This window comes from Phoenix dactylifera, chromosome 2 (assembly GCF_051530095.1).
Source record: "Phoenix dactylifera cultivar Ajwa chromosome 2, Ajwa_hap1_PhDact_Kaust_v1.1, whole genome shotgun sequence".
NCBI classification, from domain to species: domain Eukaryota; kingdom Viridiplantae; phylum Streptophyta; class Magnoliopsida; order Arecales; family Arecaceae; genus Phoenix; species Phoenix dactylifera.
In genome coordinates this window covers 34,391,241-34,463,141 of record NC_143191.1, presented here as the reverse complement: position 1 = coordinate 34,463,141, position 71,901 = coordinate 34,391,241, and the positions used below count along the sequence as shown (strand labels likewise).

Here is a 71,901-nt window from a genome sequence, read left to right as displayed (position 1 = left end):
AAATAAATTTGAATATGTTGACTTATTAGTATCCAATTCTTTTTTTTTTTCAACCTTACTTTCAAAATAAACATGCAATCTTTTTCTGCACAAAAGGCTTGATGGGCGACTGCGCAAATTGTAGTCCTGCTACATTGTGAGCTCAACACGAGAGGGCTCAACAAATATGCTGTTGGGGGCTATAGCCTCCTTATTTGGTTTGTAAATGAATATATATGAAAAAAAAAGGCTCAGCTAATTTTGTTCACGCAAATAAGGAGGCTCAAACTGTATGTGGTGAGCGCTCAAACTCCCCAAACGCCATGTAGTTTGCCATGATCGCTGTTTTTTATGGCATTTGCAGCTCCAGTCAGTTTCACAAGAGTTGAAGCATCCATCTTGGAGGGCAGCAGCCCACCAGTGCCGTCTTTTTCTAATTAGAGCCGTTGTCTGTTTTCGAGATAGATGATATGGTATCCAAATGCAAGATTAGAGAAGACATCTTAACTGAGTTTCGGAATCATTTAAGAAGGGAACAATGAAAACGAGGTAAGACGTCTAGATAAGCAAAAGCATCGAGATGAAGATACCCTGGTATACGTTTTCCCTGCGAGCTTTGTGGTCATTAGCTCCATCAACAAAATATTCCGGTTGGAACTAGTGCTTTAGGGCTGTAGGGCATTTTACCTAGGATGGTAAAGGGCTTTGAGAATATTTGAGATTGAAAAGTAGGAAAAAGAATATATATATCAATTCTTATAGAATTGAATTATATTACTTTTACAAAATTTTCGACTAAAAAACAAACAACTCAATATTTATAAATTACTAAAAAATATTTTACCAAATTAAGCATCTATATTTAATTTTAAATTGATATGTTTTAATCTTTAAAAATTAATGAAGAATATATATATATATATATATATATATATATATATATATATATATATATATATATATATATATATATATATATATCATAGATTTAATAATGATAATTATATCAAAATCAAATAAAGAATAGCATTACCAAAATAATCCTCTAATATCTTAAAAAAAATTGATAATATGACCCAATATTTTTAACTTATCGATCTAACTGAATCATAAAAAGCTTAACAAAGTTTCAACCGAGTTTTGATTTTTATAATAATTTTTTATTTGCATACTTTTTTAAATATGAGAAATTACGTGAAGATCTTTGTAAAGTTGCTATTTGCGTATATACCCTTATAACTTTTTTTTTTTGTGGCAAATCTACCGATAAAGATATTTTAGTTATTTTAGTTTTAAGCCGTTTATTGTTTAATGGCATTAGATGGCATGGATACATATGCAAATAAAAAAAAAGAATATACATACAAATAATAATTTTACGAGGATATTCATATAATTTCATATATTTAGGAGGGTATACATGCAAAAAAAAAATTCTAACAAATAAAACCCTCTAGATGATGAAGCCACCAAAGATCTTCATTTGACACACTAAAAGTTAGCATTGTTTTATTTCTCGAAGTTCACATAGCATTGCCTGCCCCTGCTTGCCTTTTATGGCTTTTTGACGCTTTTATGCTTAGTAAGGCATCACTTAATATCCATGGGAAGCTCAAGAATCTATTTTCTGAGTAATAGCTTGGATGGTAGGTCACATGATACCATGCCGACGCCATCCTCAATGACTCGCTCTCTACGCAGCTACTTTTGAACCAACCTTGAACCTCTTTGTGCAAACTCTTAACCCCAATTAAGATCCGGTCCTTCATTTCCCCATATTTCTTCTTATCCCTCTGAAGATACATTGATCGGCTACGCAGGTTACCTGTTAATATCTCATCTTCATGCTCTGCTCCATAATATTTCATTAATGAGCTCAACCTCTCAGAATACTGATTATAGTAATCTTCAGCGACTTCGAGAAAAGCCTCGAATCCTTTGATTTCCAGGTCATGGTCATATGCAGATTGAGGGAGCATTTCAGCATCCATAGGGTCAGTGTTTGGCCTCTCTATATGTCTGGAGGCTGCACGGTAGAGTTTTCCAAGTACCCCAGTGGAGACATACATCGTCCTATCCCATCTTTCCATAAAATCTGGGAACATTTTTGGTTTGAGTATCCTTGGCATTTCGGCTGAACTTCCTGTCTTTGCAAAATCGACGGCCATGGAATGAAGGTTTGCTAGCTCAAGGCATTTGGGGCTCTGGGCTTTGCCTGGTTCACTGTCAGCATAAACCAAGTGGGCAGTTGAAATGATCCCTAGGGTGTCGTTGATCATGTAATCAACAAAGAACTTCTGAATTTCCTGCAATTGGTACATGTTGAGGCCAAGAAAAATGATATAGCTATAAGTAACAATCAAATAAACCAACAAGCTCCATTTTAGAGCTTCTAAGAGAATGATATGCTTTTGAATATAGAAGGAATCTGACCGTTAGCTCTACTAAAATTCATCAACACACTTACCAAATTTTCATAGATTTAACATTTTAAATAAAAAGAAAATATTTTGAAAGCAGACACCATATCCTGAAAATCTCATGAACTAGTTGAGGGCATAAGTCAAATGCTATAGAATATAAAAACTCAAATTGCAAATTGACTATAATTCAAAAACTAGCAACTTAAAACCTCCTAACATATTTAATATTCTATTTTCTCATCTTCTGGAAATGTTAGTACATTTACACCACTATAGGACCAAAATATATACCGTACCATGCTTATCCAATAACATAACATGGTATATTAGCAAAGCAAAACTACAATTTGATATATACCAGATGATTTTGGCATGAATAGCTTTTCTTTTCCTGGTGCAAACTTCCATTTGTAGCGGCATCACAAAATTCATCTTGTATCAGTCATATTGCTAAGACATAGTTATATCTAGATTGTGCAAGCAGCCACTCTTAATTTAAATGTTCATGGTCACTATATATCTTTATTTTCCAACTGCAAGAATGCATCAAAATAAAAGCAATGAAACAGAACCAAATAAGTTTGAATTCAAGTTAGAGCATGCCTCGAGGGTTACATCATGATCTGTATGGCGTTGCCTTCGTGCATTATAGTCCATAGGTGTATCCATCTTCGGTGGGATAAGTTTTTCATCCCAACAAACAAAATATAGATCGCCATCCAGATCTCCACCAGAGCATTCATTTGGATGAGGCCTGCACATATCGACAGCCCATTATCATAAAGAATGCGAGGAAGATTAAGCATATTAACAACTTATTTTCCTAAAAAGATGAAAAGTTATGCTCCACAACAATTTCAAGATACGGAGGATTTTTAATTTTCAACATCGAAACAATTGAAAATAACTTGCTAAAACCAGATAGCATATACATCATCAGCCTGATAACTAATGGACCCTTTACATAGAAGATGTTTCAGCTTATGTGACTTATACATGTCTACCTGGAGAATCACAATAGTAGATGCAGTTGGCAAGCAGACTAAGCTCTGTTTGCTAACGTATGTTGTAATATACATGGCGAAGTCAACTATTAAATTAAGATTTTAAACTAATACATGGTAAAGCAAAAAAACTTAAATATCCAAAATACAATTGAGAGGCCAAATACCCCTTTTTGCTTATTAAAATGTGCTATGACAATGTACATCACTCAGCATCCGAATATTATCAAATTGAAACAAAAAAGATTAGCCGACATTGTTTCCGTAAATGGACAAACATGACATTATCTGCATGCCATTTAATGAAAGAAGAAAATTACATCGCAAATGCCAAAGGAAATTTCCAGAGGCCATGGATCATCTTCTTTCAAAGTTATGCTTAAAAGAGTGGACAACCACCTGATATAATTTCTTCCTGATCGACAATTTATAGATGCTTCAAAAGTATCCTTGTTGTTTCAGTCGTTTCCTGGTTCTCATGTGTATATTTTTACTCCAACCCTTGAATATGGATTGTGAGCTGCTCCTTTGGTGGCAGCATGCAGTCAAGATCAACCGCAAAGCAAAAAACTCATCCAACATCAATTGATGTCAACCATTTTTAAGCTGAGCTAAGAGCAATCTAAACAGATAAGAAAAGCATAGGAAAGCATGAAAGGTTCCCTCAGAATTCTTTTTCCCCTATTCCCCTTTCCCTCTTGTTTTCTTCTACAAAGAACTGTAGTTCTTATCACGTTAAAGCCCAAAAGATCCTAGTTCTTCATTCAGCATTTTTACCTTAACAGATTTCTTTAAACAAATTTACAGCCCTAGAAGGTAATAGATGAAAACTTCAATGAGGAAAAGAAGAGTGGACTTAAATTTTCAGAAGAGGTGGCTTGATTAGAGTGGCACCATGATGTCATGCCATATGAAAACATAATTCTGTTTCTCTTTTTCTTCTTAACTTGTACCTTGGATAGTTGGCTTGCAACACATAAAATGGTTCCATACAAAAAAGGCACATAAAATGAATTTTGAACTCTTTTTGTGACTGCAATAAGAAAGTAATAATAGTAACGCTTCCTATTCTTTATTTTTTTAAAAGAAACATTCAGCATAAATGATTGATTTGAACTTTACTCAAAATGGCTGACATAAGCACACTAAAACTTAAAGCTGGGGCCTTGGTCTCTAATATGTAATATTTCCCAAGCAATACAGATCTATGAAAAAACAATAATACAATATAATATGTTGAGAAAAAGGAATCAATTAAGACCAATAATCTTTCTCTATGCTACCTGAATTAGTAAAAGCTTGTTAATCATGTTACTTATGCAATTATTTAACTCAATAAAAAAGGTTGGCTTGGACAAATAAAACAATCCATTTTTCTTAATTTAAAGAAAAAAATTATAGAATCATATACCTTCTACCTTTCTGAGGGAAGACAATGCAGTCAACCAAACCCATGTTATCCAATTGAGGGTTATAGACAGCCTGAAGTATTCTAACATCACCAGGGTGGAGGCAGGGATTTCTTGTGACCACGACCTTTTGGACTACTACTGCTGCTGTTTGGTCAACCTTGTCAAAGCAAGTTTCATATGTATGTTGTAGCTCTTCCTTTGTCATAGTTACTTTGACATATATTTGTCCATAGTCTAAGGACCCTGTTTCATCTAAGCATCCAAGGAGGACGCGGCCCTTTGGAACAAAGATCCGGCATTTACTTCTTATATCAGATAACTGATATTCCCGGTAGGCTTTAAGCATCATTAACAGATAAGGCTCTGAATTTGGTTCATAACCTTGCATCAACATCTTTATAGTTGTTCTGGTATCAGGAAAAGCCATTTTGTCCAACATTCTCAAAGCAATTTCTCTGTTGGTTAGCATTTCATCCAAAAGACTCATTTGATCATGTTGCATTGATTCAAATACTTCATCTTCTATCCCCAATGTGGAGAGGAGACATATAATTTCACGATTCAGATAGCATGGCAGATATTCACTCCATTTAGTGACACAGAGCATGGTGTTCTCTGACTCGAACTTCAGCATGCTAGGACGTAATGAAAGCTTCTGAAAGGAAGTGCGGTCTACAGCTATAACTCCTTTGTAACCACCATATCTAATTTGGAAAGCTGAAGGAGTATGACTCAATCCACATTTCTGAGCAACTTGCCTGGCAAATGATAAAGATATTTTTCCAATACCATCCGAAAAGCAATACGGTATGCCATCAGTTGTGACTGTAATATCTGAAATTGTCCTTACATCCCGAAATGGAACATCTATTGTTTGCAAAGAGGAACTGAATAACTGACCCATTCTTGCCGCACATTTAGATATACTATGAATTTTGTTAAAATGACCCATCCATTCTCTAATGCCCTCTGCAGTCACCTTGTCATTAGAAGCAAACATCCAAACAGAATTTGAACGAAGCTGACTAGCAGAAAATGCCAGAAACTCAAACTTCTTTGAACCAATCACAATCCCATCTCTGAGAATTGATAATATACGATTATATATCCCAGTTCTGTAGGGTTTAGAAAACAACCCTTGCTCAATACTTGGTGAAATTGCATCAGAGGAAAGCTTGCCCCAGTCTTCCTCAACAAAGGAAACCCTAATGAAGTCAGAAGCATATTCAGAATAATGTTTTACGACATAATTGGAGGTTTCAAGTTCAGGACCAAAAAAGTAAACTTTTGATGGAGTAACACGAACCCTATGACAGCCCATTATGTTTTCTGCATGGGCGCTTTGGATGGGTGACGAAGCATTTCGATTTTTTCTCATGTTAGCCAACTCATTTTTGATGAATTGCATGGGCTCATAGCAAGTTGAGTTCAACTTATGCATCCTTGTGAGGATTTTCATAGTTGTATCTAAAGATAGTCCTCTGAGAATGTCAAACAGATCATTGTTGACTTGTCCACAAGAGATTTTTTGCACGTGAACTAGAGAATTAAGCTGAAAAAGGATCTCATATGCCACCGAATGTTCAGGTGGGCAACTTATTATGGGAACTAGTTTTGATGGAGCATAAAATAGCTCCCCCATAGAGAGGGCTAATTCACCAAGTTCTCCTGCAAATGGCAATTTTTTTTGAATTTCAGAACCTGGCAATCCTTCCACGAGTTCCAAACATAGATAACAAGACCTCCCAATGGAGCTGTTTGATGAAAAATCTGTCGCACGAACCCACAGGAACCGGAAGTCTTCTTTACAGGCATGGTAACGATCATTGCTAAATTTTGAACTAATCGTACGCCCAGAAATTCTTTTATAGATTTTTGGTGCATAGTGGAGCTGAGATATTAAAGTTTCAAGTGAGATTGCAATCAACAGAGGTTTTTCTACAAAACAAAAGATAATACAAGATATCAAAAGTACAGAAAGATGAATATGAGTAACATGCTTCTATTTTAGAACATCCTTACAAAGCTAAGTCTGCACAAACTGAAACACTTCTATAAGTATATAATCTACCGGTTAATCAAATATACAAGATGTAAAATATTTTTAATACCCAAATTTTAAATAAATTTGCCTTTTCTTCAAGAATTACTTAATTTACGTTCATAAGAATTTACAAGAAGCATTAGGAAATGCCTGGTGCACAAAAACAGTATTCATACAGGAACCCTTTTTTTGAAGGTATAAATTATGAGGGATTAGTTATGGTAAGGATTGGAGTCCATCCATCACAAATACATAACCAAGACTTCTTTAGGAGAAAAGGGTCAACCACTGAGATCTACTCTGTCACGATTACTGAGTTTATGAGCATTTCAAATATCTGCTGCAACATCTCTACACCTTACATCCAGGAAAGTCAGTGAGACTTGGACCACCCTCCAAGAACCATATGCCAGTTACAGTTAAACACAAATTTTGCAATAATGGAAAATCCTGCTAGGAGGATTATTAACTTCATCTCACTGACTTTCCCACCAAAATTGGTGGAGGTAAATGAACACACATAGGCTTTTATGCACATAAAAATGTACATTCATATTACATGCACGTGTGCATGAATACACCCTCCACTCCCACCAAAATCCCCCAAAAAGGAATGCATACGTTAATATAATACAAGATGTATGTATCCATTCATAGTAATGGATATATTAGAGCCAGAATCACTAAATTGTTGTGCCTAACTGTTCCAATGTCATGCTCTCATTCCACCACCATGTCTTTGCTACTTTGAGCAACATAAAATGCATTTTTTCTTTGGCCATATTCTTGCTTCTGCAACCAATCTTGATTTTAATGTTATCATACAAGCAGTCTAGATCGAAAATATGGCCCTTTCATATATCAAATGACCATCCACACCTCATCCTACTCAGAATTTCTAAACAAGTTTATAAAGCAATTTTGCAGCACAACTGCAGATGAGCTTCAGGAGACTTTTTGTTTACTTGACAAAGTTTTCAAATAACCTTTCAATATCTCAAAAAGGCTCAGTAATCAACTATTTTAGATGGTCAAGGCATTAAAGAAACAATAGCTTATTATGCAAGATGTGCTATCCATTCAACATGAATGCAGACTATTTATATTTTATATTTTTCTAATAGATTTAAAAAAGAATAAACTGTAAATTTGATGCCCCGCCATCAAAATTTCTTCAACCTCTGATTGTAGTGGCAGCTATCAACTAGGCACGGACCATAAACTGAAGTCTTAGATCAAATTTCATGTCCCGTAATCATAACAACTTTGATCATGCAGACCATTCAATCATGTTTTCTTCCTCCACCAAATATGCTTTTTTTCTGTCCTGTCATTCTTCTGAATATGTTGAGGAGCTAATAACATGCAAGATTAAGTCACCAGGCTAACACAAATCATCTATTTTGGACCTGTTTTTGGCCAAATTTCTAGAAGGGATGCATGGGCTTTTTTCGTATTATATTAAATAGGCAATGCACATGCTCATGAACTCCAATTTAACAGTAAATGCTTTCACTGGCTCCTGTAGTGGCAGCTATTTTTTGCATCAGGGCTACAACTGATGCATAACCTGGTAAATTGACAAGCCAGGTGCAGCCTGAATGAAGCTCGGCTCTTTAATGGCCTTCTCCTTTTTCTAAAAAGCATTGTGCAGTCCATAGCCAAACTTCAAACACTAAAGGACATATACATCTTTCTAATTAAAAGAAAAACCAAGGCATAAAATAATATGCCTTCACCTCGTAATATAATTCAATGTGATCTTTCATTCTTTCAAATGCATTAGGCACAACATTGCTGAGAAAGAAAGGGTTACATATAAGAGATTCCTAAATTGAACAATAATATGTGCAAGATAAGTTGCTCCTAATTCTCATGGGGAGCACTTGCTGCTCTATAGATGAAGCTGAAGTTATATAAACAGAGCGAGTACTGCCAGGCATACCCCGATGCAAACATGGGATGACTGCAAACCTGGTTTGGTGCCCCACTACATGGGAGGTAGGTGCTTGGGCCTTAATACTCATTTTACCCATAGCATTTCACGGAAAATCCAGTCAGTGTACATGCTGGGGTACGCTAAGCACCATTCAAACAGAGCGTATTCATTACCAAATAGACCAATTGACAATTCTAAGGGAAATTACAACTGAGTACAGCTTGGCATATCTAGATTACTAATAATTTTTGGAAGAATGTTGGATACCTAGTGGTGATATGCAAGGGATATCATATACCTAAATAGGAGAAAGGACCAAGACATTATTTTGGAGAAAGAACCAATAAATTTGTAAAAAAGTTTCCAACCTACATTTGTTTACCTATATAGCAATAGGGATTATGCAGAAAATTTCTACCATGGTCTGCCATGCCGATATCAGGCCCCAGACCGGTTGCTCGGCAGCACAGTTTGGTACGGGCTGCGCCGTGCCGGGCCGGGCCTATACCGATGCAGTAGAGGAGGCGGGGGAGAGGGTGAACGGGAGAGAGAAAAAGAGAGGGGGAGAGGAAGGGAGAGAGGAGGGTGGTGGAGGCCGGTGGAGGGCCGCCGACCCAGGTAGGAAGCAGAGGAAAGCTCCACGGCCGAGTCCCCTGTTTCCGGTCCTTTTTTTATTTCACGATTTTGAACGAAATAAGGGTCCAGCATCTTTTTTTTTATTTTACAATTTTTAAGTAAAGTCGGCAAGTGATTTGAAGTGCTAGAGAGAGAATCCCAAACCTCTTTCTCCACAACTCTGAATTAACATGGATAACAACAAGAAAGATTACAAACATGAGGAAAGATTACAAAACATAATATCAATCCATTGTCGGTTTTGACGTGCTAGAGAGAGAATTCCAAGACTCTTTTTCCATGTATAGTTCTGCTAATAGCTGCTTCACATCCTTTGTGGTTCAGTTTCCATAACATCTTCAATCTATGACTTGATAGACCGCACCAGACTTCTTTTTGGTGGCACATGTGCCATCTTTTCATTGAGTCATAGTTGTTTTTGCTCACTATTACATGTGTTATTGAATTATTAGTAGTAAAAAAGTCGGGAGCATAGTGGTATAATGATCCAACAAAGTCCAAGATGGACGATTTCTGCATCAAAAAGTTGGCCTAATTTTCCAAATACAAAACAAAGTGGATTTTCTTGCAAAATCCCCTATCGCCATCATTTTATTTTTGTGGCATCCAGAAAATCATGATGTTTTAGAGTCCACAGCCTCTCCAGTCCGTCCTACTTCTTTAGCTCTACTCAGCTAGAGGGAAGGCTCCATATTATCTTTCAAAAGAAAATATGTAGGGTTCAAATAGATAGAGAAGCAACGTGAACCTGTTGGGTAAGATTTATACATTTAGCTTCAACTAACCCAAAGTTTTATACATTTGAAGGCACAAAATGCTTTCCTGGTAGATCTGTCTCTTCATGTCAAATGAAAATTACACTATTCTTGCACAAATGGAACATTCTGTTTCTTTTAGCAAGAAAATGCAACATTGACATTCCAAAAAGTTGGCAAAGGAAGCACCACACATGACCGCAGAAGAGGAAGAAAATACCAATCAGAACGGAAGCTACTGTGTTATCTCTATATGAGAACATTCAGATTCAAGCAACAAATAGTACTAGATCACTAGCTGATGAAGAAACTGATCAAAATAAAGAAATCTGAAAAGTTTTACACAGATTACGTGCATCATTATACAAGCATGCATAGTCCCATAGCACCATGCAAGCCCATGGAAGAGGGAGAAGATACTCATTACATAATTATATGCTTCATCAGCGGGGAAAGACTCGTCCAGACAATATACAGCACCATGCAACTTGAAGCAACGAATAGTACTAGACCCCTAGCTAATGAAGCGCATCCAAAGATAGAAATCCCAAAATTTTATGCAGCTAGCATACAATAAGAGCAGGTACAGTTCAAAAAAATGCCTCAAATCTAATATTATATAACCTAACTTCCTCATTGTGTATTTTATTATCTTAAGAAGCTTTGTAACGCTTTTAGAAGGTATCATACATTAAGTCAGCAACTACAAGTACAATGCAACCAATAAGAAGGGGGAAAACCTAAGTGTTATGTTGATGCATTAATAAACACATGAACAACATACTATAAAATGCCAATTCCATATCATCTGTCCTACCACCAAAAAATCCAAAGGCACAACCACTGCCAAAAATAGCAATTATCACAAAAAAATTTCAAATTTCACTCTTTTGAGGCACAACCAATGTACATGCTCGCAAAATAGTAATGACCATTGCGTGGCATTTTACCCCATTGGGGTTCAGCTGACAATCAAAACTAGAACCTTTATATTATTGCTACATTTACATGACAAAACACTAGCAAATGCCGAAAATTTATGATGTAAAACAGTTCCATAAATATGCAAAAGTATTGAAGAAAGAATATATATATCTCTTAGCTTGGAACTTCAAACTAAAATAAAAGCATATACAAATACACCTAAATTAGGCATCAAAAAGAAGTGTTCACCTGCAATAGAATGGCATCTGTCCCCCGTCCAGCCAACCGGCACCCGAAGGTGGCAAGAATGTCGCCGAACGTGATCTCCAGCTTGTACCTCACCCCGCCATCTTCCATGAAAATGTCCAATTTCTCCCTCTCAGGCATGATCTCGGCCCTCACGCGATCCCACGAACCGAACATCTCCATGCACCGCTCGGACACCAGGACCCCCGCGTGGAGCGCGGCGCCCTCGACGCGGTTCCGGGCCTCGGCGGCCCTGACGATGATGTCCTCGTTGGAACGGCGGACGGCGAGGCGGGCGCGCTGGAAGTCGGGGAGGTGGCCGCGATCGGCGAGGAGGCAGGCCCTGTCGGCGGCGGTGAGGGAGTCGAACTGGACGCGGCCGAAGCCCCGGGACTTCCAGTTGCGGTGGGCGGTGGCGATCTCGCAGGCAAAGACGGAGCCCACGGCGGAGTCAAAGAACTCGAAGAGCTCCTGCGCGACGGCTGTCAGCGGAATGTTCGACACCTGCACGGTGGCGCGAACGCCACCCATCGGAAAGAGAGAAGAAGAGAGTGGAGTTCGACGGTGGAACGGGAGGGGGTTTAGGGTTTTATTGATAGATGGACCTCTCGGCCGAGGCTGGCGGGAGAAGAAAGAAAGACACAAGTACGCATGGGGTTTACCCGTAGGCCGTGGCCTTTCACGAGTCCTGGCGAGCTCCGGCTTTTTCTTTCCCCCGAAAGAAACTAGACCGTCCCAGGGGGTGGGCAGCGTGCTGGTGCCTAAGCCCTGCAAGCCGGCCCAGCTCAGACTGTGCCGCTTCGAGCCGTGACACTCGTGTGAGACTCTTCCGTCACCTAAAGTGGGCCTTGCAGGGAGAACAGAGCTCGGCTGAGAGGGATTATGCGGAGCTGGTGAGCAAAGAAAACTCTGGACTTGGGGAGGGGGTCCATACTATTCCCAAGGATAATTGATGAAGGTTTTACTATAGAATTATCGGACGGCAGGAAAGTCCTTCTTTGCTCCGGCTTTTCGTAGGTTAGTGCAGCTCCATAATCCTGATGTATCTCTTCGAGATCCGCCTGTCAGTAGGGGTGGCAATCGGGTTGGGTTGGGTCATTTCTCATAAATGGGTCGGATCACATGTAGATCGGATCAGAAAACCATAAACCTAAATCCGACTTGTTTATTAAACAAGTCGGATATTACAACCTGAACCTGTCATGTTTAATAAACATGTAACCCGATCCGACCCGTTTAATCTATTTAATAAACAGATAACCTGTTTGCCCAACCCGACCCAACCTATTTAACTTGTTTACCCAATCCGTCCCGTTTAACCTGTTTAGACCGGTTTAACCTGCCCAACCCGACCTATTTAGACTTGTTTAGACCCGTTTAACATGTTTAGACTTGTTTAACCTGTTTAACCCATTTAACCTGTTTATACCTGTTTAACCTGCCCAACAGTTAAACAGGTTAAACAATTTAAACGGGTCAGATATCTAAAATCCGTATCTGATCCAATTAATAAACAGGTTAAACGGGTCGACCTGTTTATGACCCGAACCTATTTAGGCCAAACCCAAACCTGTTTATGGCGGGTCGAACACGGATCGGGTTAGCGAGTCGGGTTATATTTTGCCACCCCTACCTGTCAGGGAAAAATTTACAATAGGCTAGATGGACCTTCCCTAAATCATAGGGTTTCTATACTATGGAGTCCCGTCGTTTGTCGGGTGGGATAATTGCTGTCTGGAGGCTGGGGCTTGGTGATTTGGATATCTTCAATGTCTGTGAGCAACAGGTGGTGATGGTGATCTCTAAAGGTAACAAGAGACTGTAGGTCCTAGCTGTTGTATATGCTAATAGGGAGTTCATTAAAAAAAAATCTTGTGGGAAGAGGTAGCTAAACTGTCTCAGTAGGGACCCCCACTACTGGTAGTTGGAGACTTTAATTGTATTGATGACCCATAAGAGAAACTGGGAGGAAGGCCTTCTCTAACAAAAGTGAAGTTAGAGAGTTCCAGAAGTTCATCACTAGCAATGGCCTGATTGATCTTGGCTTTGATGATTCGAGGTTGACATGGTGCAACAATCGTCGGGGCAGGCTGGTCTGGGAACGGATTAACAAAGTCTTTGCCATGGCTGGATGGGTACAGAGCTATCCGAACTATCGGGTGAACCACCTACCTCGGATCGCCTCGTACCACTGTCCGATCCTGGTGAATACCTCCTCCACTATTCCTTATCATTGTCCATTCAGATTTGAGAAGTTGTGGTTGTCATATCCCCGCTCCTGGGAGATGGTCTAGAAGGTTTAGCGGGTGCCAATCTGGGGTAATGTCATATACAAAGTTTCTCGAAGGTTGGAAATAACTAAAAGACGGCTGCGGAAGCGGAATAGGGATGAGGTGGGCAACATCTTCAGGAGGGTAGAGGAGGACGAGGAGGCAATTTCCAAACTGCAGTCCCAGGAGGTATAGGGGGGCCTATCAGAGGTGGATCTGGAGGAGTTTGGATTCGACTTATCCACTCATGAGTCACTTCTTCGCTAGTAGGAGACATTTTTGAGACAGAAATTCAGAATTTAGTGGATCAGGAAGGAGGACCGAAACATCATATTCTTCTATCAGTCTACCATCATCAGAAGGCAGAGGAATAGGATCCAGGGTATTAGGGGTACAAATGGCCAGTTGATAGAGGATTTGGATGCTATCAGAAGGGTCTTGGAGCAGTTTTTCATATCCAAGTGGACAGACCAGACTAGCAAGAAGAATTCGCCTTTTATGCCACCGCCCTCTGCCTGTGTCATGGAGGAGGAGAGTGTAGCTATGATCAGACTTATGTCGGCCGAGGAGATTCAAGAGGCTGTGTGGTCATTGAGAGAGAACAAGGCCCCGAAGCCGGACGGTTTTCCTTCGATTTTCTTTAGGAGGTCTTGGCCGATCGTCAGACGGCATGTGGTGGAGGCGATACAGTTCTTTTTTAGCTCGGCAGTCCTACGAGTTGACTGGAAGAGGATATTTGTCATCATGATCCCAAAAAGACGGGATGCTATGGGGCCGTGTCACTACCGGCTGATCAGTTTGTGCACTACACTGTACAAGGCTATAGCGAAGGTTCTTATTGCCAGGTTGCGAGGCATCCTACTTAGACTGATCGGTCTGAAGTAAGGGGCCTTTGTGGGAGGGCGGAGTATCAGAGATAATGTCCTTATTGCCCAGGAGTTCATGTTCGACTTACAAAGAGCCTCAAAATTGAGGAGTTTGATGAGCATCAAACTAGACATGGAGAGAGCTTATGATAGGATAAGCTAGGAGTTCCTACGGAGTTCTCTAGTGTGTTTTGGCTTCCATGAACAGTGGATTGATTGGGTCTTGGGTTGTGTGTGTACTCCATCTTTTGCCATTCTAGTGAATGGCTCTCCCACATAGTTCTTCAAGTCCGCAACTGGCCTCCGTCAGTGCTGCCCGCTATCGCCCTTGCTCTTCATCCTATGCTCGGATGCCTTATACATGGGCTTTGCGGCACGCGGAGGAGACTCAGGCCTTGGAGGTTTACAAACCGAGGGTGGAGTCGGTTCAGATCTCGCACTTCCTCTTTGCCGATGATTGCTTGTTGTTAATTCAAGTGACTAGGTGAGTTGTGAGAGTGATTCGAGACATCTTGGTGGGTTACTGTTCTGCCTCTAGTCAGCAGGTGAATAGGGCTAAGTCTGCCATATGCTTTAGCAGGTGAATAGGGCGAGGGTGGCTGGGCTCAGAGTCAACGATCTGCTCATCCACGGAGAGGGCTGGTGGGACGAGGTGCTGATCAGGGAAACGTTCAGGATGCAGCTTGCCTAAAGGATCCTAGCTATCCCACTACCTAAGGGTGCTTCAGAGGACAGACATATTTGGGCAGCCACAAGGAGGTCAAGAGTGCGCTCTACAGACTTATGTGCGGTGATGGGTGGTGAGGCCTCCAAGCGATTTGATGGTGGATGGATTTGAAGGATATGGGTACACTCCCGAGTGACTTTATTCACCTGGAAGGTGGCCTGGAATTGTCTGCCGACCAAAAGTCTGTTGGTGAGGAGAGGGGTCAGGGTCTCTCCGATGTGCGTGGACTACTCGGAGTCGGGAAGACCATCAGCCATGCTCTGATTGAGTGCCCACGAGCCACACGGATCTAGAGAAGGGTCTCGTTCCCCTTATCGGGGTCTGTCGTGTCAGTTGGAGATCTTATTCGGCTCATGAGGTCTGCCACACGGTCCCTAAGCACCACTAGGTGGGGTATTGCTGTCGTCTACTTAGCTTATCACATCTGGTTAGAAAGAAACGAGAGAGTCTTCGAGGATAGGAGGGCACCCCTGAGGTCCGTCGTGGAGAGAGCTCTCCGTTAGGCTGCAGAGGTTACTGAGGCTACTGTGGTGGTTTCTTCTGGGATGGCTAGAGACATATGGGACCCCTTTTCTGCTATAATAGCGCCTAGGTATGTCATTGTTTCTTGGGTGCCCCCATCCCTTAGCCATCTCAAGGTGAATTTCGACGGTAGCGTGCCTATGGGTAGAGACAAAGCTGGGATTTGTGGTCAGTGACCAGAATTCTAGGTTGGTCACTGCCGGTGGGCATCGTTCCTTTGAGGTGTCAGCCTTTGGGGCAGAGCTAAGGATAACATGGGAGGGACTCTCTTATATGAGACAAGTGCTTAAGGCGGGGCGTATCTTCCTCGAGGAGGACTCAGTCGAGGTGATTGAGCGCATCCTGAAGGCGGGGCGAGGGGCTGAGCACCCGTTTCTGTGTGACATCCAATGGTTGTAGAGGGAGTGTTGTGCCTTCCAGACCGTGCACGTGTTTCGCGAGGCAAACAGAGCTGCTGATTAGGTCGTCTTTTTTGTTACCCACCATTCTGGAGAGATCCTCTAGACTGGGCATGCTGATATTCCTTTGCCACTGTGTAGTCTACTTTCTAGTGATTTAGATAGCTGTACTCATGTGAGATTAATGTTAGTAGCCGATGTACCCAAAAAGAAAAAGAAACTAGCTCTTCTCGTATTAAATTAAGGGGGTCTCAAAATATGCAAGAAATTCATTAAAATTCGAGTTTGGTAGTGCATAATTAACTAGAACGTAATTAGCAAGTTGATAGTAATTTAATTTCTATTCTTCTTAGGAATTGCAAGAATCAAGAATAGGCGGTATTGGATCAATACCCATAGTTTCACCACTTGAAAGGCAAAAAAACATATTTAATCACATGAGTGCTGCTGAGTTTAAAGCCAATTTTTTATGCAATTCGTGAGTGGGTTGAGTGGTTAGGTTACTCATTGGAGATACAAATGCCAATTTTATCTTAGGTGTTTCCAAAAAACTAAGGTTTACTGCTTTTTCTGGTCCTTGCAGCAGAGACCTATCCTCGCCACATTCATTCAACCCATATTTTTTCGGATGGACACGAGGATCCTGATGCTATGGTTCTAAGAATGTCATTCAATAAAATAGAATAAAGTAAAGTAAAATAAAATAAAATAAAATAAAAATAAGATAAAATAAATTACAAAGTTCGATTCACCAAGGACGCTAACTACAAAAAATCTTAAACCTCCTGATAAAGTTTGTCTTATAACTTATCACCCATGCGAGCATGTATTTGGTCCTAGATTGGCTATGCATTGGATAGATCTTGAATACTTATACAGGGCCAAAGAATCCAAACAATATTTTTCGGCTAGTCTTCTGAGCAAGATCCTGTGTTGTGTGACATGCTTTACTTCATTTGACTGTTGTCCCCAGCACAATAACAAATCCAAACCCTAGAATGCAATTTGGTTTCGGTGCATCTCTCTCTCCTTCCTGGCTCAAGTCTAATTGGGTGGGTCTACTCCAGTCAAATTGGGTGGACCAATGAGTTTAAGCTAGGTTTGGTTGGGTCCCATGAAACCTGGTTCAGATAGGCAGGGGCCCTAAAATGACATCCATTAACTGAAGTGCGTGTCCGGCTTGTGGGGCGGTGGGTGGGTGGCCAGGGACTTACACTTCCAGCACAACAATGCTTTGATGGTCAAGAAACTTTTGACTTTTGGAATGGGAAAAGATTTCCAGCAAAAGAATGATTGGAAGTGATAGCTCCCAGTCGATATGGAGTTTGACCCCTCCCGGTACAGTATACAAGCACAAGAAAACACATCCATGATCTCATTGTATTAGTCCAGAGGAACAATGCTCTTATTTTAGTCATTTGATTCATCAAAGAGGGCACAGTGTGGCTTCCTTGAGGGCCTGTAAATCTCTAGTGCATTGCGTTGTTCCCTGGTCAGTGCCAACCCCGTGGCAAAAGAGCTCACCAACATGACACTAGTTCCACAGCTAGTTCAATATAAAAAAAATTACTAAAACTAGCTAAATAACTGTCTGTGCTTTTATGATAACCAACCTAAGGCCAAAGAGCTTACAAACTCCCTTGTACCATTCATAACTGACCTTTTTAAGTAGCGGCAATATATTCTTGATGAATATGTGAATTGCAGTTTTGAGAGAAAGAACAAATCAACTTGTTGTAGGACAATGCACCAAGTATTAACGAGTGGTCTAAGTTAGGATTTACAAGAAGATTTCAGAAGGGCTCTGCTAATGATCTGCTCTGGCTCGACTCTACTCTTTATAGAACAAAGGACTCGTTTGGTTCGTAAAAAAAGGAGAAGGAAAAGTAGAGTCAATGGAGAAATGAAGAGATGCCTTATGTTTCGATGGAGTTTTCAAAAGAAAAAAATAGGACAATAGTTTTTCTATAGAAATAAGATTTCTTCATTCCATTGAAAAGAAAAATACATATGCCACATGGAAAAGTTTAGTTCTACTAGTTGGAAATTAGGTATTTTTTTTCAAAAAATATCCTTAAGCTTTTAAATAGAATGAAGTAAAGTCTTTTCTTTACAAAAAATGGCATAATGGATATTTTATACAATTTTAACTTTTCATAAATGTAGATGCTCAACAAAACATAAGCCATTATGGAATATGCCACTTTTCAATGATCAACCAAATATACAAAAATCAATTTCATAGGCATTATATACCCAGACACCAGTTTTTTTGGAAAAATAGTCCAGCAAGAGAAATTCTTTTCGTGAACTAAACAAGTCCAAAAAGTTGGTTGGCCATGGAAAATTTATCAATGAGTCTCTCTTTGTCCACCTTTTTTTTTATTATAATTTTGATCATGCTAAAGGAAACTGAAGATTCTGCAAACAAAAAAAAAGGGAGATGGTATAAAAGAGCAAAGAACACGAGATATAAAAGATGACTCCTCAAAGTATAAGACTTTCGGCAAAAAGGAAGAAGATTTAAGGATTAAAGAGATAAAGAGGATTCAATAGAATTTGAATTAAAACAATCCGAGTTACTTGGTTTCGGGAAGAGAAGTATGTACTGTTCTTTTACTTCTGGTCGAACTAAAGTTTTTATTCAGTTAGAGTGAGGCCATGGCTTTCAGAATGCAACATGGAGCATATTCCAGTTAATCATAGTGCCATTGTAAGGCACTTGATAATGGACAGAAAAGGACTTGGCACCCAAACAAGATTCTTTCTCAAGTGTAAGCATGAGTCCCACAAAGTGCCCTTGGACCAAGTCCGTATTGGGAGATCATCAAATCTGTTTGCCATTGCCTTGCACTTCCTTTAGACAGAAGTCCACAAGATACTCAATGGCCATGAGTAGAATGAAGCTGTTGGCTTGAGGGGGTAGGGCTATAGTGCAATTCAAAGTGCAAGAATTTCCTAAACCATGAAAGTGCTTGTCAATAAAATTAATGAGGTGCCTCACTATGTTATCTGCGACGACAAATTTATTGAAACCAAACACTGCAATAAGCCTTAGAATCTTCACACTTAATAAGAAGCACAGTGGTATGTTGGATAGGCTGTTCATATAGTTAGGAGCTTAATTTGGGGTAATTACATATACAAATTAACTTCCCAACTGCATCCATGGCATACATTGTTCCACATAAAATGGCCACTGGCGTAAACCAACTAACCCCACGACTATCTAACCCAAACTATTGCATGGTTCCCTGGTTCCACTACTAGCCTAAGAGTTGCACCTCATGTTTGATTTTCTTATTTTTTCCATTAACTCTCCAAGAGACTTGCAAATACACATTCATCTTCCATTAAAATACAGGATACAGTTCCAAGTAAGAGACTTGCCAACCTTCTCTCTCTCTCTCTCTCTCTCTCTCTCTCTCTCTCTGTGCGCGCGCGTGCGTGCGTGACATGCGAGCGTGTGCATAGAGGCACAGAGAACACCAATGTCAACACCTAGTATTCGAAGTTGCTTTAAACTTCGTGGTTGTTACATCTTCCTGCCAACTTGCACTAGTTAACATCTTTATTTTTTTTTGGCAAGTCATCAGTTAACATCTTCTAGATATATCCTCTGTACCTACTCATAGTATTTACATATTATTATGCCATAAACCACCAACACTATACTTCCGAATTCAAATTTAAAATGAGATTAAGGGTACTTATTGCCACCCAAGACCTTAGAATCTCTTCCACTGCCCTCCAATCCAAAAGGTAAATCTGTGACTTCAAACAGAACAACTATGTTACAGTGGTCCTCTCAGTGGCCACTGCACCATCTTTAATTGGCAAGATCATGAGTGGAATCTTTGTGGCTCAGAACTTGCTTAAATCAATTATACTAACAAAATCGGCGTTGTTATAATCCAGTGTAACCAGTGTGCACGGCTTTCTCTGCCTAGAAGCACAATGTACTCTTCTATTCTTTGAAATTATCGTCCTTCGTATAAATCTAACATTGTGGACAGCTATTAAACATATGTATTTCAAAGTGAAAAAACAACTAAGGACATTCATTCTCCTATTATTTTTTGAGAAATGTCCAGGATCCGGACCTTGGACCTCTTCTGAGAGCAAGCCATTAAAGAAAAATATTCTAGTCAACTGAGCTAACAATCTTTGATCAGAGCATATTCATTCTAGTGCAAATAAAATTGAATTTTTATTTTCATATCGGTGCTTAAAATTTGTATTTTGGCCTGCACCATCCTAAGAAATGAATAATCACATACAAACACTACAACAACATACTATCACCACAATTCTTCACGCTAGATGTTGGTTTGGGAAGCAGATAGTATAAATCCTACTCTACAATTGCTTATTTGGCATCTATGTCAATCTAATAAATTTTGTAGGAACAATTAATGTAAGCCTTTGTGAATCTAAATTTAGATTTATTCCAAATCTCAAAAGCCGATATTTGGATAAGCTGGAAATAAGAACAGGCAAGTGCTCCTTCATGAACCAAATCTATCTATGTGGTAAGAGCCTACTTAATAATAAAAATTAATCTAAAATCAAAACCCTAGCCAATTATGAATCTTCAATTCATGTCTTGCTGTTAGACCGGTTGCTTTTAATTTTTGACTGTTTGGTGAAAAATAAACAGTTTCGATAAAGGGTCCAATAAATATGAAGAAAAATGGCATGGCTGCGTGCATGTATTTGTATTTTCGTATGCACCCAACAGTTGCCAATGCCCAAAAAAGCAAGGCATATTTATTTACGTGCATGTATTTGTATTTATATTTTTGCATGCACAAGCATACATGAATTTGTATTTATATTTTTGCATGCGCGCTTGTCTCTATGTGTATGTGTGTGTGTGTGTGAGAGAGAGAGAGAGAGAGAGCGATAGCTACAAATTTTGACCACGCGGGAGGTACACTGTGGACGACCGAGAGAGAGTTGCCTAGAGTATTTCAGGACATTTTGTTTTCTGATTTTATTGGATGTGTTCGTATCCGAATGATATGAATTGCTCGTTTAAGCAAAAAAGACAAAAACAAAAAAAACGAGCTGCAAATTTTACAAGTATATGACCAATGCATTGCAGCTCAGGTGAAGAGTGTCATTGCTAAAGGGTTCAGTTGAACTAGTGCCCTTGCTCAACCAAAGAAAGCATGAATGGTAATCTTATTTTCAACACCAAATTAAGCATTGAATATACATACTTGGCCTCTTCCACATCACAGAAAATAGTGAGGAGTGATTCTGGTGCTTACATACTGGGGGGCCATTTATGTCAATCAAATGGATGTTCAAGAAGTGGCAGTAGCGATGAGCATGAAAGGAACTCATGCCGGATAGAACAACTGCTTCAAACCAAAATCAAGAAAGCTACAACACTGACAAAGCACAAACTTCCTTATCATATCATCGCAAGAATCCACTGTCCAGCTTTTTTATGGACTCCCACCATCTCATGGAAGAAAGAGAAGCAACAAACAAAACGAACCAAAAATTGAGCTGATGTAACAAGGCACATTCACAGTATGTTTTGTTCTATAAAAACGCTGCAGAGGCATCTTAAGCCTTGGGTTCCGAAAATCTGCTTCTCTGGAGCCTTCAATCGGTGATGAAGCTGCTGTCCTGAGACCATAACAAGGAGAAGGTAACAAACAAGAAGGCAGTCTGAGCTCTGCATCACTCGTCTCTGAGTACCCAGAAGCAAAACGGAACCCAAGAAAAAAAAAAAAGAAAGCAAGCTAAAAGCAATCTAGAAGGTCAGGGAATTAAACCTCAGGAACACCACAAAATAATTAGGCAATGAGCAATCCAAATTATCATATTGGAAAACCATCTTCTGCTCATCATCCAACCACCCTTCCAAAAAATTTCATCGACTAGTACAAGAGGCATAAATAAAGAGAAGCAAAAGAGGGGTAGTAACTATGAATTTTTATGATGGGATTGAATAACCACCACTGAGAAGAAAAAACAACAATTATCACAGCAGTACAAACAAGTTTCATATATCCCCAACACTTCTCCTGGCCCATGGAAATGCCCCATCCAAAGAGGAAGCATCTGCAGAGATTGGGAGCTTCCCCTCTTTCTTATTAGGCCACTGCCAGATCTTTGACACTGAAAAGCTCTCACCTTTGCCCGCAATCCCTAGCCTCTTCCCCTCCAAAACCTCATTACATGCTGGATTTCCACCAACTCCCCTTCCCCTGAGAGCCTTACCATTACCAATCCTAGTAGAACCACTGCAGAGAGCCACTTGGAGATTGGCCTCCCCAAGAACATAGCGATACGAGCCCATGGAGTAGCACCTCCTTGCATCCAAGCTACTGCTGCTGCTCTCCCCTTCCTCTCTTCTCACAGTGCCTTTGACATCGCCGTTAGCATCGATATCATCACCACCAGCACCACCATCGATATTGCCAAAGCTCTTGAATTTCCCAAGCCTCACTGGGAACACCCTCTTCTCAGCAGCAATGTCCTCCACATCCGCCGGCTTCTGACAGCCAGGCGTCGAGAAGCCATCCTCCCCGTCCCCGGCGAATCCGCCCTCCTCCCTGGGCTCCTCAGAATCGAAAATTGGGTTCTCTATCGACAGGTCCTGCACGAAGAGTGCCCCCCGGCAAAGAGGGCAGGTGGAATTGGAGAGCAGCCAGGTGTCAATGCAGTTGATGTGGAAGGCGTGGCCGCAGATGGGGAGGAGCCGGAGCTTGTCGTCGTCGGCGAACTCGCAGAGGCAGACGGCGCAGTCGAAGGGCTCCTTGGGGCCGACGATCTCCCTGTAGAGGAACACGGGCAGCGCGTCGATGAAGGCCTGGTCGAGGCCCGAGTCATGGAGGTGAAACAGCTGCTGGAGCTGCCGCTGGAGGGCCTCCGAGCCCGAGAGCTCCACTGCCGCCTGGTTCCCATTGGACTGGCTAGAAGAGGAACCAGAGGGGTGCTTCTTGATGAGGAATCTCAACAGGAGGTGGAGGAGGCCAGAGATGAAGAAGATCACTGCCAGGATTACTATGATGAAAAGGACTGCAGGGCTTATTCTACTGCCGGAGGATGGGGAAGATGGTGGGGGCTGGGAGGAGGAGAATGGGAGTGAGTCCCCCTGGAAGCTATGGAGTTGGGGAGATGGAAAGGGAGGTAAAAATCCCATTTTTCTCTTGATTTGCGGCAGAATAACCTAACGGGTTCTGGTAGCGGATGGCGAGGATACAACAACCATCTCCTTGGTCTGGGACCAGGCCCAGGTCATCTGAAAGGAGTAGCTGGGGAAGGCTAAAAATTCAAACTTTTCTGGGAAAAAGGACTAATCCAACTCATTTGAAGAGAAGCGTAGGCCAAAACAATGATCTTTCTTGAAAAAAAAAGAAAATAGATCAAATCCAGAAAAAACAGGTTGAGAAGACGCAAGAGGGAAAGGTTAGATTTTTTTTTTTTCACAAAACAGCTTTTTTCTAGCTTTCAGCTAAAATCCATTTATACAAGCAACAGACATGCCAGCAAAGAAGAGGAAAGGCTCAAAGTTCAAATTTTTTGAGGCGAAATCCATTCCCCAGACCATGTATAACACCAGTGCTACAGCTTTAGGAGAAAAACCAAGCTTCCTTTTCCACCCTCAAACCAGCTGGACAGCAAGAGAGTAGAAGGAAAGGGAAAGAGCAAGGTTTTATATGTTTAAGGGGGTGTTGTTGGCCTACCTCTGGTTTGTGGAGTCCTCCATTAGAGTAGTGAGATCTCCTTAAGTTTTCGCCGGAGTCTCTCTTTCTCTCTCCCTCTCTCTCTATCTGCAGTTCCTATCTTTACTCTTTAGCTTCCTTTGTGTCTGGTTGCAGGTGGGGTGGTGGGAGCTCTCCCCAAGCCCGAGGTGGTTTTCCGGTAAAGGCTCAGATGGGAAGAAGAACGGTTTTGTCCTCACTATTAAGATAAAAGGATTTTTTTTTTACATATAACCCCCTGGAGAGTTTTCAAGAAGTAATAAACTTCAATCCGACACAAAGTAACGATATATTTAGCTAGAGGAGCTTTGATGTTGGAATGAAAATAACTCCAACTCCAACTCCAACCGTTGATTGGGATTAATCTTTGAAATAGAAACATTTCAATCCTTCAAAAAATAAATCTCAAGAAATAAAAATGCTTTGATCTTCAAAAAAAAACTAATTTTAGGGAATGAGAACATCTCAATCCTCTAAAAGCTAATTCTGTCTCTTCTACTGATAACTTAATTCTGCAAAGTTTAAAAATTTGTTTTACAGCTAAAATCGAAATCAAAAGAAAAAAAATCAATCAATCATATATTTTGCCATTCTAATTTTTATTCAAATCTATTTTGATTTTAACTTTAATTTTGATTTCGACCGCAAACTAAATACCTAATTTTTGATCCAAATTTTTTTTTAACTAGCTTTAACAAATTTAGGGCCTTATTGGAGAATCAATATTTGTTGGGGGTTTTCTTTTTTATTGTAGAAAAGCACTGATAAATAAAGATATCAACGGTACCTTTTCGGCATCGTGATAGATCATCTGCTACAAAGCGGTTTTGCTTGTATCAACCTGTGAGCCACAAGTCTACTAGCTGCGGAGAGGATGACGCAACCTTCATCTGTACTGACGTTAGCATATCGATTAGGGATTAGAATTGACGGCTCAGATCCATCAAATCTGTCGGGGAACATCACGTTGTCAGCATGACTTGGTAAATGACAAGGACTTCGTCGCTGAGCATAGGAGAAACGGAGGTCTTGCGTGTCTTGAACAGGTTCAATCTAAGCCGCTTTCCTCGTCCATGCCTTGCTCGAAAGATGTATCGTGTATCATGTGCCACCAGGGTGGTAGCCTGATGGTAAGGAGATAATAATTGCATCGGGTTGTTCGAGTTCAAAAATATGTATATCGATTAAATTAGAAGACCGAATACTTCATGTTTGGATGGTTTATTAGCGGATATGCTTTTTTTCCATCTGTACCAAGGTGGCGCTGGATGATGTACCCACACATGAGGCGGTGAGCCTAGTGGAGTGAGCCCACGGGTCAGAGAAGGCATGCGAAACCTACGACCTGTATCAAACATTCCCTGGTAGAAGGGAGGCTCAGTGGAAGCTGCTACCCGGGTGGGCTGGCCCTCCCCCCTCCTATTTTTTGACCCAAAAAAAAAAAGATGTATCGTATAACTTTGGATTTAGTCAAGATTAATAATAATAAGGTATTGCAGGTTATGCTTACTAAATCCTTAAATGATAGGTTATATTTATCCATCTGATCATGCTATGTTATATTAGGTCGAATCAAGCGGTACAAAATATATCGTATTGCATTAGTTTGGTATTAGTATCTAATACGGATGGCATATCGATGTCCAATATATCAAAAAAAAAAGTTGTACCATAATGATGTTGTATTAGTATGGTGTTGATATATGGTTTGATATCGAGAATTTTACTTAAAAGGCGTGTATAATAGAAATCAGTGGTTGCATGGATGAAAGGAAAATAGACTTGAGCCCCGTTTGGAGGATCAAAAAGTACTTTCTGGCCCTCCAAAAATACTTTTGGATGAAAAATGGTGTTTGGTAAAAATTTCAGAAAACTGTTTTAGTTTTTTCAGAAAGCTAAAAACAGCTTTTTAAGAGAAGCTCTATTTTGGAGCTTTACGAAAAAGCTGTTTTGGGCTTTATCGGAAAACTATTTTTTTACCAAAATACTCATAATAAAATATAACAATTGCATACTTTGTATCATTATAAATTTAAAAATATGTTGGAGCCCTAACAAAAAATCCTAGTCGTAGATCAGACACCAACATTAATTTATGCTAATAATTATAATATTTTATACCTTTATTATTGCATTACATAATAAATATAATATTATATCATATTATATCATAATACATTAATGTGTTATGTTAAATAATTTAATATTATTTTAAATTATTATACTATAGTATACAATGTTATATTACTATATTACAATAATATTATATTATATTGCAGTAATATTATACTATATCATATATTTATGTATTAATATATGTTATATTTTATTATACTTTGTTGTATAATACTATGCAATGTCCTTTATGGTAATTTTGTCATATAAAAGTATTTTCTCAATTTGTTTACCAAATACATGTTAAAGTGCCACAACATTTTAGAAATATAGTTACTAAACAATAAATAGATTTTTATGAAAGTTCTAATTTCAAAAGCTCTACGGCCAACAGCTCTACTTTCAAAAGCTCTACTGCCAAATAGCTTATTCAAGTAGGGCTTCGGTGGTTTTCACTTAAACCTTCAACAGTTCGTTGTGCTGTTCCAGTTGGTGTACTTGAAAAAAAATAAAATGAAAAGTAATGACATTATTTAACGGTACTTTTATCTTAGCTAAGGTTTATCAGCGTCCAACGTACATACAAGATAGCAGCACCATGCATGTGCTGCATCTTTGTATCACTCCAAAATTTTGTAAACAATTCTCTTAAAATTTATAAAATAAGCTCAAATAGGGACACACGGCGGCAACAGAGGCTAATATAGAGACAAATGGACACACTCATGGTTGTTTGATTAGATGCAAAGCACCGTATGTCAGGGCCTTTTAGGTGAACCTTTTCATCTTTCAGTTTGTTTTTTTCTTTTTTGAAAAGAAGGGAAGAGGGGGAAGAGGGAACCAATTTGAGTAGGGTAGGTTTCGGAAAAAATTATATCTCTGTACTATCGAAACAAATTAAGAGGCACAAATTCATAAAATTTGTGGAGCCCCAGGATAATGAATGAAGTCCTTGAAAACGAAAAACTTGATTTGCGAGGAACATCCCTACTGTTGTGCGCACGGTGTAGAGTATTATTTCTCAAATTTCAAGCGATGGATTTGAGTAGGAGGGTTTCGAAAAAAAATTATATCCTGTACTATATGCACCATAAAAAAAATAGAAAGTATGAATTTGTAAAATTTATGAAAACCACCGGATAACGAATAAAGCCTATAGAAATGAAAAACTTGATTGGTAAGGTGCACTACGAATATAGTACATATGGTGCAGAATATAATTTCCCAAGCGTAGAAAATTAATAATGAGGTAGTCCAGCGTTTTAGGTTTGGAACATAAATTTTTTCTCAAATGCATGCATTTAGAGGAAGGGTGGCAGCGGATGGATCCAAGTCTCATTGCTCCAGAAGATTTCATTTTGAAAACGACAGAATTGAAGCTGGTATGCACGGAAGCTAGTTTTTCATACGAAAGAGCTGTAAACAGGATCCATCCAGACACCAACTAGTAACTATTGGCGCACCAAGTTCTTGTCAACGCAAGTTATATAGGCTTAAGTTCATACCTTAAACCACAATTTGAATAAAAATCCAAAAGAACCAAGCATCGAAAATGTAAGCGAAATTAATTAGACTTCCACGGAAGACATGGTGTCACGTCAAACAATGAAATAAATAAAACAATTGGTACTATCATTAGACAAACTAACTGCAACATTTATAAAGTAATTAAGGTTGAAGAGATGTATGTTCTACGACAGTAACGGGAACTAAACATCGGTAAATTTTCAAAGGCCAATATATATGAAGCTTCGGAATGCTCATAAGCTCGTTACCAACCGGCAGCATATTTTGGAGATTATAATGCTCTTCTGATGCTCCCACCCTTCTTTCTCAGGAGGAAAAGGAAGAAATAATGCTCATCTAATGAATGCCGTCCCTCAGATCAATCTTTCTGCATTAAGCTTCGGAGGCTATAGACCTCTCGTCCTCTTCTTTGATAGCATCGATCATCGTAGCAACTTGGTTCATGCTTGGCCTAGCATCAGGGGAGGGATTTGTGCACTTGAGCGCCACCTGAAGCAGTTGCACCATCTGGTCCTCGCCTGCTCCACTGGAGAGGAGAGCCTTGTCGAAGACCTCCACGGTCCACTCTTCTCTAACCACAGAGTTCACCCATCGAGCTAACTCGGACCCGTTGTTCTGAGTCACCTTCCCTGTCAACATCTCGAGAAGAATGATTCCGAAGTTATAGATGTCAGCCTTGAGGATGGAGCCTTGAATGCTATCGCTTGGAGCTGGGGGGCTTTGGCGGTTGTTTTTGGTCATTAGGCCATATTCACTGATGCAAGGGTCCATGTTAGTCTTGATCAAAATATTGGAAGACTTGAGGTTCCCATGGCCAATCCCATAGTCATGGAGCTCTTGGTGCATGAAAGCCAGGCCATCAGCAATGCCACCAGCCGCACTTAGCCTGCTGCCCCAGTCGAAAGCCTGACCATTTTGGCTGCCTGAAAATTACGTAAAGAGAGGCTTCACTTAGGTAACTTCACATATAAAGCATCCATTAGTTCTTTTATATAGTTCACAAAATTGCTGGTTTTGCTTGAAGGCTCACTACCTCCATTAAAATCTTATTTCGTCTCCCCTTTATCACACCCTTTAATCTATGTTTTAGACTCTCATTCTGACTTGGTCCATCCTAATTCAACCATTCCTCCATTACTTTTAAAGCCGCCTGACCGTGGAAATGAACAAAGTCCAAAACAGAACGATCTGTGGCTCGTGCTCTTGTCCATAACCCTTAACTGAATCGAAGATAAGAGAATTGAAGGAAGTATTTGCTCGGAAAAAAAGAGAATTGAGGTCAGTCTTACCTCGGAGGAGCTTGAAGAGGCTTCCATTCTTCTGATACTCGTAGACCAACAGCTTCTCCTGCGTCGAGCAATAAAATGCCACGGCCGACAGCACGTTCGGGTGCTTCACTCGGTCTATCCTTTCCATCCTCTTGCGGAAATCTTCCGCCGAAATTGCCCAATCCTTGATCCTCTTCACAGCTAAAGCGGTCGTATCATCAATCATCACCTTATAAAGGCTGCCAAATCTTCCTCTCCCTAGCAACTCGGCAGGGGCCTTCAACAGGTCCTCAAACTTCAATTCCTTCGTTGTTGGATTCACCAGAACCACCAGCGACGATGACACCGCCGCAGGGCTCTCATTCGACGCAGGAAGGGAGTACTCCGATCTGCTTGCTGCAGTCTTAGAGCCACTCGAACTCTTGGTACTGCTGTCTGCTGCCTTCTTCTCAGAGCCGTCCTTCTTGGCATCGGCTTTTCTTCTGTAGACCAACTTGTATGTGAAGAAGAGTAAGACGACGAGACCAAGAGCAATATAGCCAGAAAACATAATGGCCTTGTCTGCGGATAAATTCTTCGACTTCTTCTTCTCCCCCGGCGAAGGTGATGGAGCTGGCGGGCATGCCGCAGGAAGCGGCTCCCCACACAAGCCAGCGTTGCCCACTAAGCTTTCTAGGCCGGCGCCTTCAGGGACCGGACCGGAGAAGCGATTGTAGGCGACGTCAAATTCCTTGAGGTTGCTGAAGTCGAGCTGCGGGATGGTCCCGTCGAGGCTGTTGTTCCGAGCGAGGAAGGTTTTTAGGCCTGATATCCTGGGCAAGTCCGGCGGCAGCTCCCCGGAGAAGTTGTTGAAGGAGATGTTGAGCCTCTTGAGATTACTCAGCAGGGAGAGAGAAGTGGGAAGGCTTCCTGAGAGACGGTTCCCGCCGAGATACAAACCGGTCAGTTCGGTACAATTGGAGATCTCGGGCGGGAGTTGTCCATGGAGTTCATTGTCTCTGAGGCTCACAACTGTGAGCGACTCTGCCTTGCAGAGGAGGCCGGCATCGATCGACCCGTCGAGGCCCAGACCTTCAAGGACTATTTTTCGCACCGTATTTGTATCCTTGCAATCCACACCTGCCCAACCATTTAGGCATGGATCAAGGGAAGCATTCCATCCCAACTCAAGATCAGTTCGGGAATTGTTACTGGAGAGTTTCCGGAGAAAACTGATAAGGGAGAGCTTCACATCATCCTTTTCCGCGTTGGCCGAGTAGGTTAGGAGGAGGAGGAGGAGGAAGGAGATGGAGATCACCCAGGTGGGGATCTTCTCCATGGGCAAGGTGGAGAATTGGTTAGCCAATGAACTGGTTTGAAGTGGTGGGATGTCGATAAGAAATGGTGGGGAGAAAGAGGAGATGGTTTTTCAGAAGAAGAGAGGCCGGCCACATGGCTGAGTTCTCGAAGTATGGGCATAAGACACTGGAGTAACGACGGGCCGTGAGATTTTAAAATTTGGACGCCGGCGGGTGGAAACGGTCCGCCGGCGAGGTGTTTTGGGTTGGCCGTATTTAAATGAAGATCGTTGTTCAGATGGAAACATATGTCGGCAAGTCATCATAGTTGCGCTCTATTTTCATCTGTTATTTATTTTACATGAATACTTCTTCAAAATTAATATTTAAATATATATCTCATAAAATACTTGTTTTCCTATTTTATATTTTTTTATTTTTATTTTTGCATATGTGTCTACACCATTTAACATCGTTAAAAAAATTAACAGTTTCAAATTAAAATGACTAAAATAATTTTAATGGGCAGATATGCAAACAAAAATATTTATAAGACAATCGAAAGATAAAAATGTAATTTTAAAATTTTATTTTATTTTTAATTAAAATAAATATGGTTTTTATTAATAGTATTAGAAGAACAGTTATATTAGAAATATTTGTGCAAAAACAGTATTTTGTGAAGGTATAAAAATAAATATAATTTTTAAGAGGATACTCGCACAAATTTAAATTTGTAGAAGAGTATGCATGCAAAAAATACTTTTTTATTTGGTTGCTGCAGAAGATGGTAAACGAGAACACTTGGAAATTCTCTCTCTCTCTCTCTCTCTCTCTCTTTGTTTTTTTTTTTTTGGTGGCAGAATGGAGAACTGATCTGGACCTGGCAATAGCTTCCTAGACTACAATGACATGCGTCAGAGGGCACGCTTTGAACTGGTGAATCCGGCTGCTTTTCAGGATGCTTGCATGCTACCTTTTCTGAAGACTGTAAAAGCGTACAACCATGCACATATCTAAAAGGAAGGGCTCTGCCGGATGCTCCGTTCATGATGAGCCAAAATGTTGCAGGCTTCTGTAGAAGATTATGCACAAGAGTTCTGAAGTTAACAAGTGGAAATGGTTCATAATGGAAGAAAACATTGAGTACAATACTCAGCTAGGAAACTCCCTAGGATTCCACCTGAGCTAAATGTGAGGATGGTCACTTATGCACCTTGTCAGGCAATCTCTGTCAGCACAACTTACGAGCAAGGTTTTAAACTAGCTAATTGGTGGCCTGGATATCAAATTATGAACCCATATATCAAGTACCAAAATGAAAGGTTGAAGAATTTAAGTGTGCCTAGATATCCAAAAGATATATGATAACTGAAATATCATAACAATAATTGATGTAGGTCACTGCTCTCTCTCAAAAAAAAGATATAGTACAACTGAAACTCATCAACATTCATTCTACATTTTTATCTTCAGTATATATTAACTATAAATTTTTAAACAAGCGAGTTAGGAGAGGGGGGGGGGGGGGGGGGGGGGGGGGGGGGGGGGGGAGAGATCTCAGCTGATGTTCTCATATCATTTCTCAGAAAGATATTTAAATATTGTATCAGCCTCAATTATGCTGATTTAATACCAGCCAAGGTGATACAAAACGCCTCTAGAGTCAAAAACAAAAGAGGGACCAATGACAATAAGCACCACTGCCTCCAATGCCGATGCCGACCATTATCTCAGCTGAGATACCATTCATTATCTCAGCTGAGATTGCCGCTGAGATGTCAACCATGCTTGTGCAGTGCTGGCTCCAATGCAACGCTGCAAGACAAATCCAGCTCCTGATAGCTTTGGTCTAAACTGGCATGGATTGCTTTTCAGTTAATTTTCATTACAAACTGTGTCAAGTCTCCACTCTAAATTTTAAACAGCCCTGTCTGCCAAAAAAACTTGTCAACCCACGACACAAGTTTGCAGAAAATAATAGAAACATTAATAAATAATAAACAGTATAAAACTGTCTACTGGTTGCAAGGGAGATAAATTCAGTTAAATCATGTTGATGGTTACATAAGTTATAGACTAGAACATTTCAAATTATACTGAGTTGGATGCCACAAGTGTGCCGGCCATGCAGCAGCATCGCTAAGGGTATTACAGATAAGCAGTACAGACATATATACCGCAACATTATAAAAGCTTGCTGCCGGTCTAATTAAGGATGAATGTTGTATTGTTCTGAGTGAAATACATGGCCTGTCACTTTAGGGGTCTGCAGCACCAAGAATGTCATCATTGGCCGACCCTGTGCTTTCATTGTCACTGATCTCTTCATCAGTACTCCCATCGAAAGAAGGATTCTCGAACTTCTCCCTCTTTGCATAACGCTCACAATATTCTGTTGAAACATTTTTTTTTTTGATATCACAATATGATGAGAGCTAAAGAAGTTCTTGCAAATGCATAACATGCATCAAGAAGAAAGATTAATCTGTTTTTTCATTAGTTAAATCAAGCAGTGCAATCACGGTCGAGAATAAAAATCACATACATTCCCTCATCCAATACTGTAAAAGAAAAGGTCGTATTGAGCGACAACAAGAAACCAAATCTAGTACTTATAGAAGATATAAGACACAACAGCACCTTCCCGATCCACCTGATTGAGCAAGCCTCTTTATGGTCATTATACCATGAGCAACAGTGACCCAAAATCATGTCATGAGGAAACTCAAAAGTAAAAGCTAATTGTCATGGAGCCTGCCTCTACCAGATGGTACCATGTGTCAACTGAAGTTTAGCCCGTATATATAGGAAGCTTTAATTTCTGTAGTTTGTAATGATTGGAAGGTGCATCATTTTATTGATTTAGGTAACTTCCCTACCATAACTGTGCATAAGCAATGGAGCTTATGCATCATGCCTTAATTCTTGTGCAATTTAACATTTTCAGCTCCAGAAGAACATGGTAAGGAGAGGTCCTTGCTCTCATCTATGTAAGTATGAAGAAGGATCTAGCGACAGATTTGATTAGTCTATAACACATATGGATATTTTTCATATCGATAGAAGCAGGAAAAACTAGTGACCATTTAAGAGAATCATCAGTTCTATAATCAAAATTAAAGAGTTTTACTTTTAGTTGATTTTGACAGGATTTGAGTCAGGAGAATTGTACTATTATTTACATTGTATTTCTATTGACACAAATCATAATAATTGACTTGACAGTAATATAGAATATAAACAAAACTTCAACAAAATAACTTGTTATTTGCTCGTATAAGAAGCATCGAAGACATTTGTTGTCATCTGCTGTTTGTCTGGCATCACTATTGGTGTCAATCGTATTGACTTTCTTGCATCTCATTAATACCCAACTTGTTGGGTAATTCATCCCTTACTGTTTATAGGTGTCCACATCCCAGCAACTCTACAATGAGTTGTGATTCTTGAGAAGATATTCTGATTCATAATACTTTTCTACTTTAGTAGTGTCTCTGAACTATATCTTGTGTGCAGGACCCTATAAAAGATCTTTTGAATAGAAATATTTCATCTATAAGATTTGCCCAAACTATAATATGGGAATGTACATATTATCTGATAAAAATTAAAAGGACTAGTTGAACATTGAAAATGCTTCAACCTTTTACTTTTTGCTCATATTGTTGCTGGTCCTTCAGCATCAGTGAAGCTGCATCACCATTCAGTGGATCAGCAGGGTTCGGGTAAAGTAACAGCTGTGGAAGAAAGACTTCAAATATGTTCGAAAGATCTGCAGCCCCACATAAACATGATGAGATATGGAAAATCCAAATATGTTTTTTAGGAAAAAAAAGGAAAAAGTAGAAAACCTGGTATAAAAGATGAATGGATCACTCGAGCAAATTCAAATCATGATATGCTAAATTAATAAATTCACTCATAATTTCACATATCTAAATTGATTCATGTGTAGCTTGTTTCATTAATAGTCTTCCAAAATGTGTTAGTGCGTTGAACAAATTGGCATGCAAGAATGCAAATGGATGGTCTAATAGGCAGCTAAGGGAATCCTGTAAATGGTTGTTTCTGTATTATTTTTCTAACAAACAAAACTATACAAAAATGATGTAATACGTTTAACTTCTAATATATGGTCTTACCAAACATTGGGCTCCAGGATTGGTTGATGACATCCAAGCATATTGAGCCGGATCTGAAATTTCCCATACAATTATGCAAAGAAAGAAAGAAAATAATTGTAAATTCAGGGAAAAAAGGTATAAAAATTATTTATATTTCCTACTCTTCTAAATATATTGTTTGCAAGAATATCACTAATGGGATATATATAAAGCTGACAATACTGATGTAATAAGTCCCCCTCCCCACCCTCTCCCTTCCTTTCTTTCTTTCAAAAGGCTAATGAAAGTAGAAACATCCAATTATATACAATTTTATAGATTGATCATATGAGCACCTATGATGAACCAAAGGAAAAGTTGGAGCTTACAGCTCATCGACATTAGGATGAAATATTTTGTTCAGAAAACCAATAGATGGGGACTTGTATGGGTATGCATCTGGAAGCTCAACATGGACTTTCCACACCCCACCTTCATACGGACCTGCAGGCACCGCAAGTCTAATAGCATCGAGAAGTAAAAGATTAAGATAAAAAGAAACATCAATAAAACGCTTAACAGCAAAATTACAAAAGTGGCTGCACATTGATGCACACATATATGCATCTGTAAAACAAAGTAAACAAGTGACCTGGTTTGCAAAGTTGACATGCTTTTAACGGCAAGCAGCATCCTAAAGAAACATGCATATGCTAACATAACTGTTCTAACAAAAGTTACATGATCGAAACATTTATGAGACCTTTCAACATCTACCATTAAGCCTATCTGTAGCAAAGGTCTTCAAAACATTGATCATTTGCTTTACTATTCAATTTCTTGCAACTCATCTGCAAATTCCAATAAAAGAAAGGCATCATCCTCTCACCTATCTAAATTTTGTATACTGATGAGACTAAAGAAGCATGGTTATGTTATATTCTTTACTGGAGGTTGTAACCCAAGATCAAAGTCAGTAGCCAACAATTCAAATCACTCTTCTAGTTACTGTTTTTTAAGTTCACTTTCATTATTGCAAAGTTTGAAGTTGATCATACACTAGACCATAGTGAGAGCAATACAGATATGAGAAAAATTTGTTCATATTGGCAAGGTAACCACAAGGACTCTGAAATCTGGGTTCTACACCAAACGTTAAGAAATGCCCTTCATCATAGTTACTTTGTCAGAGCTCAATATGGAGATTGCTCTTAGCTTTTGAAACCTCAATGGCTCAATCCATGTCACTATATTTGTACCATGCCACCAAAAATCAGAAAGAAAATCTTCATGATTAGTTTTTGTTTAAGCTTAATAGAGCCTCTAAGCTAGGTCCGGAAATGGTTTAGGCCAGCCCGAGGCCCGTCAGGCTGGGCCAGCTTCAATTTGGGCTTTGGGCTTGGCCCAAGGGAGTTCAGATCGGGTGTAGGACCCATTGTTAGATTCCAATAAATTTTGACTTGGCCCAAGCCAACCAAAAGCCCAACTCAACCCAAGCCTAAGTGATAATAGTGGGTTTGTGGTTAGGGTTTTCCCATACCCTACTTCTAATTTTGCCAAATGGCAGCAAATGGGGATCCTCTTTCTTCCTCTTCAATCATCTCCCTCTTCGACCATATCACCTACCTAGTTGCCTCCCCTCAATATCCACAATGACATTGCCAGCACTGCTAGATCCTTCTTTTTCCTAAACTGCCTCCATAGCTTCTCACCATCAATGGATGCTGCCTTGCCACCAAGATCGGTGGAATCATCCTGAACCGGGCAGTTCCATTCGTACCAAGCCGTCCCGGTGGCGGACTAGGACGGTTTTGGCAACGGAAACTGAAAGATAAACACATTAACATAAGCAAGGATTTCGGATCACTTACAGTTTTTTCCTTCGGTTCGATTCACTGATCGAGGAGTGGATTTTACCAATAAAAATCTACTGTTTTCCACAACCTAAATGCCCAAGACACTTGTAGAGAATCTCTTAACCACGCATATTATTAAATGAAGCCTTATACTCATATATATATATATATATGGCTTCAATGCATAACTGTCAATAGACAGTTTCAGGGTTGGAGAAATGTCTATGGAAAGACACCTTTTTTGGACATGAGATCATGTCTTTTGGTTAACCGATTTGGTTGAACTATCATGGGTGGACCAAACCGGTTTTTCCAACATCTCCCACTCACACATGATGGGTTCAACAGTGTGAGTTTTAACCATTAAGAACAAGTCTTTTCTCCGCGATTTTCATACAGGCAAATAGATCGTGCGACCAGCATACCAAAAAAAAATGATAACGAGCTCACACTACCATACATCTATTAGGAATATATAGTAGTTCAGTAGAGTAAGTATGCAGTACCCGAAAACATTTAAGTCACATTTCAAGTACCTCATGATCTCACTTTAACTTATCACATTACTTGTTTTCTGTTTTGTATTCACAATCATGCTTTAACACGTAGTCAAAATGATTGGTCGACCAGTGAATACCACAAAGAAATGAGACACAAAATGATCTTTCTTTCTATCTTGAATCTCTTAATTGTAGTTTAGTTGCTTTTCCAGATATGTCCCAATAAATCGAATCAACCATGATTGCAGGTAACATTCCAAGATAGCATACACTAAACTAAATCTCAAGACACAGTAAAAGTAATAAGAGTACTAACAGAGGTACTTATAGCCTCAGGGTTCACACAACGAGAGAGAAGAGATCAATTCTCTCGTTACCCTTATTGGTCGAATTATGCACATGTGGTATGAAGCACATGTTATGGTATTTTTTTCCTTTTCCATGGAGCGTATGTTGATTCTTATTATATGAAATACCATACAAATAATAGTTCAAACACACTTAGTGTCCAACTTGAGTTCACCACTCTACTTTCTTTCTCATTATTACTACAGAACTCACATCTGGCATTTCAAACAGACAAGGTGAGTTGTGGGTTTACTCACCTTCGGTCACAAAATATTACATAGTGACCTCATCTTGATTTACTATCAAGGCGACACTAATTTTAAGCTTGAGCTCATAAATACATTATGCTTAAAATTGTCTCATCTCTATCAACCACAAGTTATAGAGGCGATTACCCGTGTGAGAAGGCCAATCTAATTTCTGTCCAACATACATTTCTTTAAAGGAACTAATCATATGCACTAAGCATTAATGCATATATATATATATATATATATGCATATGTGTGTGCTTAAAAAAAAATAACTTAGCATTAATATAAATACATACATGTGAATCCCCGATAAGAAATTAAAATATCTCATTATTCAAACCATTATGTACATCAAAGTCTACGAAGACCTAAAGATTTCACATGTCTCATAAATACATCTCTAGGAATAGATTTAGTAAACGGATCTGCGATTATTTGATTCGTAGATATGTATTGTATGTTCACATCTTTTGTGCAACCATGTCTCTCACAAAGTTATACTTTGTATCAATATGTTTGGTCTTTGAGTGATATTTGGGATCTTTTGTATAAGCTATCGATGCCTGGCTATCACAATGTACTAGTACTGGATATGCAGCATTTTTCATAACCCCCAAATGATTAAGAAATCTCTTTAACCAAACTGCTTCTTGTACTGCCGCTGAAGAAGCTACAAATTCGGCTTCCATCGTGGACAAAGCTATACAAGTTTGTTTCTTACTACTCCATGAAATTGCCCCATTACTTAGTAAGAAAACATCAGAGGTTGATTTTCTTTCATCCAAATCACCTCCCCAATCAGCATCTATATAGCCTTCAAGACTCAAATCATTTCCTTGATAACATAACGAATAATCCGCAGTACCTTTTAGATATCTCAATATCCTTTTGACCGCTTTCCAATGGTCATGGCCAGGGTGTGATTGATATCTACTTACCATACCAACTGCAAAGCAGATATCTGGTCTTGTACACATCATTGCATACATAAGACTTCCAACTGCACTGGAATAGGAAACTCTTTTCATTTGCTCTTCTTCTTGTGGAGTCTTCGGGCACATTATTTGGCTTAACGCTTCACCTTTTGCAATAGGCGTATCAATGGGTTTACAATCTTGCATATGAAACTGTTCAAGAATTTTCTTTATATAAGGCTCCTGTGAAAGAGATATTAACCTTTTTGAACAAGCTCTTTCAATTTTAACCCCAAAAATATAGTTAGCGTCTCCCATGTCCTTTATTTCAAAATTCGTGAACAACCAATTCTTAACTGATGCTAAGAATTCTTTATCATTAGCAGCCATTAGTATATCATCCACATAAAGTGATAAAATCACAAATTTGTCTTTGGATCTTTTAATATAGACATAGTGGTCTTCATCAATCATGGCAAAATCATATGATATGACAGCCTGATGAACTTTTATATTCCACTGTCTAGAAGATTGTTTAAGGCCATAAATTGACTTCCAAAGTCTATACCTTTGTGCTCTTGGCCTTCTTTAATAAAATCGATAGGTTGTTCCATATAAATTTCTTCTTCCAATTCTTCATTGAGAAAAGCTGTTTTTATATCCATTTGATGTAATTCAAGATCCAAACTAGCTACTATGGCTAAAATTATGCGAATTGAGGTGAATCTCACAATAGGAGAAAATGTCTCTTCATAGTCAATCCCCTCTTGTTGTGTATAGCCTTTTGCTACAGGGCAAGCCTTATATCTTTCTATTGTGCCATCCGTCTTGCGCTTTATTTTGAGAACCCATTTGTTCCCAATTGCTTTCCGACCTTTCGGAAGATCAACCAATTTCCAAACTTGGTTTGATCTCATTGACTCCATTTCTTCTTCCATTGCTCTTTTGCAGGACATTTAAGAGCTTCATCAATATTTCTCGGTTCACCTTCCTCTTGAAGAAATGCTTCTCCTTCAATCTTAAATCGTCGACGGGGAACAAATCCACGGTTACTTTTTCGTAATTGAGATTGTTGTGAAATAAATTCATCATTTCTTGAATCTCTCCCACTTGAACCAGATGTTTTTGATGGATTTTCAAGATTTTTCACCAATTGAGTTTGATTAAACAAATTATCATGGTCCTCTATCTCAAATAAAGATAAACCTTTATTTATTTCACCCTGATTTGGAAAATCATTTTCCAAAAATGTGGCATTACGAGATTCAAACTCAGTAATACTTCCATTATCAGTGTTACCAACGAACACATATTCTTTGGAGGTTTCAGAGTATCGAATAAAAATACTCTTTTTACCCCTTGGACCCAATTTTCCATATTTATGAGAAGAATCATGAATATATGCAGCGCATCCCCAAGGTCTTAAATTACTTAGGTCAGGTTTGCGATCGGTCCAGAATTCATAAGGAGTGAAAGATACTGATTTTGAGGGCACTAGGTTAAGTACATATGCAGCTGTTAATATGCATCACCCCAATAGGTGATCGGCAAATTAGCTTGTGCCATCATAAACCTAACCATTTCCAATAGGGTTCTATTTCTTCTTTCCACAACACCATTTTGTTATGGAGTACTAGGAATAGTTAACTGTCTACCTATTCCCTTTTCATCACAAATTTGTTTGAACTGATCAGACAAATACTCACGTCCACGGTCAGTTCTTAACACTTTGATTTTCCGGTCTAATTGATTTTCAACAAAGTTTAAATATCTTATGAAGCAATCTAATGCATCATATTTGTGAGATATCAAATAGACAAAACTGAAACGTGTATAATCGTCAATAAATGTGATGAAATAAGAAGCCCCATGTCTAGCCCTTACATTCATCGGCCCACAAATATCAGAATGAATTAATTGCAATGAAAAATCGGCTCTAGTTCCTTTACCAAATGGTTTTCTTGCTGTTTTTTCTGCTAAGCAATATTCACATATAGCTAGATTAACCTTTTCAACAGGGCCTAATAGTCCCTCTTTGGCTAATCTATTCATTCGTTGTTGTCCAATGTGACCTAACCTAGCATGCCAAATATTTTCATCCATGTTTGGATTACTAATAGATGTAACAAAGGAAAAAATAGTACTTATTACATTACACATACTATAATCAGTATCAAGTACAATAAAATCATTTAGTACATAACCAGATCCATAATAAGTTGTCCCTAGTAACATGTCTACACTATTGCCATGAAAATTTAATTATAGCCAAACTTAAGTAACATAACAACAGAAATTAAGTTTCGCCGAATATTTGGAGCATATAATACATCATGTAGAATTAAGGGTTGACCACCTCGCATATTCAATTTGCAGGTGCCAATGCCCTTTACTTCAACTCTTGAATTATTTTCCACATATATCCATCTTGCTCCTTGTGGAATTCGACGATATTCCACGAAAGCGTCACGATCTCTTGCTACATGGTCTGTGGTCCCCGAGTCTACAGTCCACAAAAGATGAGATTCAGCTAAGAACACAGAACTTGAAACATAAGACATACTTATATTTGTGCTAAAGGTTTTTACCTTCTTTGCCTCGGAGCATTCACGAGCAAAGTGACCCTTCTTGCCACAGTTGTAGCATCTCAATTTTGCTTTGTTCCTCTTAAAAGGATGCTTTCCTTTACCCGGCTGGCTATGCTTGAGCTTCTTAGAGGTCTTGCCATTACCATTGCCTTTCTTAAAATGACCACTAAAATGCTTTCGCTTGAAGCCCGAAGCTCCTTGCGAACTAGTGTTAGCCATATACACTTCATTAGTGGTTTTATTTGCCTCAAGACGGTCTTCCTCCAATTCCAGATGACGACCAGCATCAGTGAAAGTTCTAATGCTTTCATTATGGGTTAAGTGAACTTTCATGTGCTCCCAATTGTGAGGCAAAGATTGAATTACAGCTTGAACTTGTTGTTCATCAGTTAGCATATGTCCAGCATCTCGTAGTTCACTTATCATGTTCGACATTTCCCTTAAATGCTGCTTCATATTATTATTAGTGTGTTTCTTATATGTGTCGAACTTGATGGTCAGCTGCCTAAGTTTGGTGACAGAAGTTCCACCAAACTTTTCTTTTAATGCTTCCCATATTTCCTTTGCCATCTCAAAAGGCCTGAACTCTCGCATAATATCATTTTCCATGCTACTCAGCAATGTAATCCGAGCAATTGAGTTCTTTTTCCAGGCAATATAAGCCTCCTTATCCTTTATGTGTCGAACCGTTATTCCATCCTCAGGCTCATTCATGGTATGGTTTAAGGCTTCCAGCGCCTCTTGTTCCTCCAATACATATTGGATTTTCATTTGCCATATTTCATAATTTTCACCATTCAATTTCTCACCCTTATTTAATTCAGCTACTATATTCTTAGATGCTGAAGCCATTGCAGAAAACTAAATTTCTACATAAAGACAAACATGCATACAATTAATGCCAAGCACAACACATATTTTTTTTGCCACTAAACATAAATAAAAATTAATGCTAATTCACATAATGGCATGGAATTGAAAGTACACTATAAACATTAATTTTGATTCTTAGTAGACAAAGTTCTAGTTCTTAAAACAAATTATATAGTAAGTCTTAGAACTCCCACTTAAAACATGTATACTAAAACATTAAAATTATATAAACATGGAGAAAAAAAATTAAATAATTAATACACAAGTAAAGAATATAAATCATTCTAGCTTTAACTAGTTTTCAACTAGCGATTTTGCCATCTAAGAACCCGAACCCTCCTTGGACTAGTATCCTCAATTTCTTTTTGAATCATAGTTGATACTATTTGTTCGATCCAAGGAACCACTATTCTACTAATGGTATGACCTCCAGCTATTGTTAAAATCCCACTAATCTCATGCATTAAGTACTCTTTTATAAATGCTCTCACCAATCGAGCATAATCTCTCACTGCTAAGGAATTCCAAAGATCTCTTAGTACTTGTTGCCATGATCTAAATAGAGAATCATACAACACTTGGTACCGTTGATGTTGACATAACGCATGTCCTAGATGAATGATTTCTTCCATCATATAATGAATAGTTTGTACATGTAAAATCATGTCATCATTAGGATCCATCCTTATAACTCGTAATGTGTGCAACAAATCTCTAAGCCTCACCCTTTGTTCCGGAGTCCTTGCTGCCCTCGGAACCCTCACTAAGAGTGGTACTCGTGGCATTATTTCCTACAACAAATGTGAAAAAAATGTTTAAGCATAACACTGAAATATAATAACACACAATTAAAGGATGCGGGAACATTCAATTTCAAAATTTTCAAATGTCACACATACAATCACGGTATGATTAGAAAAATTTCAGAATTTATTTATTTATTTTACTCAACGAAAAAAAATATTTTCTTGTAATTTTAACTCATTTTCGAATATAAAATATTTATATTCGCAAAAATATTTTAAAAATTACAAAAAATTAGGAAATTAATTATTATTATTATTATTATTATTATTATTTTGAATCCAACGGTACAAACTACGTCTCAATATACTTCTCCAAAGCACGTTTGGGAATTTTCTCTCCAGAAAAATATCACGGATTCCATGGCTCCAGAACTAGCCCATATTATTTAAATAAGTGAATGTAACCCATTGCAGAAACAAGCCTGAATTTTTTTTTTGGTTTGGGGGGGGGCTTGTTTCTCCCTCCATAGTGAACGAAATTGAGTGTATTATATATGGATAGAAAGCTTGTTTCAAGGACTTTCCATTGATATAAATTTCGTTTCCCAAAACAAACTGTGGAGAAAGTTATCAAGGTTCAAAGTTTCGAATTTTTGATCTTGCCCATTGCAGAAACAAGCCTGAAACTTTCAGACCTTGTTTCTCCCTCCATAGTGAACGAAATTGAGTGTATTATATATGGATAGAAAGCTTGTTTCAAGGGCTTTCCATTGATATAAATTTTGTTTTCCAAAACAAACTGTGGAGAAAGTTATCAAGGTTCAAAGTTTCGGGTTTTTGATCTTTATGAACTTATATCTCTCAAACCAGTGCACCAAACATCACAAAACTTTCCAGATATCATCTACATATCATATAGTATCTTCATTCAAAAAATCACGGCCTAACTCTATGTGTAAACAAAACCGCCATTAATGGCCATTCAAGGTGGTGAGTGCAAGAGCAATGGATTTAAGATGTTAAAACATGTAATATCCACTCCAAAACATTTCAGAAATCGAATAAACATGTTTTGATACCAATGAAAGATAAACACATTAACATAAGCAAGGATTTCGGATCACTTACAGTTTTTTCCATCGGTTCGATTCACTGATCGAGGAGTGGATTTTACCAATGAAAATCTACTGTTTTCCACAACCTAAATACCCAAGACACTTGCAGAGAATCTCTTAACCACGCATATTATTAAATGAAGCCTTATACTCATATATATATATGGCTTCAATGCATAACTGTCAATAGACAGTTTCAAGGTTGGAGAGATGTCTATGGAAAGACATCTCTTTTGGACATGAGATCGTGTCTTTTGGTTAACCGGCTTGGTTGAACCGTCATGGGTGGACCAAACCGGTTTTTCCAACAGAAACGAAACCCGTTGTTGGAGGAGGAGAAGGAGAAGAAAAGAGAGGAAAAGATAGAGCGAGCCGGAGAGGAAGGGAGAGGAAGAGGAAGGAAGAGAGAGGGAAGTGGAAGCCGGCCGACGGAGGCCAGCGAGCTGCACAGAGGACGCTCCTTCAGGCTCCATGGCTGAAAAACAGGCTGGGTCCTCTATTTCGAACGGCCGCTTTTTAATTTCGTGATTTTTAAGTGAAATCTGCAAAAATCGTGAAATAAAAAAAAGATGCCGACTTCACTTAAAAATCGTGAAATAAAAAAGGGCCAGACCCTTGTTTTGAACGAAACAAGAGATCCAGCTGCGGTGCCTTCCTCCGCCTCCTGTCTGGGTCGCTGGCCTCCGCCAGCCCTCTGTCGGCCCTCCTTCTCTCTCCCTCCCTCTCTCCCCCTTCTCTCTCTCTTTTTCTCTCTTCCTTTTGCCCTCTCTCCCGCCTCCTCTACTGCGTCGGTACAGGCCCGGCACGGCACGGCATGGGCCCGTACCGACCCGTGCCACCGAGCAACCGGTTCGGAGCTCGGTAATGGCACAACAGACCATGCTTGCCACCATCGCTATCACCACCATCAGCAAATCTGCTCCTCTCCCTCCTAAGCACGAATGGATACCCATGATCTACCCTGAACCACCCTTTTGGCTGATCAAGGCTTGTTTAGGTTTGGGACTGTTTGGCCTTGGGACGTGCTTGGGCCTGTGTCAAGCTAAGCCAGGCCCTATAAAAACTTTTCAAGCTTAGGCCCAGGCTCTAAGCCAAAAAAAATTTCAAACTAGGCTCAAGCGAATGAGAAGCCTGTCCGTAGCTTATTCCCAACCCTATTCTCTGCCAAGTAACGGTCATATGTTAGTGATAAGGCCTTTACCATACAATTCCTCGAGCAATATCTCCAATAGAGTTCTAGGAAGAAGGATTCTAAAACATTTAGCAAATTATAGGGCCCCAAAACCGGTCACTTCTATTTAACTTGTAGCAGAATTTTACTCGTGCCTTAAATTTGTCTCTCATGCTATATATAGGATAATTATATAGATGTTCAGTGAAGGATTGTCCTGCCAATTGCAAATCCACTCACAAGACCACCCAAAGTTTAATTAATAACCTACCATGCGAACCTCGATCTCTCATCCATGTTGAGAGTAAATTCACCAATATTTACACTTCATTCACTCTATGGCTCCTAAGTATTATTTGACACCTCCTAGACAACACATACACACTTTTCTTACTTTCTCCTTTGTTATTCTTAAATTGATCAAATTGCAGACTCCACTGACCATTGTTTAACCATGGTAATATGCATCTTCGTTTATTATTGTTACATCACTTCAAAAGGAAAGAAGAAATAACTTACCAATCACTCTAGCACGAAGGCCAAATATCATGTGATGAAATTTTGGTTTCATGGTTTTGTTTTAGTGCCCAAAACCTTAGGCATCAAGTTGATTAGACAAAGTCCAAAGTTTGTTGTACCGGTCAATATCGTACCGAACATACCGCACGTACCAGTACCGAACCAGTACGCAGTTTCGTACCATACTGACACTCGATATGCCTTGCATCTCGTACCGTACTGCATACCAATACCGTAATAAAATGGTACCGGAATGGAATCCGGTATTGAGACGGCGAACCTTGACACAAACTCTTACAACGTTAAATTATACTCAGATCTACACCAACTCGTCTGCTCAACTCATTTAGGAAATCAAACTTGTTATTTTGTTTTCTCATTTTCCTTCTCCTCCAATCAGCTAGTCAATTTCCCTCTGTATAGATGCCTATATTTCTTAGGGAGAAATATGAGGAGGTTGTAGTTGTCTCTAATTAGAATCTTCCTACCTAAATCAGAATTGCATTTTTAACTTGATCTGCAGCAACTAAGTTACTTTCCATTTGAAGTGAGAAGTTCTCGAATTCTGTGAACATACTCTTGATCCCTGCCCACATTCCTACAATTTTGTCAATGCATAGCTTATTTGATCACTAGGCTCAAGTATCATGTCGAGTTGCAAATTTAGCTTGTCACCTACCCACTGTATTGCAACATTATAATATTAAGATAGTTAACGGTCAATAACCTGAATCACAACGAGATTGATTTCCATTTCATTCACAATGAAGACCTCATATCTCTCTCACCTTCCATATTGACCATCTATAAAAAAAAATTGACAACCTTCTTGTGATGCCCCACATGGTAGAATATTAGAATTGAATATAAGAAATCACATAGATGTACATTTGTGAGTAATTCCCATGCCTGTCCTAACATGTACTAGCTAAAGTGTATCCAATAATCTACTAATCCCATTAATACTATATTTTATTTATACGCTTTGTTTCTTTCATCTTTTAATTAGAATCCAAAACATGATAAGCAATAATTAAGGTGTAGCCTTCCAGAGGAAGCAAGGATAAACAACATAGACAAAGCCTAATCCCATCTATTTGTAGTAGCCCATTTATTCTTTGTATGAAAATCTTAGTATATATTAGAGTAATATTAAACTAGTAGCAAACAAAATGTATAATACAACCTTCAATCCCATGGTGGTAGCTACACAAGAGGATTGACATACAAGGATTAAACAGCTGCCTAGGACCCACTATTAAGAAATTTGTGCACCAAATAATGATTGCATGGAACAAAATTAGTTCTTCCTATTTCATTATAGCCATTATATTAAAGGATAGATTTATCTTCCAAGTAAAACTAGGAAACCATGCACCTACCTATACATGTCCACAGGATCATACGAATACTATGCCATACTTGAATAAAAGAAAAAGGTGAGGGCGGATAAATAATATACTCTCTTTGGGGCCATGAAATTCAACGTTAAATTCAGAAAGCCCATCATTTATGGTCTCCACTGTGTAGTCACTCATCATCCTGCAAAAGAAAAAAAAGAGCCAATTAGTATTTGTCACAATAATTAGAAAAAAAATCATTTTAAAAGAGAGCAATATGGCCCCTTCTGGTTATTTAAGAAGGCCATGTCAACATGTTCTAGGAGATAAAAATGGGGCTTGTTGGAACAATTAGATAGCCCAAAACAGGTAGCAACATGTTAAAGGGGATGGAAGAGGCAAAGATGGCATTAAATGCAGACATGCTCATGAAATCTTAATGTCAAAATTGCAATTTTTATATTAATATGGTAAAGGGACTCAAACAAACAATGGCAGCAACAGTTAGCAATCAAATAACAGTAATCGTAACAACTAGAGCAAGGTCACCTCTTGATGAAAATCATGTTGCTTTGAAAATCCACCACAAACTAACAAAGCCTTCTACAACTCAATCAAACCAGTTGAATAAGTCATGATTTTACGAATGAATCGACATAAAGTAGCTCTCTTATGCTATAAGTGAGTAAGACAGTCTTATGATTGAGTCTGTTTAGAAGCAGCGAGAAATTTAGCCTTAGTCTTCTACTAGAAAACTAACGGTATATCTAAGACTCAGCCTAACAACAAAATGTTACAAGAGAATACAGTAATTCAGTGGGTGCAGGCACCGACCACCACATAAGCTGCTTCAGTGGATGCTGGTCACAAGGTTATAGTGCTCAAAATTCATCAAATTCACTATATCTTCAGTCATAAAAGGGAATACATAAGAAAAATTCAGCAAGCATGCCCAAATCGAGGGGTGAGACTTTTGGATATGGTTAGAGATTAAGAACTGCAACAGAAAGATTGTTTGCTCGCATTTTTCTTCTGCCTAATGCACCAAATCCTGCATGATCACAACCTGCAGTTTCTGAAACTAGTCACCTTCCTTCTAGATGATTTATATAAATAGATTATTCTGTAACTATTAAATAAAGATTTTGCTTCAGATCCCACAAACTGTCACAAGAACTAGATAGTTGTCTCAGTTGTATGTATTATGCTTCCAGAAGAATTGACATATCCCAAGCCATGCAGGATTTATCAATTACACACCACTTAGCGACCGCAAATCAAAGTACAATTTGATCAATTTTAAGTCCTAGTACTGCAGGCTGAGCCTATGTGAGATGGTCAAAAAAAATGAATCACAATACAAGTGCAAGTAACAAGAAGAACCAGCATAGAGTTAGAAGTTAGAAGAAACAATCAGATTCACAAAGAAACTGGTTGAAGATATTGTACAGCAAACTTCATGAATTCCTTATAAAATTATCATGCCATCCATGTATTTTGAAAGGGCCACATTTGTTTTCACCTGCCCTGCAACACTAAGCAGGCATATTGCGGAGCTTGCATTGCTCCCTGGCATCTCTCCATGGTTATGTTAAGAAAAAAGCCTATCAATGTGGAGGAAATAATGGAGGAAATAAAAATGCTTACATAAGTCACACTTCAAACAAGGATTCATAATCGAATATTGTGGCACTATATCTTAGCCACAAAAGTTTTCTCCTATTTCCATCAAATGCAACTAAACAATTAATGGTTACACAAGTCACACTGCAGACAAAAGAGTAGTATAAGAACTTACAACTTCATGACATCCATATCTCGCCTCTTGCTTGGAGAAGACATCTTCGTTGAATTAAACCCTATTTTCCAACTGCCGCAACACCAACATCAAATTAGCATATATTGAAAAAAAGCCAGCAATGATACGTTCAGAGTTTTGTCCAATTTTATTGGATGTTTCTTCTTCTTTTTTTTGATAAAAGCGGCATTTCATATAATTCTAATGTGAGTACATCCTGCCTATTGGACGTTTCTTAGAAGACAGTTGGCGAAACAGAAGGATGCAAAATAAGAATGACTCAAACAAACCTGAAATCAAAAGCCAATTGCTCAAGATGACTCATAAGAATGGGGTGAACTAAAGGAGAAGAAACAACTATTTCGATTTCTTTGCTAGTCCAAATCAATTTAGCACTGACTTTACACTTGTCTTCAGAAGTCAGGTTCCCTCATAATGCCTAACTTACAATCAATCTTGTTAGGGATAGGTGAACCACCAAACTAATTGGAAATCTCTTCTCAAAAATCCTTTTGAGCGTCGAGTCTAGTAGGTAACTAAAATATAACGATTCAAAAGTTATCGCTCATCAGCTTATATTCTTCTGCATTTTGCAATCTTATAATTTCCAATAAGTAATCATAACAGGCTTAAATTTTCCCTTGCTAAAGTTATGCAAGAACATCGAAACAGCTTAAGATATAGACATTCCCACAAAAAATAAAAGACATGAATCCGTTAAATAAAATTAATAGATCGGTCGGATATGAATATATCGAATGCAACCTAGAAATTCATACAACAAGAATAGGGGGAAGAATAAACGTATTGTTACTTGAACAACGCATAATCGAATTCACAAGAAAGAGGGAGAGCGAGCAAACGAGAGATTAACTGATTGTTTTTTTTCTTCTTTTTAATTGTTTTATGGAACGGCTGCGTCCGTGAAAGAGTGAAGATATGCATCGAATTGAAAAGGCCATAAAATAAGATGGAACAAAAAAGATAAAAAAGGAAAGGAGGGGCCTGCTTCCGACTTTAACGTCTCTTTCGGCCTCCGACCGGCTTCAAACGACACGCGAGCCCACTGCCCTTCAATCTCTCTCGCACCCGTATTAACCGACCCTGCACTCTTTCCCCTCTTCCATTCGATCATCCTCCATTGCAATTCGTTTGGTTCCGAGTAATCTCGCTCTCTAACCAGAGCTGGTCAAAAGGACCACAAAAAATAAAAAAGGTACAAATACTTCTAGATGTGGACACGGAGCACTAACATCTGCCATGATCCAGTGGGGCAAAACCCATTCCTTGCTGCAGCCTTGCTTCGGCCCACTCCGCAGCCTGATCAGTATCTCAAATGGCATAACTAAAAACAACTTCTTCAAAATCACAAGCACCAAAAATTCAATCTAAACCTAGTCGATCGATCATAAACTGGATCCGCTCTGATATTATTGGTAACAACTCAGAACTTCATCCAGATTAACTAGCCGGAAGATATTATTTAGATTTCTTAGCTCTATATAAGTACTCAGGATTTATCTATTGCATAGCTGACGGGTTAGATGCACCTCATGTGCGTTCCAGCTCCTATAGAGCCGAATTCACCCAACATAATATGCTTTTAGAAAGAGACACCGGCCCATTAATCTGTTGATAAATAGTAATCAGATAGGGGGTCCGTACTTTCCATCGTTTGTGGATATGGATACATGATATTCCATTTTAAGTAAGATTAGATCAATCACCTTGCGAGATGTCAAAATTTTGCAGCATGATTTGCAGCCTGACACCAGAGCCTACAATTTGTGATTCTAATATCTCAACCTGACTTGACTGATGTGTGTCAAGGCATCGATGGTACACGGTGAAAAGAACAACTGTACTCAGCCGAAGTAGCAAGTAAGTAGCACACGAATTAGGGCTAACAAGGAATCATCTTTTTTCTCCATCGACCTGGAAGTAGTGTGTAAGGCTTGCTCGGTGTCCAGCCCGCTTTGGCACTTATTCCCAAGCTAAGGCCCAATCAGCGGGCCCGGACGAGAGAGTTATTCAGGGTTCATTAAGCCCGGCAGGGTAGACTGCTGCTTGTTACTGGGCCAAAATGGTTTGGAACTTCTTCTCAAGCTCAGGCCCAATCAGCGGGCCCGGACGAGAGAGTTATTCAGGGTTCATTAAGCCCCGGCAGGGTAGACTGCTGCTTGTTACTGGGCCAAAATGCAGGCCTGAGCCCAGTACCAGCTTACTTCTAACTAAAGATACGGCAATCGGTCTTTGCTTGCCCCCTACTCCTCGGTCTAATCTATCTTTGTGCAATAAAAAGATAATACCTTCCTTCTTAGCCACGGAGCCACCCAAGTGGTATAAGAATTTTTTTTTGTTTGGAATTATATAGAACGTCTCACTATCCTTGGGTGTCAATTCCGCACCCAATTTGCATTCATGCATTTTTGACCTTCTACATGATTCCAATCTCCAACGTGCAGATGCGGAGCCGCCCTCGTGCATGGTTTCTTTTCTCTTTTTTTTTTCTTTTTTTTTTGGTGAAAAATGGTATTCATATAGATCTCATATGAGCACAGTCTGCCAAAAAATGATACAGAGGGTGAGGTATATCTTCGACCCTAGTCCAAATCAATCCACCTGAATGCCGGACTACAAAGAAGGCGATCTAGTCTGCCGCACTGTTCGCCTTCCTATAAATATGTGATACTTGAAAAAAGCCAATCTCTTCGGCCAAACCGCGGATCTTGCGAAGCAACGGGTGCCCGTCTCCATCCAAGTCCACACCCCGTATCTAATCAACCACTATGACAGAGTCCCTTTCTAAGAATATCCTATCGGCTTTTAGGATTCTCCTCGTATAGGATATGCCCTTCCAGGCAGCCTGCAGCTCCACCTTAAAGACGGCCCGATCTGTGGTGCGTCGTCCTCTAATGGTAAAACATGCTCCTTCATAGTTCGCGCGGATATGACCACTCAGAGACTTATATATGGGTCTGGGTCCACCAATGTATGTCGAAGCCCAGTTCAGGATTAGGGCCCGTACCAGCTCGTTTTAGGGCTAGAACTTATGGTGGAGCTCTCCTTCTCTCTTTCTCTCTCTCACGCGCGCATGTATGCATGCATGCACAGATCCCTGAACTAGTTTAGGGTACGTTGTTTCTGTTATGGGCACAAGCTGTTATTGATTTCTACAAATAATGGGAACAATTTAGGTGCAATTAGGTTACTGGTATGAATGATTGATCGACAACTGCACACCAAGTGGCCTAGATATGCAGCAATTCTGCTCCATTAAATACAAAAGTGTATCAATTACCTAACAAATGACATCGGAAACACTATGTCATGCATCCGAACCATATAATTAATGATCGACTATCCTAGACACCTCCTAGTGCAGCAGTACCGCACCTAACCTGCTTCTGCACACAATGCCAAGCTACATATGATCTTCTCTCGAGCCATGGCCAATTAAACACCAGTCGAATTGTGCCATAAGATACTCCAGCCACGCTCTATCTTCTCCCATGTGCCATTGCATGCAATTTGTGCTGCAACTTTTCATGGAAGCAAGTCTTCATGAACCAAGTTGAAACCATTGTGGGTGGCAAGACCTCGCTTGCCTTGGTCACCAAAAGCTCGATCATGTGGCATGTTTTGCTGCAAGTATTGCTCAAAAGTATGCAGGCAGATTGTAAGCAAACTGAGAGAATTAGTGAATTTTACAAAAGCATGATTCAGAAGATGTACCGCCAACCATGATTGCTCAAACACTGAAATTAAATTTCAGATGATCTAACACAATCTGAAACCTCACTCTTGGTTCTATAATGGATAACCTTGGACAGGATTTTTGGCTTTCTCTGTGTTTCCTCAGAAGAGTCTATCATCTTTTTATCAGAGAAACTAGGATCCTTGCCCACATACGTTAACCCACTTCGTACCATCAAGGAAGTGGTAACTGGCCACTCTATCAGAACTGCGTAGTTCTTTGACTGAGTAAAACTCTCATCATCTTACCCATAATATCTCAAATATAAAAATAAAAGTAATATATATAATATATATAATAAGTTTAAAACACATGGCATGTGGGCCATCTTTAGTCTGCTAATGGGACTTGGTTAACACAAATGCCATGGCATGTGGCGCGGGGGGTGTATCCCAACGGACTCGAGTTGGCATGTGCTTGGGCACGGCAAATCAAGGCAGGAGGAACGCTTGCATGGCCATAGAAAAAGTAACGAGAGCGGCAAAGAGCCCTTGGGAAGGATTAGCCGATTAGGAACGTTGAGACGTATGCGATAATACTGGTAGGGGAGATGATGACAGGCATAGCAAAGAGTCCCCGTGAGGTAGGGAGGATGCAGGGCCACGCAAGGCCTATATATCAAAAGAGATTCCCTACCAATCTTGTCACCCAGCTGTGTTTCTATCTGTAGGCAAGGCATGATTAGAGAACATGCATGGCATAGTTGAAGTGTCGGGCATGCAGAGAATGTATTGCTCTCTCTCTCTCTCTCTCTCTCTCTCTCTCTCTCTCTCTCTCTCTCTCTCTCTCTTTCTCTCTCTCTCAGTCTCACAGATCCTCAAATGTGGCCCATAGATCGTGGAAGATGATGTTGCATGTCTAAGATGACTCTTTTATACCTTTCTCCACCTTTGGCTAAGATCAACTGAAGATATAGGCTCTTCTAGCTAGTGCATGTTACTGAGAAGAATATCTGCTATCAAGGCCAGCTGTATAGAAATTCATGACTTCTGATAAGTATAGAACGCATGTCACATTGATCAGCTTTATGCATGAGATTAATCCTAACAGCATTAGTTGCTATTTGTTCAGTTCCTAGGTAACATCTTATGGTAATTATGTCATTTCTTATGAGCCTTGACACCACTCGTATATTCTCAGGGGTAGCTAGCTAGCCATAAATTAACACCCCTTGGAGGCACACACCAATAATATTACTGGACTTTTTTGAGTTCCTTGGTTATATTTGAGTGCCTCCAGCAGTGACCGAGGCACGAGCAGCCACCTTGCCGCGTTAGAAGAGGAAAAGCAAAGCGAGAATGCGATCGAGATAAAGGAAAGAAGGGTGGGTCCTGTGAGCTGCGATCATATGAGGTGGGCTTTGGATTAATGGCGGCCCCCCATTCTCCACCTCTAATTACTACAAATTTGATAGAGAAATAGAGATGGGGGGGGGGGGGGGGGGGTTCATGTGCCTGCATGTGCGCCGTCCCGTTCCACCCACAACAGCTAAGCGAAAGGGCCAAACACCATTACTGCTCCCACCCTCGTGGGTGTGCGTGCCATCCACAGCAAACTCCTTTTTATTTACTTTCCCATGGATGCACCCCTCCTCCCCCACTGAGCTGGTCATGTCCCTTCTTATCATGGTACCCCCATCCTGCCATGCATCCCTACACAATTCTATACAAAATTCGAGGAAGGAATTCGACCATGATCATCACTTGCAATGTCCATAATTATTTAGTATCATATATACTAGCCATGTAAAGAGGAGAGTATTGTTACTTGTTGGACTCTATGGTGCATGGATGAGTTAGAACATGTGGTGTTACTAGGTTGGTGAAGTGTAGCTTATTTGAGCTTTTAAAAAAAGGTCGAGCACCCACTGATTTGTAAGATTCGTAGTCTAGCTCGGGAGTTTACCTAGCTCCTTCCAGACAGCACATGTGTTCCGAAAGACGAATAGAGCAGCAGACTGGATCGTCTCATTTGTAGTCCGACACTCCAGAAAGTTCATCTAGACGACATTGACAGTTTTACCCTCTCCCTTTTATCTTTTACTTTCTTTTGACTTGGCAGGATGTACTTACGTTAGAGCTACATAAAATGTCATTTTTATTTAAAAAAAAGAAAAGAAAAAAAAGAAAAGAAAAGTGGACCGTTAGAGGAAGGACCACCTTGGTCGTGAAGATGTGATTTGGCTGTGCCGAGCGGCTTGCAATCACTATGTCACCGTCAAGGCCATCAAGGCAAATAGGATTCATTAACTCGATCGCCAGAAGAGCCACGAGATTTCATATGTTTGTTTGATCATTGGTTGAGCACTGCCGTGCTCGTGTGGTCGTTTGGGTGCCTTAATACTATAGAAGGATATCTGGGGTCATGATGTCGAAAGCTTGGACAAATTGGGGATTAATGAGCTCTATCAACTTCGGATACTATGGACCAAAACTTCAAATTGATTCAGCTATTTGATATGTGGATGAGGGTGAAAGATCCTTTCCTGTCTAAATGTCTAATACCATCATGTCTTCTCCATACGATGTATGATTTGATATCCTAGCTAATTTTGAGAGTTGTGAAACTCGAAGTTCAAGTGATCAATGACCAACAACCTCGCCATAGTTGGAACATTGGCAGGCATTCAACTGAAGTTGGATTAAGTTTTGATGGGCAAACAACAACATATTTTGATCAGGTTGGGATTAGGCAATCCCACCTAGCTTAGTCCCAACACAGCAAAGTCCATTCTTTATATATATGATAAATTCATCCATGGCACATTACATCGCTCTATATGTGGTTTCCTACGCCATATAGAACAAACATGCCATTTAAAATTTTCAGGTCCCTCATTTGTACTCCTGTAGGTTAGATGTATATAGTGGTGAGATAGTTTGTAGAATTTTAAATTAATTGAAAATTATTGACAATCATGGTCAAAGTTAAAGGGAAAAATTATTCTAACTTCTAAGGATGTACTCATACTATATATAGTGATTTTGAATATTCTTTACCATATACTTTTCAGGACCTCACAAAAGCAATTAGACCTCAAATATGAAACTTGTATCCCCATCCAGTTTGACCTAACTTGATCTCCTATGCCGCCACCCTGAACCAAATTTTACAATATATAGACATATATAAGAGTGTTAGGACTAGGAGAAATAATTTATGCATTTCACTGGATGCTCATCAATCAGACTGGTCATAAATTCGGTTCACAACAAACAAACCATATGAAATTGCATCCTAACAAAATTAGTTATTCGTATTGAAAACCATTTGTCATACGTATGCATGTATAAACTAGCATCGTGTCTGACAGGGCATTGTAAATGGCAGAGTGGCATTTATGCCCACTAAAATCCAACTTTGAGTCGCATGGATTTGTAAAATAAAAAAAACAAAAAAAAAACGTGGCATCCTATCCAATAATCAAATACAACTATAGATTTGGTGCAATGAAGAAAGCAATATGAATACTTTTACTTAGCGTATATGTGCAGGTTTGAAGCTTCATGACATGCTGCAACCCCTCAAACCCCAAAAAGAGAGCAAAGTGGGGTGGGGGACCAGCTATGGTCTAACTGGAAAAAAAGCTTCTAAGATAATATGTGCTGCTTGAAAATTGCAAGCTAATAAGGTGGCACCTAATCAAATCTAATTTACTTCAACAGTGAGTTTCATTTATTTGTCAACTTTTCCAAACCCAGCACTTCATAAATAACAGCTCCCAATCCAATTTTATAGTATTTAGATTCTTTTAGTTCAGTAAAGAATTTTGACGCAGCAGCATCATGTTGCTAGCATTATTTGGATGGATAAGTTGGCATCAATCTTCAATGCTTGCCATTGTGGTTACATATGCATGCGAGCCAACCATGAGCTACCATATGGACTTATGTCTGTGCTTTGGAGCCATCTAATACTTCAGTTAGGACCTTTAACTAGATTCCCCCCATAAATCCATGCCTGAATTCAACGCACCACATAGACAGCATGAAGCTTGATGCCAGGTTGACAGTAATCATGGTGATGATGCATCCAAGAAAGTTTGGTGCGGGGTCTCACTTTTTCTATTGGCAATCAAGCTTTTCCTTGTAAACCATGGATTAAGTAGCAAGTTTAGTTTGGCTACTAATGGATTGGATTTGGAAATTTCAAATATAATGGATTAGATTGGCCACCAAGGGCTGACAAGCAGGTAAATGTGCCACCTTCCGCCACGTGGCAAAACATGCAGGGCTTCGAGAACGACGAGGACGGAGACATGGACTGAGTGAAATCTCCCTTGCAGTAAAATAGCAAGCTCCGGTCTCCACGTGCGAGGGCTGTCAGACACGTGCACTTGATATGACGTGGCACCTACGAAGTGGGGCCCCTGTCCGGCAAAACGACAAAAGGCCGCCATGCTTTAGATTTTTTTTTTTTAAGCCACCCTTCCTCCGAGGGCAAAGCCCGGGTGGCGCACATGGCCTTCTTTTTCCCCTCTATATATCTCCCCTTCTCGCACCTTCCTCATTTATAAACTCCTCCCGTATTCTTCTCTCCTTCCTTCACCAGTCGCCACCACCTTCTTCTAATGAGGAGTCCACGGCGAGAGGAGGTGAGAGGGTGCCGGCGTGCGCCCGCCGGGCCAAAAAAGGCCCGTCGGCGGAAAGGGAGGCGAGCCCTTCATGGGTCGGCGTGGAGCAAGGTGAGGGAGCTCCAAAGTCTCGTGCCGGGGGGAAGGGAGTTGCCGGCCGAGCAGCTTTTTGTGCGCACCGCCGAGTATATCTTCCAATTGAGGTTGCAAGTGCATGTGTTAAGAGCTCTTTCCAAATTGTACATGCCATGATGCAAGGAGGTGCCCCCAGTTTATTATAGTGCTCTTATATAATTTGTTATTGTCATTATTTATGGTATAAATGTTATAGATATATTTATTTGAGTTTGCTTGAGAAGATCATGTGATGTTCTTTTGTTAGATCTGAATTGGTTTATGGCTTGAGTTTACCGGATTTATTCATTTGGGACTTATTTGGGTTGATTGATGTTGATATGGTTTTACACTCTGAAGGATGATTTATCTTCGTTTTCCCCTTCAACTGTATGATTTTTTTTCACATATTGAGACTTTTATGTTCAGGATTTTTCGCTGATAAGGCAATGCGTTGATCTCAGGGGTTTGGTTTTCACTGTGTTCTTTCTTTTCGTTGAGGCTCTCAGTTTTAGGATTAAATCTTCTCTCGGTTGTAAAGTCTAATAACAATATTTTACAAGTTATTGCCTTTCTGTTTGCTTGGTCGAGAGTTTGATCAACGGTCATAATTGTTGTTTTTTTTTTCTTTTCTTCCTCGACCATTGAACTAGTACTTGAAAGTCTTTTGTTAGTGATTAATTATTTACGCATAGCTTTCTGTTCATGGAAGTAGGGAGATTAAATTAATCTATAACCATATACAAAATATCTACCAATCAATTAATAGATGTTGTGCACGCTTAATTCTAAATAGTCTCAGTAGCTTGGGAACCCCATAATTCATCATGGTCGATCTCAAGCTAAATTCTAGATTTATATATATCCATTCCTCACTCTTGACAAACCACAGAGCATTATTCCATCAAAAAAGAAAATAAAAGAAAAAAAAAACAAACAAAGAGCAATTACATATACTGTTGGTTGAAACAATTAGTTAAACCTTTTGTAAAATCTATCAAGACATGGTTCTCAGCGGATCTATCAACAGCAAATTAATTCTCCTCTTTCTAGCACCACAATCAGAATTCATCATTATCCATAGTGTTTTGGTTCTTGCCACAAGCTAAAATTTTGCCGGATCGACAAATTCTATACAGTCAGCTGCTGTGTTTGGCATCCATTTTGTCTCCTAAACGGCGCGAACATTGGTCCATATATTGTTTCTACTTTGAAGAAGACTACATTCATTTATGGCTCGTGGAGATGGATGAAGCCACGCAACCCGTTGCTTGCAAGTCCAAAGGAAAGCATCAGGGCCTTTCTGCGACTCGGTTAAAAGAGGTAGAACGGTGAACCATATACGGCAAGGTAGTTCTCATTTAGCATAGGCAAACATATGACGCAAAACCAGGTTTCCTTTTACATTTTCCAAAGAATAACATCAGGCATGGCTCACAGGAGAGCCCAGGAATCTTTTATAGCTTTATTGTAGAAAGATTAAGCCCACTTTTACGAAAGAAACAAAAGGTATTACTACCTTCCGCGCGTCCATATGCAACCCTATGCCTCTCTGGAAAATAGCTACTAAAAATTAATACATGCTTTTCTAAGAATAGTGGGTACTACCGATATGAACAATCGGCTATCAAATACATGTTTCAAAAAAAATATTGGTTCTCAGAAGTCTCAAAAGTTCGCGGAATATTAACTTGGTTCTTATTTCAAATAGAAATAAGAATGATAGAGAAGATAATTGATGACTTCAGCTTTTCGAGCTTCCCCGTGGACTGGATTTTTTGAAAAAAAAAGTGGATTAGTTGGGTCTAAGGAGAGCCAAATATTTAATCTCACATTTCTTCCTCCGTGGATATTTTACGCAGAAGGCTTGGGGGTGTGCAGTATACTTGCATTTTCTTTGCAAATTCCACAGTTCTACGTGAAGTACCGGGAAACTAACCACATGCTTGTTCTTCTTCGGCGGTAACGTGTTTGAGAACGGAGGCTTGAACTCGGAGACGGGGATTTCAATTTACTCTCGTCCATCAGTGCCTTTGCTAGAAATCTGAAACAGTAGGCTAAGTTGCCTAGGTGCATTATTGCACGGAAGCAACTCGGTGGGACACAGTGGAAACCTGTCTAATAAAAGACAGCTTCAGAGGTTGGAGTCCTCGGAGATGGTGATGTGGTAGCGACAAATTTAAGGGCCCTTCGGCTGGCTGCCGTGTGGTGTGTGGGATATCTCCCACGAGTCGGAGGTGAGGAGGTAGGAAGAGATACGGAGAGAAATAATCGCAGAGTTGCTTGCTGAACTCTCTGAGTCTCCCCCTAGCTACTACTTCACACAGCAGCAGTAGGGTGCAGAATACTAAGGTACTAGGCTGTCTCCACAGTATTGAGTGAGTTCATCTTAGGACACATCCCCAGCTAAACTCCTTCTGTGGTAATATCTCTGCATCCATGGGCCTGCCGGTTCGAGGCCATGGCCTTAGAGCCAACTTAACGACAATAGCGTGAATTGCCTCCTGAAGCTGGGATTCATACCATCTTGAGTCATTCTAGTGAGCTAAAACCGACTCCAGGAGTACGCTTCTCAATTTGCTCAGGAAAAGCTAAGAGAAGCAATGAGAAGAGGAAAAAAACTAGATGCAACTTATCCAATGAAAAGAACTCTAAAAAAAAGTCTTCTAAAAAAGCATGAGCTCCGTAGGTACTTACACAGGGCCAAGGAACAAAAAAAATACTGAATTGTGAAGATGCCCAAAGAGCTAAAATATGATTTAAAATCTCTGGAAAAGCCTTCCATTCTCTTCCATAAAAACTAGAACTTTTTTGTGTTTTTGCTTTTTACAAATAATTGGAAGTGGCATCCAATTGAGATTGATGTGGGAAATAGAATTTGGGAGGACTTAATATATAGTTGTTCATACTTGTTCAATTTAGTCGAAATTTCTTTAAATTTTTTCGAAAATAAAAACAGAAAAGCCTTTTTTTTTAAGCCTAGTGGTAATCAATAGATGGCACCCTCCACTCACGTCTGGCCCAGCAGTACAAGAAGCTGACCGGGCCTAGCGCGTGATTGCCCAGCCATCCAACAACTCATGCACACCTCGACACGTGTGAGAGGATTTAACGACAACGGCGGCCGATTCAGAGGCCTTAAGCCCGAAAGATACCCAAAAAACTCGACGGCACCATTTGACAAAATGTTGGGCCTTCAAGAATGCAGAGGGAAGCTTATTCCAGAAACAGCAACGAGAAATTTTCTTTCTGACGAAGCACCAAGATAACCTTTCCGCAGGCCCGTACCATGCATCAGATTGAGAGAAGGATTTATAGAGCATGGTGAAGCAAATCTTTGCTCGAGCAGCTGCCAGAAAAATACAGCGTAGGATTTTCAGAGAATTGGTGCTTGATGGTTTCAACAGCGCGGTGACATCTCGGGTATGGAGGAAGAGGAACGAGTCCAAGACTATTTGAGGCACACGACGCAATGTAGTCGAAGCCTAACAAGGCTTAAAAATGAAGAATTTATCCTTGGAAACAGTCAAAATTTTTCCAAATTAGCCACGGCGGATCCGATGAGCAGTAATATATAGCACTGTCAATGAGCAATTTGCAATCTTGTTCCACATTAACTTCGTCACCTGTTGTATTATCCAGTACCCATTTCGCACAACTGTAACTAATACAATTTTAAACATTTTATCCTATTTATTTCCTTGCCTTGAAGAAGAGACCTAAGAGAAGTGTAAACTCCAAATGTTCTCATAAAAAAAATAAAAAAAAAAAATCTGTACTCGTTGGCGATGCATGAAGAGCATACGTACACCCTTTCATTTCTATCATACATGCAAAACTCTAATATATTAAAGTTTGAGAATAATTTGTAATGTGCTTTGACATGCAGTAGTGCATCCTGTCGGTAATTAATTTCTGACAAAAAATTTATGGATAAAGAAGAAGAATCATACTTTACATAAATAAATCGCATCCGGATGAGGGAATCCGCGTTTGCGGTTTGCATGGCTCTCCAACTTTGTTCAGCACTCAGCAGCAGCTTGTAGCCTTGTGGGTAATCAGAAAAGTGGATATGATTATTTTACTCAAAAAGATGGCTGCCGAAAAACTTCAGAGTTCTTAGATGTCAGCCGAAAAAAGCATTGTTTATATTCCCGCAAACTCGAAGCTACGCAACCGCGTAAAAAATCCTCAGATTACCAAAGAAGTGGCAAGGTCAGAGTCTATTTAATATATGTAGGAAGTTTTCTTTTCCTTCAAAGCACCAAAACCGACAGATCCTTGTATAATTTGCATGAGGCTTGCTTGTTAGAAAGGCACATTATTAATAATAGCATAGAGACAACTGACCGAATTGAATGATAGATTCGGTCAGAAACGTAGGACAAATGATGCGATGAGCACTATCCGACACTTGGATATAAAATTACGTTGCATGTTTTGTTTCTGAAAGCAAGGCCATGATTTCAGAAGAAAGGATGTCAAAACAGAGACGACCATTGACAAGAAAAGGGCTCGCAAACCATCATTTCAAAGTATCAAGGCACTCAACATCCCGTTTAACAAGAATAACAGTAGATTATATAAAAGTATGTAGCATTAAACAGAGAAACCTGCCTCACAGGGTGCTGGATGCTTGACCTTTCTAAAACAAACTATTTACAGCAAAATTTGGTCAAGGATGGTTCCTTATTTACAGTGATATTTACAGAAGAATTATATATGCATATATGTACATACCCAAAATGAGACAAATCCCTGATGGGAGGCAGAAGACGAGGGGGTTAAACAATATAACCAATTAGTGACTTCAAGAATCCCCAATCAAAAATGTGCAGAACTTTCAATGCTTATCCACCAAGCAGTTCGCTTCAGCATCTTCACAATAATAATCCAGCTGGAATTTCAAACACCCCATCTCTCTCAGTCTCTGTTTGTTTTTTCCTTCTCTTATCCATTTTTTTTTTATTTTTTCATCTTTTCCCCTTTTTTTAAGTGTAGTAAGAGCCCAGGATATTTGAAAGATAAAGAACGCATCTATAGAAGGCCAAGCTGACAAGTAGTTTGTTTATGAGATCAGGAGTTCTGAAGAGAAGAAAACCACTGTTCTATGGAATTCTTCCCATCTGCAAAATCAAATTTGACAAAGCATTAGATAACAACTTTTCTACATAATAAAACTGCATGAATCTTATATTGTTCAAGCATTCGTTATCTTTTGTTATGTGATGCATCCGACCTGCACTGATGGACAAATTATATAACGAGACCTATATCAAACTAACAACAACATGATTTGAAGCTGGCAGCAACATCGAGCACAAATTTCAGTATCAACCACTAAAATATGTAAACGGTTAAAACTTGATCACTATTTCGTCTATCATTTTTGCCCAGTCGGATACACCAAGAAGAAATGCCTTTTACCATGGAAACTAAATCATTACAAACACACACAAAACATTACATGGAGCTTTTCAGAGCAAGAAATGCAGTAGCTAAAAGAAATTAATGATGGAAACAATTCTAGTCCATGACCAGTCTCATGTTGTGTAAAAATTATAACATGCCTAAAAATAGATAAACTGACGTCTATAGTATAGAGTTACCATCATGAAGAAACATAAAGGCCAAGCAGAGGCAACTCCACATGGCAAGGTCAACATAGGGTATCAGTAATCTGGATTTCGCATTTTCACACTCAGAACGTACTGGGAAAATGGAATGTGGAACTCTTATGAAATATCATGAGCTTTCTGACCCCAGAAAACATTTATCAGATTCCAATTTTTTTCCGCAAATACACTGTTAAATATTGGAAGGCTCGCAAATGAACGATGGTCCTCCACTAGAATTGACCCAACTCTATACCGCTAATAAATCTATCAAAGCTGATCTGCACACATAACCATGCTTACAAACACAAGATATTCAGAGATGCTCGTATGAGCGCCTGCATGCATACAAGGTAGGCTATAGAGCGCAGCTCAAAACTTGAAAGGCCCCATGAGAAGATTAAGCTAAGCTTACAACCACCTGTCTACCTACATCTAACCTTCGATGATTTGCAGGTTTCACGCCAAGGTATATTTAAGCAAGAAAGGTGCTTGTCATAATGTGTGTGTGTGTGTGTCTGTGTGGGGCCAGTTGGTGGCAGAATTCTACCTCACTAGTCACAATTTAAGCTCAAGCAACCTATAAGTAACTCTACCAAATATTGAAGAAGAAGGTGGGAAGATAATATACTCTCATGATTTAAGACAAGATAACTGAGCAATAACATTAAGAATTCCATTCATAATCAACAAGCCTCATCTCAATTTTGTACAGCCAGCTCCATGCATCAAGTTGGGCATTCATTGTATAAGCAAATTGAAAAGGTGAATGTTTTGCACCAGACTAGCTCAACAACAAGTACCTTGATTAGTATCATTACTTATGTTAAGTTGACGAAGATTTTTCTTTGGGCAGATTAGAGAAAGCAAATCATCAGTAGCTGGAGTCCTTACAAGGCGAGGAAACTCAAATATAACAAACAGATAAAAACTTTAGCCAGGAAAAAACCGTAAACATTAGATAGACATAAAGAATGCTACTTCCTCTTTCTGGCCCTTGGGCGCGGTTTAGATTTATGGCACAGTGGAAACAAGAGTTTCAACTGGGCCATGACACCATTCACAACAAACCTTGAGAGTTGTTTGTGGCAGATGTTGCAAGCAACACTATGGAAACACCATACTTGGCCTTTAATTTAAATAATCAATGCAAAAAATTAGAAGCTCAGCAAGCAGAACTGCACAAACTGAAACAAAATGTCTAAAAACTGCTACATTTCCATGGAAGGACAACGCACACATCCCACAAAGAAGTGGTACATAAAACATCCATGAAAATTAGGTTACAACAGAAGTTATTCAAATAATACCAAACACCATAATCAAACAATATTAGAATGCATTCCGTAAAAGAAACCTATCAGTAATATGACTGTATTTTGTATCTCATTAGCTCTACATTAATTCAGGTATTATCAAAAGCTATGAGTTTGGTAGCTTTTTCTAAGGTAAACAAGCTGAAGGCATTGGTAACCAAACAAGACCTATCTAAAACGAAGTTCAAACTTTTAAGCAAAATATAAAATAACATATTGAATTTTAACAAGATATCATGGTTTGTCTCTCACCAGAAAGATTACCATCCATAAGGTCACCCTCACCCAGGATATGAGTCTTCAACCTCTCCGGCTGCTCGCAGCGACCACGTCCATAGCACCGGACCAGGACAGCAAAGCTGCTCTCTGTTTCGTTCTCACTCTGGAAGTCAGTGGCATGGGGTTCCAACCATCCAATCGACCAATCCGAATCATCCGATTCAGAACCCGACAGGCATCCCCCATCCGAAGGGACGAGAACAATATCGTACTCCCTGTCAATCCTCCTCTCTTCCCGGCTATGCCACTTCTTCTTACTTCTTCTCGACGATGACCGCATCTTAGGCCCGTTAACAGAAGGGAATTTCAAGGAATCCGGCTCCCTAAACCCCGATGGGAAATCCGGAGAAGAACTCAGAGAAGAATTATTCTGGGATTCGTGATCTTTTCCGCCCCAAAGCCAGTAAGAAACACGGGTAAAAGCCACGTCCATTTTTCCTCAGAAAAAAACCTCTCCTTTGCCCAGCCACGCCACAAATCCCCCTTTATAATCAATTTCGACCCCCCAAAAAAAACTCTGGAACAAAAGCGATGTTTTTAAATCTGACGAAACAAGAATCAAAATCAGCACCCAATCGAACGCAATCCCGCAATAAAAGGCCAAACTTTCCTCCCCAAATGAATCAAAGCATCCTTTTTCTATCAAAACGTCTATCAAAACAACCACCGAAATCCCCTCAAATCACATAAAACAAGATAATCTCGATTTAACTATCAAAAAATTCCCCGATAAACGAAATCAAGAAGAAAATATACGCCGAAAGAAACCAGAAATCGTACCAAACAAGACAAAACCCTCCTTTTCTCCCCCTGTTCTTCTACAGAGCCAAATAAAATAAAATAAAAATCAAGTCAAGTATAAAAGAGAAAAAGATAGAAAGTACTCTGACCCTTGAAGGATTTTATCTGGGGGATAAACTCCAAAAAAATCACGAAAACTTATCAGGGCGAAAGCCAATCTTCGAACTGAAACCAAATACGGCTACCGAAGCCCCTCCTCTGCCCGAGATCCGGCGCGTCAGCGTCATCCACGCCTCCCCCACGGTCTTCGTCGGCGATCGCCGGCTCTCCCTTCCCCCAAAACGCCCAAAGAGAGAAATAGAGAGAGAAGGAGAGAGACGGAAGAGAAAAATGAGGAGGAGGAGGAGGTGACGTGAAGAAGAGAGGAAGCGGTTTTAATTCGTGGACTCGTCTGTGCGTCGTTCCTCGGCCCCTTCCATTTATAACCATCTGATCTGTTGTGACGCCTTCGGATTCCGCGAAATCATCGACCGCCCAGATCTTGCAACTAGATTTCCAGGAAGATAAGGTCCGTCGATCGTGGGCCCCACAGGCACCCAATCATTGGACCGGGCTGGAGGTCCCCTTCATTCGAGTGGACCGGATTATTCTATCCGTCGCACCACCGGACGATGACGTGTCCGACAAAACCAGCCCCATATAAATTTATGTGCGGCAACACCTCTGCCGTCCATATACACCAGCACTTCGCCGAATGAGAGCCACGCGCTGGGATGGGGATCGTTATGGGTTATTTTATTGGTCCATTTGGTGATTAATTTATAGGGGGTGTAGGGTTTGGAGCTATTGGGACCAATGATTACCTGCGTTTGCGGTGCAAGAAAGTGCCACGTCATAACATTTTCTTGTACCAAAATAAGTGCAATATAATTTGAAATGTGCTCATGGTCTCGTTACTAAGCACGCCCATGATAAAAAATAACACCGTATAGTATTAGTACTATCATGCAAAAGAAGCCCACAAAAACTATATTCGTGCACATCGCTAATGACATATGCTCGTTTCTGTAGCAATATACTACGATATGCGCTTGATAAATAAAACTCATAAAAATAAATAATTATGATTATAGCGTGCACAATACTATATAGGATATAATTTTTTCAATCAATCATCAAAACCATCATTTTTTTTTTAGTAAAATTGCACGACACAATGGTGCCAACCAACATGGAAAATCAATTTCACATGTGAATTACATAAAAATACCCAATAAGAATGCATGTGAAAAATTACTGAAATGACCAATTAAATTTCTCCTCATTTATCTGGTGGCATAGAGTTAACATTGAAGAATATCAATGCACATACCCAACATTCTCGTGACTTCATCTTAGCTAGAAGAGTCCAGGCATTTGCAACCAAATATTTCATAACCTCGCTATTAGAAGATTTCTCCATCTAGGGCTCGTTTGGTTCGCGGAAAGCATTTTTTCTTTTAGAAATATAATTCCTGAGAAGTATATTCCTAGGAAAAGGATATCTAAGAAACTATTTTTGGCATGTTTGATTGATCATAGAAAAGTGACAGATTTTCAGAGCGCTTATGTTTGGTTGACCATCCACTTTTCTGAGAATGTTATGTGTAATTCCTATTATACCCTTAATAAAAATTAGGTCTTTAATGCTGAAGGATTTTTTCGAGAAAAAATAAAAATAAAGTGATTTTCAGCTCATCGAAAAATAATTTTTCCATATTTCTCATGAAAAAGACTTTTCCATGAAACATCGGAATCATATTTCTATAGGAATACATTTTTTCCATCTCTTTTTTTTTGAAACTCCAACTAAACAAGAAGCATCTCATTACTTTATCATTGTCTATATTTTTTTATTTTTTGTAACGTAAGCGATGTGCCTCTATTGGAATCTATGCATGACTCTTCCTTTTCAAAAAGATGGTTGGTATTAGATGGCGAGTGAATTGCTCTTGGAATCAAAATTTGCTCCGTACCGAAGTTTGGCCTCTCGAAATTTGCCCCAACGGAAGTAGTGGGAATTCTTATCGTTGGATTTGCGGAGGATCGGCTGCCCATGCGTCCCCTTGAAGAGCTTTTTTACGCTAGCCAAGTAGATATGGAACGAGCACAGAGACAGATAGACAGCCATTGCCCAATGGCATTTGCTGATTGGTAAAGGTTGTGGTTTCTTTCATATCATGGCTGTGGACTAAAATTTTTTTATATTACTCCTTAGCATTTAGGAAAGACTTTTTTTTTTTTTTTTTTGAGAAAGTTATGTAGGTGCTCGCAAAAGCTGTACGAGCAGCTGTTGTACCAGGAAAAAAAAAAAAAAAAAAAACTTTTGCTGTTTCGTATTCTATACCCAAAGATGGCAGAACTTGGTTTAGAAGCAATCACATCTAGATGCGATTGTTTACCTTAGAGTTTTCTGGACTTTAATAATGCAGATGGGACCACGTAGTCCTCCATTTAAAGGATTCAGAACCGGTTTAGATACGATTACATCTAGATGTGACGTAAGTTAGTTTCATATTATAACCTATTTTCAAATGAAATGCTTCAACAACGTAGCCTATTTTAGCACGACACATCCATATATCATACCAAATCCTTTTTCAAAATATGGGATTAAAATGAAATGCTTCAACAACGTAGCCCATATGAAATGCTATACATTTATATGGGATTAAAATTTTTTAACTATTATTAGATAACCTTTGGATTTATCATTTATTAAGGACAGATATCATCTACTTCTACAGAACTATTAATAATGTAGCTGATTGGATGATAATTATATGACTACTCATATCAGAAATATATTATCAGATTCCAATCTTTTTGCTTAATTTTTCAATATTTTGTTTTCTAGTGCTCGCATACATATATTTATACTAAATGATTTAATGTTATCTGATTTAACCGACAAGAAAAGAATTAAAAAAAAAGAGCTAATGTTGCTTTTAAATTCCATCCTCCCATGCGATATAGTTGCTATCGGCCCACGGCTTTCAAACTTTGTAGGCTAATATCGTGCCCTATGGCCTACGGGTCACCATCAACTGCTGGAGGCCACACAAGAAAGCCGGATTCAATTGTCTTGGCCTTGTCCGCATGAAGTGGATCCGGCAAAAGTAGGATACTAAAACATATTTTACTATCACCTTCGTGCTAGCGACATCGATCTCAAGTGTTGCCAAAATAAATAAACAAAACGAGAACCACACCGACCTCAAATTGGGTATTGGCATTTGGACCATGTTTGTGGCCATTGACCCCCCCAACTTGCTCACCTAGAGCATGAAAGGGCCCCACATATTAGAGCTACGTCAGCTCATACAAAATTCTTCAAACTGTTCTTTTCCTTTTGAATTAAAAGAGAATACTGCTAGAGAAACCTACCTTTCTAACGTAATCCTCTGCCATCATGTTGTCATTTCGTGTAAGGCTACCAATCTCATGTTGTCATTTTTAACATATTTTACACATATTGCTTCTGGCTGTTGAGGAAAACAAGTATTTAGACCCAACATTTTTAAGCAGTACGTAGTAAGGTAGCTGCTGCTGATGTTTTATCTAAACTTGTTGCCACCAAAACCGGATCATGCTTTGGTTACCATGCTTGGACAAAGAAGTCTGCTTTGACCGGAAAATAGAAAAGATGGCATCGGAGGTTGCTGGATTTTGCTCGACCCCCCGATGCTTAAATCAGGTAAAAATTTTGGAAAACAATGGATACATGAGAGAAAGCATAAGTAGCGTGAGTACGAAATAGAGCAGACTTAGAGATCCCTAAGGTGTAGATTATATAGAGCGAGGGTCAGTATTTGTTACTGAGTAGGGTGAATGTGTGCTTTAACTGCTCAATAACCGCTCTCACGCTATGCAAGTAGCTGGGCTTAACTACGCAAGGCGTACATTGGTAAGCTGAGTTGTAATTATAGTTGATTGGAAGAGCTTTAAGTGGTTTTATGGTGCTTTTAGTGGAGGCTACGTGGCGAGCTGCCATTATCAACATGCATTTGGTTGTATATTAATCTCGAGACAAACCCCATTCTCCATGTTTTCGATGTACAAGGCACCCGTTCTGTAAAGTCATTGATCTGAGAATAGCAATGCACCTCCGAACACTAGCCAGGTTCGAACATAAACTGGATCCTAATACAAGATAGTCTAGGATCCCATTATATATACTCTAATTATTGTTTAAATGGTGAAATCCTATGCAAATCACCTTGCATTTGTGAACTGCAAACACCCCCCCCCCCCCCCCCCCGGGCGACAAAAACAAAAAAAAAAATTGCGTCTCAGACTCCCTTTCGATGAATTTACTACAACAAATCCCAGGTTACGTGTTAATTTCAGATTCCAGATCTTCCTCAATGCCATGCCTCCATCACGTTTACGAAAGCTACCAATGGCCCCCGCTAGTCGCTGTCACCTTTTAATAGACTCCGTTCTCTTGCCATGCAGCGTTTTCCACATTAAATTAAAGAGAGGTGTCTAAGAAGCGTCACCCTTACGACGAGATACAAGCCACCCATGGCATAAAGTTAATATTCTAGTATGAACAAGTGGTCGACATTTTAGATGTTAATAGACTTTGACCCATGCATCATCTCCTGCACCATAAGTGAAAGTAGTTTTGAGTTACTATCAGCCAAGCAAAGCTGCCTTCATTCTACTGTTTGTCTTTTCAAGTGAGAATTATATATTGAGGCATGCACCCACCTTTATAGCATAATTTTGTGCTCATATGTTGTCATCTGCTGCAGCATGCACCAAAGCAAGAACAGTGGTACAGAATTGACTGAAATAACAAGGCATAAATGGTGAAACCTAAGTTGTTTTTTTCGTCGACATTGGATTATTTGTATTCCAAATTGTACAAAGTTCCTGTGATTTGAATACCTTGGGTCGCACTTCAACATATAATTCACGTGTAGGGAGACTAGATTTTCTTGCAAACCTAATCTCTGAAGATAGAGATGGACTAGTAATACAAATGCCGACATTTTTTTAATGACTTGTATCAAGTAAGAGAATGGGACGAGTGACTCGAAGTCTTTCTCTTTTTTTTTGATGGAGAACGAGTGACTCAAAGTCATCGCTGAAAATAGTAGCTTCTAAAGTCTGACATTACGCATCAGAGTATGCACATACTAATAATTCTTTGGGCCACCCTGTTACATCACAAAGAAACAGAAACTGAGTGATCAGAAAATATCTGTTATTTGTATTTATGATTGCCGGTGGTATGTAAATATCACAATCATTTTTTTTTCTTGTTATAAATATCATGATGATTGGAGCATGACTTTTCATTGCTCGCTGAACTAGTATTATTTGATCGATATTTTTAAAATCTTAAATTTGTTGGACGGTTAGAAGATAAAATTTTGTTAGCTAGTCACCTGTTATTTTCCGATCAGATGAGGTTGTTTTTGGGGTTTTTGCGCAGCCTGTCCAAGGAGGGGAGCTGAGGGAATTGCAAGGGTACTGCTTGAATAGCCAAGGATGTAAATTGGGATAACATGCATGTCATTGAGATAAATAAAACACTTTGTTAGGTTCGGTTCAGCATGGGTCAAATTAGGTTGTAATGCAGCTTGGTTAAAATTGGCTTCATATTTGAAAGTTCAAGTGCCTGAGCCCAAAATTAGGTCGTCGATTCTGAAGATTTGTCGACGCTTTTTAGAAGCGTCAGTAAAGTTTAGCACTGAACCAAAATTATCCGATGCTTCTCCCTAACGTCGGAAAATCTCGCTTTTCCTGTAGTGATTGCTTTAGTGCATGGCATGTGCTATAAATAAAATAACGGCATGCTCTGTTTGTGTCACGACCCCCGCCCCGTTCCCGGCGGGCCGCCGCGACGGTCCTAGGGTGCGGGTAGGCATAAGGCCACCAGCCACCGCGTAGAACCCTACTACCTATCAATCATCAATAAATCTTGAAAAATTTGGCATGATGCATGCACAAAATGATCACTTTTCCTATAGTGACCTGTCAGGATTATCTCAATACATACAACACACTACCTGTCAGAGCAGCAATCACATAATCTGTCACATATAAACCTGGACAATATATAGCAATACATTATCACAGGCACACAACTGATCTGCACACATATATATACCTGCTTCCCAATCCATCCATGGTCAAACCCATATCCACAACAGGATCTATGACTGTAACTATGCACTATATATAATAGAAGGTTTATAATACACCAAAAGGGGATAAACCTCTATCTACATTATACTATACTATGGAGCGGCACAGCTAGCAGGCAACCACTAATCCTGCTCCTCTCTATACAATACCTGCCCTGCAATCAAAAATATCAAACTGGGGAGTGAGTATATAAATACTCAGTGAGTGGAGTAGAGAGTACTATGCACATGAGACAGAATATAATCATGGCTCGAGATGAAATCTCAAGATCAATAACAACATGAACATGAACTCAACATAGAGAATATGGAGTAAATCATCAATATCACCACAATCAATATCAACTCATCTGAAGCATATATGGAATAATCAAGTCAACATATATGCTACTCATGAATATGCTCAACATGTCATAGTACTGATCATATAAATCAGGTGTCAATAGGCTGAATCATCAACAAGACAGCTATCGGGAGGTGGGTTTTACGCCCCAGGCGAACCAGCAACAACTCTCTACTGTCATATGCATACATCGAATATGACACCACACCAATATGTAAATCATCACTAGACAGCTGTCGGGAGGTGGGTTTTACGCCCCAGGCGAACCAGCAATAACTCCCTACTGTCACATGCATATGCAGGATAAGACACCATACCGATAACATAAATGCTAGACAGCTGTCGGGAGGTGGGTTTTACGCCCCAGGCGAACCAGCAACAACTCCCTACTGTCACATGCATATGCAGGATAAGACACCATACCGATAACATAAATGCTAGACAGCTATCGGGAGGTGGGTTTTACGCCCCAGGCGAACCAGCAACAACTCCCTACTGTCACATGCATATGCAGGATAAGACACCATACCGATAACATAAATGCTAGACAGCTATCGGAAGGTGGGTTTTACGCCCCAGGCGAACCAGCAACAACTCCCTACTGTCACATGCATATGCAGGATAAGACACCACACTGATCATATAAATGCTGGCCAGTATCCAGAACAGAAATCCATCTCACATCTACATACTAAACGGCACCTCGCGGGAATTCTACATCCGCGGAAAGCCATACTGCACCTCGCGGGGTCTTACTATGCCCGGCGGCAAGCAGAA

The 71,901-nt window shown here is 39.5% G+C and overlaps 5 protein-coding genes across 11 annotated transcripts; all 5 read right to left on the bottom strand.

Moving 5' to 3' along the window:
• Positions 1-1,353: 1,353 nt before the first annotated feature.
• RDR2 (RNA-dependent RNA polymerase 2) lies at positions 1,354-12,093 on the bottom strand. The gene is made up of 4 exons (XM_008782728.4): positions 11,366-12,093; positions 4,818-6,709; positions 3,006-3,156; positions 1,354-2,285 (listed from the first exon to the last, which is right to left on the bottom strand). The coding sequence occupies exons 1-4, from the start codon at positions 11,891-11,893 to the stop codon at positions 1,503-1,505; spliced, it is 3,354 nt and encodes a 1,117-aa protein (XP_008780950.2). The 5' UTR covers positions 11,894-12,093; the 3' UTR covers positions 1,354-1,502.
• Positions 12,094-21,955: 9,862 nt separating this feature from the next.
• Positions 21,956-24,120, bottom strand: LOC103700846 (RING-H2 finger protein ATL46). Its single transcript, XM_026802141.4, has one exon. It carries the CDS (start codon positions 23,308-23,310, stop codon positions 22,168-22,170), a length of 1,143 nt encoding a protein of 380 aa, XP_026657942.1. The 5' UTR covers positions 23,311-24,120; the 3' UTR covers positions 21,956-22,167.
• Positions 24,121-27,760: 3,640 nt separating this feature from the next.
• LOC103700918 (putative inactive receptor kinase At2g26730) lies at positions 27,761-30,168 on the bottom strand. The gene is made up of 2 exons (XM_008782817.4): positions 28,804-30,168; positions 27,761-28,437 (listed from the first exon to the last, which is right to left on the bottom strand). The coding sequence occupies exons 1-2, from the start codon at positions 30,098-30,100 to the stop codon at positions 27,887-27,889; spliced, it is 1,848 nt and encodes a 615-aa protein (XP_008781039.3). The 5' UTR covers positions 30,101-30,168; the 3' UTR covers positions 27,761-27,886.
• A 1,449-nt stretch (positions 30,169-31,617) lies between these two features.
• On the bottom strand, positions 31,618-49,382 carry LOC103700845 (ubiquitin-conjugating enzyme E2-23 kDa-like). 6 transcript variants are annotated; one of them, XM_088716135.2, is made up of 7 exons: positions 49,203-49,381; positions 48,187-48,258; positions 46,511-46,590; positions 34,555-34,669; positions 34,205-34,257; positions 33,706-33,834; positions 31,618-31,993 (listed from the first exon to the last, which is right to left on the bottom strand). In XM_088716135.2, the coding sequence occupies exons 1-7, from the start codon at positions 49,319-49,321 to the stop codon at positions 31,980-31,982; spliced, it is 582 nt and encodes a 193-aa protein (XP_088572261.1). In that variant the 5' UTR covers positions 49,322-49,381; the 3' UTR covers positions 31,618-31,979. The 6 variants fall into 6 exon arrangements, with proteins under 6 accessions (XP_088572261.1, XP_088572260.1, XP_088572256.1 ...); XM_088716134.2 differs by having other exon boundaries at positions 31,618-31,989; XM_088716130.1 differs by lacking the exon at positions 31,618-31,993 and adding an exon at positions 32,053-32,454 and having other exon boundaries at positions 33,713-33,834; positions 49,203-49,382.
• Positions 49,383-61,188: 11,806 nt separating this feature from the next.
• LOC103700843 (uncharacterized) lies at positions 61,189-65,039 on the bottom strand. 2 transcript variants are annotated; one of them, XM_088716129.1, is made up of 3 exons: positions 64,731-65,039; positions 63,814-64,383; positions 61,189-61,756 (listed from the first exon to the last, which is right to left on the bottom strand). In XM_088716129.1, the coding sequence occupies exons 2-3, from the start codon at positions 64,271-64,273 to the stop codon at positions 61,707-61,709; spliced, it is 510 nt and encodes a 169-aa protein (XP_088572255.1). In that variant the 5' UTR covers positions 64,274-64,383; positions 64,731-65,039; the 3' UTR covers positions 61,189-61,706. The 2 variants fall into 2 exon arrangements, with proteins under 2 accessions (XP_088572255.1, XP_008780943.2); XM_008782721.5 differs by having other exon boundaries at positions 63,814-65,039.
• Positions 65,040-71,901: the final 6,862 nt, after the last annotated feature.

Excerpts from the sequence above, each read along its gene's own strand:
- RDR2 (XM_008782728.4), bottom strand. The coding sequence starts at position 11,893 with ATGGGTGGCGTTCGCGCCACCGTGCAGGTGTCGAACATTCCGCTGACA. Across the intron at positions 3,157-4,817 it reads TTCCCTCAGAAAGGTAGAAG|GCCTCATCCAAATGAATGCT; the intron begins GTATATGATTCT and ends CGATATGTGCAG. Across the intron at positions 2,286-3,005 it reads ATCATGATGTAACCCTCGAG|GAAATTCAGAAGTTCTTTGT; the intron begins GCATGCTCTAAC and ends TACCAATTGCAG.
- LOC103700846 (XM_026802141.4), bottom strand. The coding sequence starts at position 23,310 with ATGGGATTTTTACCTCCCTTTCCATCTCCCCAACTCCATAGCTTCCAG.
- LOC103700918 (XM_008782817.4), bottom strand. The coding sequence starts at position 30,100 with ATGGAGAAGATCCCCACCTGGGTGATCTCCATCTCCTTCCTCCTCCTC. Across the intron at positions 28,438-28,803 it reads CCTCTTCAAGCTCCTCCGAG|GCAGCCAAAATGGTCAGGCT; the intron begins GTAAGACTGACC and ends CGTAATTTTCAG.
- LOC103700845 (XM_088716130.1), bottom strand. The coding sequence starts at position 49,321 with ATGATCGAATGGAAGAGGGGAAAGAGTGCAGGGTCGGTTAATACGGGT. Across the intron at positions 34,670-46,510 it reads ATTTCATGGCCCCAAAGAGA|GTCCGTATGAAGGTGGGGTG; the intron begins GTATATTATTTA and ends CGGTGCCTGCAG. Across the intron at positions 34,258-34,554 it reads CATCCTAATGTCGATGAGCT|ATCCGGCTCAATATGCTTGG; the intron begins GTAAGCTCCAAC and ends GGGAAATTTCAG.
- LOC103700843 (XM_008782721.5), bottom strand. The coding sequence starts at position 64,273 with ATGGACGTGGCTTTTACCCGTGTTTCTTACTGGCTTTGGGGCGGAAAA. Across the intron at positions 61,757-63,813 it reads TATGGATGGTAATCTTTCTG|ATGGGAAGAATTCCATAGAA; the intron begins GTGAGAGACAAA and ends TTGATTTTGCAG.